Raw genomic sequence first — 72089 nt, 5'->3', positions numbered from 1 at the left:
AATTTTGAAGACTTCAGAAGCTCAAAAAAGAGGTCAAACTCGTACAAGTTGGAGCTTGAATGAGTCAAACACTATAGATTAGATTGTTTCATTTTCAAAAAGGGGTAATAATAGTCATCCAGAGAAAATGACCATGAGCTATGGTCTCCAAAAGTTGTGCTACCTGAAATTAAAGAAAAATAAATTCCTTCAAAAGTTATTTTGAGCTCTGAAAGTTATTGGGGTCTTCTCTAATGTAGTAAAATATGAATAATAATAATATAGGGTTCGTCAGCCTCATGATCACAAAAGTTATAATAATAATAATATAATATGGATAATAATAATATTTCGAGCTCCAAAAGTTATTGGGGGCCTTCTCTAATGTCACTATAAATATGTTTATTAGTTATGACATTTCAATTATATATATAATTCATACCTTCACAAGACAACAAGTGACATTAGTCAAGGTGGTTCTTCTTTGAACTTCATATTTTCTCCGTACAATCTAAAAGAATTATAAGGGGTACAAAATTCTTTAGATCCTTTATAGTTTGTGAAGTATATATGAAATTTGTATTTATGATGTTTATGCAAACATACGACTTATCAAAACTTGGTTGTAGGGTTGTAAGAAACAACAACATCATTGTGAGAATTTTAGTAGGCATAAAAAATGTGTTACAAAAATTGGAGTCTTTGTAACTAGATCCAATAGATTTGAGTGAGTTAGTATTAAAAGTCTTCACTATGTTAAAGTATTTTGTTAGATCTATTGATTTTCATAGTGACTAATAATAAATATATGAGCAATCAACTTATTGTAGAGGACTTTTTGGCTTAATTATTGCTAGTGTTTTAAATTGTTATCGTGACACATTTCAAATCCAAATAGGACGCGAGATAGTACTTTTCCACAAATCACAATTAGAAGCTATGTGAGATCTAAAACTACCATAAACACTAAGATATAGATAAAATTTATATTTATGAGATTTCATGCTATTTAATTTATGAGGTTTAACATAAAAATAATAATAACTATCTGCGTATATTTATGCCTCCAATATGAGCATAAGGTTGCTAATAACTCTTCCCTTGCACTTTGTTAATACATTCAATGAATTGAAGTAACTAACTCTATAAACATGATTATTGATCTTCACACCATTGTATTGACTAAAATTCAGAAAAATAATGGGGGTTGCATACACGATTTGAAAGGAATAGCATAAACTTGTATCAATTTCAGTATGTTAAAGGGGATGAGAAATTACCTCTTATTCAATTTTGATTTTTAGTTGGAATAAGATTGCTAATAACTCTTCCTTTGTAACATTTTATAGATTAAATGAATTAAAGCAACTAACTCTATAAACATGATAACCACACAATTGTATTGAATAAAATTGAGAAAAATAATGGGGCCTGCATACACAATTTTAAAGGAATAGCATAAACTAGTATCAATTTTGGTATGTTAAAGGAGATGAGAAATCACCTCTTATTGTATTTGTCGTAGGCTAAAATGCTATTGTAATCACTCAAGTTTAACTAGTGATTAATCTTTCAAATTTCTACCAATTAGATACAAGTATTTTTATTTTACATGTAAAGTTCTAAAATTTGTAATGTTTATATATGAGAATTTTAATTTCTAAAATTTCTAAAATTAATTTTCTTTCACTTGATTGGTTCATATAATTTGAGTCTTATAGGAGCGGATTCAAGGAAGCACTACCTGCTATGAGGATCATAAGAAAGTGAAATAATAATAAATATCTAATTTATCACTTTTTAAAATATTTTGAAAACATGCGTATATTTAAATTCATAACTTGAATATTTGTTGTAATGTGTTAAAAATTATTTTTATTTGCCTTTGTTCATTTTCTTAGACAATTTAGAACCTTATCCCTATAAAGCTAAGAAAGAATTGGATGAAGTATTAAAATTATATATAAATATATTCATACAACATAAAATTTGTTAATATTTTTCAAATGTTGATAGTATATTTATTTAGTAAAATATATATTTGTTTATTAGGAATCAATTATTTGAAGAAATTTCATCAGTTTAGTTAAAATTACCTAATTGTTAGTATAGCTCACTACCCACTTGAATGAAGTTTTATAAAAGTGTCATCAATATCAATATTTAAATATTAAAACTAAAAGTAAATTAAATAATATTTAAGAGTTCAATACAAATTGAAACTTGTAAATAAAAATTTCATGTATTGATAAATAGTGAGAAATATCATTATCATTTGTGATTTTTTACATTTTTACTAATGTAATGTGTCACTTTAACATAATCTATACATAAGCTCTTTCCCAATAGTGACGATGAAGTTAGGAAGTTTAAAGAACATAAATTTCAAACTCTTAAATAATACACCTAATATCAAATCTAAATGGATTAAAAGTCTATGAATTGTAAATACATCATTATTTAGCCGATAGGCTATTTGTGGGAACTTTGTTCCCAGAAATTAAATTTTTGACGGAAAAGTTGTCAGTTTGCCGAAAAAGTTGTGAGTTGGCTAGAAAAGTTGTCAATTCGGCCAAAAAATTATAAATCCTTCCCATTAATTATTTACCGGCCAGTTTTTATCTCACTCCATATTTAACCCTTGTTTTGATATTTGTTAGTTGTTATCTCCACTTTTAACTATTGTTTTTCTTTTTCTATTTATTTTTCAAAAAATTACTTGTTATCTCCACATTAGCTCAAACTCTATTTATTTAACTTTTGATTTTTAAAATTGATTTAGATTTTAGTTTTTAAATTATTTGTATTAATTTTTATTAGTTTTTTTTTTTTTTTTAAATATTGTTTTTTAGTTTCTATAATTGATTTAGTCAATATAATATTTGTTACAAACATTATTATTTTTTCATATTATTTTTTTGTATTTCTCTTATTAATTTTTCATAATAAATGTTTTGATGGAATTTTTTTAAATAAATTTTTTTTTTCATATTTGATAAATTGAATTTAAATCAAGAATATTTATTAATCTATTTAAATTATTTTAGTAAATACTATGTTATTTAAATTGAAAATTATTAATAATCTAATTTGTTTACATAAGATTATATTTTAAATCTCCACTTTTAAATATTAATTTTTATTTTCTTATTTATTTAAAAAATAATTATTTGTGATCTCCACATTAACTAGAGTTGTGATCTCTATTTATTTAACTTTTGATTTTTAAATTTGATTTAAGTTTTAGTTTTTAAATTATTTTAATTTATTTTCTATATTAGTTTAGTTGTTTCTTTAAATATTATTTTTTAGTTTCTATAATTTATTTAGTTAATAGAATATTTGTTAGAGACGTTATTTGTTCATATTTTTTTTTGTATTTCTCTTATTAATTTTCATAATGGATTTTTTGATGAGGTTTTTAAATTATTATTTTTATATACTTGATAAACTAAATTTAAATAAATAAATATATATATATATATATATATATATATATATATATATATATATATATATATATATATATATATATTTTATGAAGGGTTCAGACCTACGAGCTACCAACTAGCAAAGGCCACCACTTGAAGATTTAGGAACCCGATACGGGCCCACACGTGCCTGAAATCTCTTCGGCTTAGAGCCAAGGATTGAGGGGCATCCACACCGTCAAAATCACCCAAGGCATGATCTTGGCCTCATCCCTTATGGTGTCAGAGCCTTGCACTCAACAAGACTTGATCCTTGGTGGGCTTTTTATGAGCCATTCAACTTCACCAATAGACAAGGACCCATTAACTAAATAAATAATATTTATCAATCTATTTAAAATATTTTTGTAAATATTATGTCATTTAAATTAAAAATTATTAATAATCTAATTTGTTCACATAAGATTATATTTTAAATCTCCACTTTTAACTATTATTTTTCTTTTCCTATTTATTTAAAAAATAATTACTTGTGATCTCCACATTAACTCTATTTATTTAACTTTTAATTTTTTAAATTGATTTATGTTTAAGTTTTTAAATTATTTTAATTTATTTTTATATTATTTTAATTTTTTCTTTAAATATTATTTTTAAGTTTCTATAATTTATTTACACAATAAATTTTTTTTTTTTTGATAGGTAAACAGCCGAAGCCTAGGTTATTTTTTATTATTATTAAGATTAATTATTATTATGTGTTAATCACGAGTAGATTCGAACCCAAGACATCCCCAATGAGAGGCTCACAATTTACCGATGCGTTGTAGGCCCTTGCCTAATAAAATATTTGATATAGATGTCGTTATTTTTTTCATATTTCTCTTATTAATTTTTCATAATAGAATTTTTGATGAGATTTTTTTAAATGATTATTTTTTCGTTCATATTTAATAAATTGAACTTAAATAAATAATATTTATTAATTTATTTAGAAGATTTTAGAAATATTATGTTATTTAAATTGAAAATTATTAATAATCTAATTTTTTTACATAAGATTATATTTTTAAAAATAATTTTATTATCGAGCACCTATCGACTTATCGTTGTAAGCACAAAAGCGTGCAACTACTAGTTTTATTTTATTTTACATGAACCTGTCACTTTAACCTAACTTCTTCACAATAAAGCTTAATTTCTAATATAAAAAATATTCATTATGTTATCTAACCTAACTTATCAAGGTAGTACATATGAGCAATTACTACTTCTCTCTTTGACATTAAAACTTTAGAAAATTAATATTATAAGCAAGTTAGAATAGTAACATTACATTCACAAAAAAATAGAAATTAGTTTAAATTGTAAAAATTTCTATTAAAAAATATTACTTTAAAAATTAAATAAAATAAAATATTATTTTACAACTAATTTATATATATTTTCTTATAGTGGTTAAATTTTAGGCAAATACAAGCCACTACGTGGCACTTGTTAGTACTTACCGGTAGGCTAAGTATTATTGTGACACTTTTTGAGTTTCATGCGTTAAGTAGTGTTTTTTTTTTTTTTCATATTTACCATTAAAATAATTATTTTTGTAAGAATTTGCCTTAGGGCAAAATCACCCAAGATCAAGAAGCTCAAGCACTAGCACAATATGGACTAATAAAGTATGATCAAAATAACAATATGAAAATAAATTGATGTATATACACACTAGGAGTGCCTAAATGTAAAGGCCTCTAGAATGACTAGGAGTCACATAGTTATAAGTCTCACAACTAAGCACATGTCCACTAAGAGTGGATTATCCTCCATTGAGCACAAAAGTTAGTGCGATAATGAAAGGATAAGCTTACATAGGTGTGTCATGTAAAAATATGTTGTAGACACCGTTTGCTTAATTAGAGTACAAACAATTGTGTTGTCTGTATGACAACTCTAATAAATATGCAAACTCCTATGTTGTAGACACCATGTGCTAAACTAGAGTTGCTAACTCCTGTGTTGTCAACAAGACAACTCATATAAGTATGGACACTCCTAGGTGTCTAACCAATAAATAATAAAATAATGCATTAACCTAAATAAATTAAGTAAAGTGTAATAATAATTGATTATTTACACTAACAATTTTTAAGTTTATTATAAAATTAATAAATTATGTACAATATAGATGCAAGATTTTTAACTTTATAATTTTTACAGAATATTTTTCTATAATTTGATTGGACGAATCAATTTCACTCTTATATGGTGCGATTTCATAGATTTAAAATCATAATACTTTTTAAAAGATATTTTTTGAAAGATATTTTTTTGATTAATGATTCATTAATGTTAAATAATTTTAAATGTACTAATTTAGTTTAGATTTTTATACTCCTTCTATCACATTTTAAAAAATGTAATTATTGTCATTCAATTAAAATGTTAAAACAATAATATATACTTTATATTATATAACATTTTAAAAAATACAATATAATATTATTATATTATAAAAATACTACTATTTTGATATTATAATTTCTTTATAATATAGTAACATCTGAATAGCAAATATATATCAATAAGTATACTTATAAATAAATTTAAATTAAGATTTAAATTAATTATACTTTATAATTAACAATTGACAATTATTTATATAATTACTAAAAAATACATTTGCTACTATAATTTTCAAAACTATAAGTATATAATACTTTTATTACTTTAAATATATATATTTTGATTGGTAAACGGCCTAAGTCTTTGTATTATATTAAATGAATAAATATGAAGTTACATATTACTCTGTTCAAACAAGCATTGGTAAGAAAGAAGGGAGAAAGAAAACCTCTAGTCTAGCCCGGGACCAAAGTCATACATATATAAAAGGGGCATAACCCAGTGTGTATAAAGCTCAAATAATCCTAGTTATTCATAATGTAAAACCAATATGTTACATTTCAAGGAAAACAAAGTGAAAAATAAGACAATGATCCAGCAAAGTACAACGGGAGCCCATCCATGGTAAAAGTTTTGCCAAGCATCTGCAAGACAATAAACAACTTTCTACCAAAAGTGATAAGATACCATTAACCAAAACAAAGGGGAAAAGAGGAAAATGAAACATCAAACTGTTCAACACTTCATATCAAAGGTTCTATAGAAATAATTCCAATTCATTCCTAGATTGAGTTAACCACACCTCAAAATACATATTCAAAGTTAGTGCATTTGAGAGTCAACTCTTAAATTCCAAATATTCATTATATCACATGCTAGGTGTTTGTTGTAAGTATACTTGAACATTAAAAGTAGTAAATATCCTAATCTATTATGAAATTTATTATAAGGATTTGATGTTGGACTATAAAACCGTTTTGAATTTAGGATATATTCAGAATCCTTACTAAAATTAACTGAATCACAATCTTGGTGAAGTTAGCTAGATTAAGAGGCTAAGCTGCTAAATATACCTATTGTTGCTAATCATATAATGTAGCGATGACAAGAGAGATACAAAAAGGTATATTTCCAAACAAGATATAATACATATAGCCATATTGATGATAGCACTGTAATGACACAAAATAAAGCGCAATCTCAAACTACAAAAATGAAGGAGAAGGAAACAGAAAACCCCAAATTTATATATAAATCCTTCACAACTACAGAGCATCTAGTTACTTTATCTAGGCCTCCTTTATGAATAATTGTAAGATAAAACCATAGAACACAGGTCAAAGTTCTTCCATAATAACTAAACCATTTATATATTAATAAAATCCTTTGTGCATTAATATAATTATTTGTATTCTCCATACTAACAGAACCCTGGCTCATTTTCAAAGTGCCAAAATATGTAATAACATCCCCACCAGATTCATACTACCTATATACTAGACATATATACTTATACTATAATAGGTATTTTATAAGTAGCCGAGATACAACAAAGGCGGCTTCTAAACAAGAAAACACAATAAAATACCAAAAGGTCATTCCTAGAGCCATTCTATACTATTAATCTAAAAAATTTAAACCTAAGCCTTAGTGGGTTGTCATAAACCCAAGGCCACCATAAGGCTTTTAACATCGAGCTTCCTCCTCTTTCTTCCAACAGACCATGACTATGTCCTTGGCTTTGTTCTCATCATTAGCTATTGATCCTGGTGGAAACACATATGCCATAAGCTTTCTACTAGACTTGATATAATTTGGTAGTGTAAATTACAATCTAGCTAGATCATCAAAATTGATATCTGGTTCAACATAGGCTTCAAATGCTTGAAGAAATTTGATTAGCCAATCCTTGTTAGGGTCTTCGCGAACTCCTCTCCATCTCAGAAGGAAATTAATACTGGCCTCCATCTTCGGCCATGCATTGAAGAATTTTATGTTATCTCTAATAAATATAGATGGCCTCCTAGCGACATTGACAAGCTGAAGCTCCTCTAGTTCATATGCCATGTAGACCTCAGGGAGCGGAATACATAATTTCTCATCCATACTCATGACAACATTTTCCAAACCCATAAGCCAGGTGATGTCAAAGATGTTATAGCATAGCTTGACAATTTCCCCTTTCTCGACTCTAGCCCTAGCCAAACATCCTATAAAAGAACCAATGACAGAACTATTGGTATGTCAAGTATAGTTGTAATTAAACAACCTCTCCCCTATTTCCTGGGAGATAGAAAATCTAGAAACATCATCTACTGGATTAAGGATTCTATTCCACCTCTCCTATTTGACAGACTCTCTAAATGCCATTGTCCTCACTTCTAGAGCGTGAAAGAGGGCAATTGAAGACTCCATGCTAACAGAGAAACTATAGGGGATTGCTAAGAAAGAAGAGCCATAAAAAGGATTTAGAATGTTGTGCCTAAAATAACAGATGGCGACTCTCGGGTTGTTAAGCATTGATTAATGCTTGCTCACATGTATGTAGAATTATTAAAAGACATTAGAAAAGATTAGACCTAATATTTCATGATTATATCTTAGATACCTTATAAATATAAGTAGATCTTCTCGCTATGGATGTCTATCTAATAATTGCTACTTATAAAGGTGTGCTATTATTCTATTAAACTGTCCTTTGCTCCAATCCTTAGTATTCTACTTAATTTAATTCTATTCTGCTAAATGTATAAAATCTTCTCTCTCCACTCCTTGATTTGCCAACTTATCAGCTTTTGAATTACCTTCATGATAAATATGTTGAATTCTAACCTCCTCAAATTGATCTATAAGGTTAAGTACACTTTCCAATTTAGCATTTAAGATCCAATTCGGTGTTTGTCGCTTTCTAATTGCATTTCAGATTATTTGTGAATTTCCTTCAATGATTAACTTCGTAATATTCTTCTTTATGCTTTAATTTTAAGCATTTGTTTAATGCTTCTAGTTCAACTATATTATTAGTTACATTACCTAATGGTTTAACTCATTTTAATATCCAATCTCCTTTTTTTGATTTTACTATACAACCCAATCCTATTTTTCCAGTATTTTCTCTAGATGCTCCATCAAAATTCAATTTCTTTCATCCTATCGAAGGTGCAACCCATTTACATTATTTCCTGGTTATATTATCCTTTTTAGGATAAACTAAGTGCGGGTTAATCAAATTTAGCCAATTTTCCCCCATATTCTCATCCCATTTTGAGAATGTGCCTTCCACTTTAGGTGTGTTCTTGAGATGGCAATTCATAACTTCTTTATTGAAAAAGGTTGTCTTGCTAAGCTCTAAATTTTGAAATATTTGTCTATTTCTTTCCTTCCATGTTTCCCACACAGTTATTGCAGGTATAGTATTCCATAATTTATCATAGGCGCTAACCCTATTCTTAATAGGCCAGCCTCTAAAAAGTCCCTCAATATCCTGAGGTAAAAGGGGATGTCCAATTCAATTTATTCTTAACCCAATACCAACAATCTTGAGCAAAGGGGCACTTAAATAAAATATGTTCTATATTTTAAGAGTCATTTTTTTGCATAGACTACATCTGGATGGCCCTTCAAATCCCATTTTAGAAAATTTCAGCTATAAGAATCCAATTCTGGATTGCTGCCCAAAGGAAGATACCTACTTTAGGTAAGTAGGCCAAATCCCAACATAGATCCAAGGGTATAGCAATATTATCCGACCTTTGCGAGTTAATTATAAGATCATATCCGAGTTCATTTTGTATATTTCATTATGAGATGCTCCCCAGATGAGTTTATTTACTCAATCATTATGTATCGTTGGTCTACCCTTGAGGATATTTTCAAGGATAGTTTTGTCCATACTTGGAATATTTATATTATCCAAAGATTTCCATACCCAAGTCTTAGACTCATCAATCTTGATAAAAGTTTTGACATTTGAAACCTTGGGTCCCCAAAGATTAGTAATGTCACTGATGTTGTTTTTGGATATTCTAGAATTAATAATCAGAGGTTGACCATCCCATTAATCTTCCCAAAATAATGCCTTATGTCCTCTTCCTAAATCCCAAGTTAGATACTTGCTGACCAGAGGCCTGCACTTCATCGTAAAATTTTAGTTCTAAGAACCACTTGGTGGATTTCTGATTCTAAAGAGAGAGGAAGGGTTTGATGGATTAAGATATTTATTATCAAGTATTTTTTACCACTTCTTATCTCTTTCCTTGTATAGATACCATACTAGCTTTGCTCCTAATGCCTCATTTTGCCAACCGAGATTTTTTATGCCCACTCCTCCTTTATTCTTAGATCGACATATCTTATCCCATTTTATTAGTGCTTGTTTCTTTTTCTCCTCTATTCCACTCCAGAAAAGATTTCTAAGTTTTCCTTCCAACTTTTTATTAACATTAGTTGGTAGTAGAAGGCAAGATAGAGGGTAAGTAGGGATTGTTGACAGAAAAGATCTAATTTTTGTTACTCTCCCTGCTTTGGTCAACCATTTTCCTTTCCACGATTCTGTTGTTTTTCTACTCTTTCTAAGATATTGTCCCATCATTTTTTATTCCTAACTCCTTTTTCTAAGTATATCCCTAAATATTTACATGGAAAGTTACTCTTTTTGTATAACATTTGATTGCATATGTATTCCTACATGTTCCTAGGGGTGTTTAAGAAGAAAATTTCTGATTTTTCTTCATTCACCTTTTGTCTCGACACTACTAAATAATCCAATATAATTTGTTTAAAAGCTCTGGGTTCTTCCTTGGTACTGATTCCCAGAAGAATAGTATCATCAACAAACTACTGATGGGTAGTATTTGGAACATTCTCAATAACAATAATGCCTTTAATTAATCCTACACCTTGTGCCTTTTGAATAGCTCTACCAAATGCTCCTGCCATAATTATGGAAAGAAAAGGTGACGTAGGTTCTTTTTGTCGGATACCCTTTGAGATCTTGAAGAAACCTTCAGGAGTACCATTAATAAGTAAAGAGATTTCTGGAGTAGATATACAATTAAAAATTACATTTATCCATTGTTTGGAAAATCCAAACTTTTCTAGGCATTTACATAAAAAACTCCAATATATTGCATCTTAAGCTTTTTGTATATCTAACTTTATGAACATATAGGCTTCTTTGTTTTTAATTGTTGAATGTATAGTTTCCTGAATGATGGATATTCCATCGAGTATTGATCTTCCTGGTACAAACCCAATTTGTTCTTCTGAGATAATTCTTGGAAGCAAAGTTTTAATCCTATTTGCTATTGCTTTGGAATAAATTTGATATATTGTATTACATAATGCTATGGGATGAAAGTTTGAAGGTCATAGCTACAACTTTTTTTGGTATTAATGCTAGAAAAGTATGATTAATTTTAGTTAAGATTGATCCCTCGTTTCTAGCTACCTCTATTGCTTTCCATTATTCTTCCCCTAAGATTTCCCAACATTTTTGAAAGAAAAAAGCTTGGAAACCATCAGGCCCTAGAGATTTATCAGGGCTAAGCTTAAAAATGGATAATTTGATTTCTTCTTTAGGAAAAGGTTTGTTAAGCTTCAAATTGTCAAATTCTGTGATAATTTTAGGTATATTATTTAGCATGATTTCTTGCTTGGTTAAATTAGATGAATCATAATTGTTTAATAGATTCTCATAGTATGTGACAAAGGTTTGAGCTATTTTTGCTGGATTATCAATAGTACTACTATTATTTTTTAAAATTTGAGTAATAGTTTTAAGAGCTCTGTTGTGTATAGTACTATTATGAAAGAATTTTGTATTTCTATCTCCTTCTGCTAGCTATTTTTCCTTCAATTTTTGTCTCCAAAAGATGACTTCTTTTGCTAGAATGTCCTCTTGTCTGATTAATAGTTCTTTTTCTTTAATGAATTTTTCATTATTTATACCATTTTTTATAATTTCATTATTTAGTTTTTTAAGAACATGCTTCTTTGTTTTTAACTGTTGAATGTATAGTTTCCTAAATGATGGATATTTCATCAAGTATTGATCTGCCTAGTACAAACACAATTTGTTCTTCTGAGATAATTCTTGGAAGCAAAGTTTTAATCCTATTTGCTATTGCTTTGGAATAAATTTTATATATTGTATTACATAATGCTATGGGATGAAAGTCTAAAGGTAGCACAACTGCAGATTTTTTTGGTATTAATGCTAGAAAAGTATGATTAATTTCAGTTAAGATTGATCCCTCATTTTGAGCTGCTTCTATTGCTTTCCATAATTCTTCCCCTAAGATTTTGCAACATTTTTGAAAGAAAAAAGCTTGGAAACCATTAGGCTCTAGAGATTTATCTGGGCTAAGCTTAAAAATGGCTAATTTGATTTCTTCTTTAGTAAAAGGTTTGTTGAGCTTCAAATTGTCAAATTTTGTGATAACTTTAGGTATATTATTTAGCATGATTTCTTGCTTGGTTAAATTAGATGAATTGTAATTGTTTAATAGATTCTCATGGTATGTAACAAAGGTTTGAGCTATTTCTGCTAGATTATCAATAGTACTACCATTATTATCTTTAATTTGAGTAATAGTTTTAAGAGCTTTGTTGTGTATAATACTATTATGAAAGAATTTTGTATTTCTATCTCCTTTTACTAGCCATTTTTCCCTCGAATTTTGTCTCCAGAAGACTTCTTCTTTTGCTAGAATGTCCTCTTGTTTGATTAATAGTTCTTTTTCTTTAATGAATTTTTCATTATCCATACCATTTTTGATAATTTCATTATTTAGTTTTTTAAGATCTTCTTTGTTATTCAATTTGTCTTGGAATATATTATTGAAATGTGTTTTATTCCACTTCTGTATGTTTTCTTTGAGCATTTTAAGTACTCATACAAAGCAATACATCTTTGATCCCATAAACTTGCCTTCATCCCACCATTGTTTAAGGTTTTCCATGAATGTTTTATCTAGGAACCACATCTTTTCACATTTGAAAGGATTCCTATTAGGTTTTTTAGGTTCTGTTACTTCAATTTTGACTTGATAATGATCTGATCTTGCTATAGGTTTTATGGAAGCTGTGATAGAGAGATCCAATTCTACTGATTCTCCTTTGAAAAAGAACATGTCCAATTTTTCTGCAATACAACTGAAGTCTTTTCTTCTGTTGTTCTATGCGAATACTCCATTGTTGCTTGGTATTTCTACCAATTCATTATCTCTAACCCAATCTCTGAATTCTATTGTGGCTCTTGTTAAAATCTAAGAACCTCCAAATTTTTCTTTGAGGTCAAGAATGAAATTGAAGTCACCTCCTATGACCGTGTTTGTCTCAGGATATAACTCCACAAAGGCAGATATATCATCCCAAACTTTCTGTTTATTTGGAGTTTGTATTGGACCATAAAAATTAATGAGAATGAACTGAAGATTATGCTTGTTACTTGAAACCACACTCCCCATCCAGTTATTATTTGATACCATAATTTTGATGTTAGTTGTTATGGTATTCCAAATGATTCCCATTCCTCTTGAAGCTTTTGTTGATTCCTTCATTTCTACATTCCATCTACCTAGTCTTTTCCTTAATTTCTCCCCTTCTTCTTTGTTAAGCTTAGTATCTTGTATCATAACTATATTTGACTCAAAAAATGTTAAGTTACGTTTAACATTCTTTGTTTACTAGGAGCATTTAGACACCTAGTATTCCATGTTATGATCCTTATTTCTCTTCGGGAAGGCTCTTCCCCTTCCCTGTTTTAAGGACCTAAAATATCTTTTTTTGTCCCTTGGCTTAGCCATCTACTTCTCTTAATTCCTTTAGTGATTTTCTTCCTCTTTTCAATTTTCACTTGCCACATTTTGGGGTTCTAAATCCTTATTGATTGATTAAAATACCCAAATTATCTATACTTATTTGGTTATTTTTTTCTATTTTAGTTCCTTCCATCTCTTCTGAGTTTTCCTTTTCTTGAGTTTTTGGAGTCTCTTTTAATACCCCAAATTCCTCTCAATTTCATGACACATCAATTTGTTCAATCTCTTTGTTGATATCTACTTGATTGTATACTTTAGATTCCTTTAGGAAAGCTTCTACTTTAGGAGAGATCATATATTCCTCTATTTTATCCGTCTCCTCAGTAGATTTAGTTCCAAAGATATCTTTCCCATCTATTGGTGTTTGCCAAAATTTGTAACTTTTCTTCTTTGATTTTTTTTTTATCATTATATTGCTCCATTGTTCTAAATTTGCTACCAGAATTATTTATTCCTTTTCTTGGTCTTCTACACATTTTACTGGCTTTATAATTTCTTCTTCCATGTTTTCCATTGCCAACTTTACTTGTTGATTCATATCCTCATTATTCGCCATACATTTTCCATCCCAAAGTATCTAATTGTTGTTTTCCTCAACATAGTTTATATCCGATCTTTTTGCCAAACTGCTGTCCATGTTGACCCCAATTTTCGTCTTAGTGTTGTTATTCTCCTTCTCTTTTGTTTGATCTGTAAGTTGTTCTCTTAAATCATGTTCTTGATGAAATTGTTCTCCTAACATAGTTTGATCTTCAATGTTCACCTGTAGTAGTTTAATCTCACGTGTCATTTTATACCATTCTTTAATGTCTCTTTTTGTTTCTTTCAAGTTATCATTCTCCTTGTGACAAATTTTGCATCCTTTCAATGCTGCTACTATTGTCATTTCCTTGTATATACCTTCGATTCTCTATTCTAGTATTTCTAAGCATTCTCATTGTCTTTGTTCTTTACTCTTTTTTACTATATGTTACTTACTATTTGTGTGCTCTATTCTATATTTCTCCTTTCTTCTAATTTTCCTACGTTCTTATTTCTATCCTTATTAATTACCTTAATCTTCTATTCCTTTATCTCCTTTATTTTGATACTTCTAAAGGATTCCTCTATATTTCAAATATTATGATCAATTTCTAGATTTGGTTTAATAATGCCTTTAATTTCCCCTTCATATTTCTCAAATTCATTCTCATAAATGAATCTATTTGTTATAATATTTTTTTCCCTCATTGTGTTTTGATTTAGTTCTTCATATATTACAAATTTAACATTACTAGTTTTGTCATACTCTGAGTCTATACCTATAAGTTTACCAATTGACTTGCCTATTATGATTAATGTGTATAAATGTTTAATTTCTACTGGAAGATTACTCCATTCATACCAAGTTGGTATCAGATGCTCTTTTTCCTCATTCCAATTAGGCATCCAAGTTTGAAATTTAACTATATTCCCTTTATAATAACAAATTGATATTGAAAGTATTTTGTTTCTAATTTCTTTGTTTTTGCAATGTAGATAAATTGATGATTTTGAGGAGGTGTTAATACTTACCTATTGTTTGCATATCTTCTCTAATTTCTTTGACAATTTTGATAAATGCTTGTTTGATTCACCCCAATAAACATATACTCCTAGCTCTACACATTCCTTCCACTTTTCTTCTGTATACCTGTCGCTGATGATTAATATATAAGAAAAATTATAACAATTAGTTTTTCTTACCTTGTCTAATGGTAGGGTTATCATCATGCCTTTGATTTCGGATAATTTTTCCTGTGTTGGCAGCTTTGTATTATCTGAAATACCATTCTCCCTTTTATGTGGAGGTATATAGAATTTTCAATTTTTCTCAGAAACCCTAAGTACTTTTTTTGAGACTGCTTGCTACTGTTTCTACCCTAATGATATACAGTTAGCAGTGAAAACTTTAGCAGGTTTATATATTGCTTGCTTACAATCTTTGTTTGTTCTTGCTGGATTGGATACTGATTTTGCCATTCGCCTTTCTTCCCGGGCTAACAGTTTGATACTTTAGGTGGACTGTTTCTGCTTATTTTTGTTTTCTTCCATTATTGGCCTCTTTTTTTGGAATTGTTGCGATGCATTTCTTCTTCGATTCTTGTTTGATATTACAATTTTCCACCCATCATTATTTTTGCACGGATCTTTATTTACCTTTATGATCTTCCTATCCCTGGCTTCATGTTATTTAACCAATACACTGAATGTGTTTAGCTTTGAATACTATTTGTTTAGAGCTACAAATCTATTGCTGATTGGAATACAAGGGATCACCTATTTTCCTTTCAGCCTTTCTTCACATTTCTTATATGATAGCAGGGTAGTGTTGGAAATATTCAAGATATGACAAGTTATTGAGAGGGGAGGGGTGAATCAGTAACTTTAAAATTATTCCTTTTAAATTTACCACGAATGAATCTATGCTACCACATGCATTAATATTGAAAGATAAAACATTCATCACAGAAAAGAACACAATGTTTTGGTGACCCAGAAACCTTCCAAATAGAAAGTAAAATTGGGGTGGGGATGATACCCATGAAACTTCAATACTGTAGCATAAAGTTGGCCTGTTAAGGCTTACATTGACCACTTCTGGTGATCTGCCCTATTAGGAGCACAAAGGACTGCTAGGTCCACCTTGTTAGAGGATTTACAAATATACAATGAAGTATGCACTTGGTTAAGAGATTTATATAAAGACTATTAAGTCTACCTTGTTAAAGGATTTAAAATCTGATTCGCCTGTTAAGATGAAGCAGTGGATCTACTTACAACTGATTGCTGATAAGATCCTTTATGCACTGATCACCTTATGTGATGGATATAACTTTTCTGCCTCTGTATTGACCTTGCTGTATACCTTAAACTGCTACTGATAATCCTTCGCATGTAATTCTCAAAAATTACTTCACATTACTTCTCTATTACTTCATACAAATGATATCTTACAATACACCTTACATATATACCTTTCAAATTTACAAAGTTGCAAGGTCGGCCAAAACACAAGTGAACAACACTTACAAAGTCGGCCCAATAGTAAATAACTTGGGTTCATTGAACTGACTCGGTGACCTTTTGATACACAACGTTCACTGCATTACTCGGCATTGTCATGCACTCGTTAGAAGTGAAGGCTTGGTCCATACTAATCACTCTATGTAGTTTTGAACTCGATGATCACTAGTGACTCGGTAGATGTAGTTCTCGGTAGATACTGCACACTGAGTTTACGTTGCTTTACTCGGTAAACACTACTTCCAACGTTCGATTTACAATGAATCTCCATGACACAAATTTTCTGCATGGTAGACACTGTGAAGCTCGGTAGACACTGCTGATCTTCACATTGTTTGTATTCACTAGGTAGCCATTGTCTGTTCGGTGTAAACTACTAAACTCTTCGAAGCTTGGTTAACACTGGAATGCTCAGTGAGTGTAGGAAACTAAGTGCTAAGCTTGGTAGCTATACTGATATGGATAAGTGTTGTCACTAATGGCAATACTAACTTAATGTAAAAGTATAATTTAAAAAATTAATCAAATTTTATAATATTAATAAAATTATATTAAAATTTATCAAATTTTTAACTTTACTACTCTATCTAATTAAACTATTATAAATTATGACAAATACATGCTATTATCTGGCACTTGTTCAATTTTGATTTTCAGCTGGAATGCTTGGTTTGAGCCTTAAATTATGGGTCTAGATATGGGGAAGGTTCAAGATGTATTATGAGATTTAAGCTATCAATATTAACTTCCATGTGGCTCTATCTTCATTTGCATGGTAATATTTTATAAGATGTAGCAAACTTCATATTTGTTTATGTTAAAAATGTTAAATTGCATTGTTCATTCAATGATGTAGACATACATTCTTGTGGTTTTAAAACTTTTGGTTGGAGTGATTAATCAAGTTGACAGGCTATTTGTGGGAAATTTGTTCTTGGAAATTGAATTTCTGACAGATAAGTTGTCAGGCCAGAAAAATTGTTAGTTTGGTTGAAAAATTGTAAATCCTTCCCATTAATTATTTATGGACTAGTTTTTATCTAACTCCACTTTTAACTGTTGTTTTTCTTTTTCTATTTATTTTTAAAAATAATTACTTGTAATCTCCACATTAGCTCATGTTCTGATCTCTATGTATTTAACTTTTGATTTTTAAAATTGATTTCGATTTTAGTTTTTAAATTATTTTAATTTATTTTTAATATTAGTTTATTTTTTCTTTAAATATTATTTTTTAGTTTCTATAATTTATTTATTCAATAGAATATTTGTTATAGATGTTGCTATTTTTTCATATTTCTCTTATTAATTTTTCATAATAGATTTTTTGATCAAATTTTTTAAATGATATTTTTTCATATTTGATAAATTGAATTGAAATAAATAATATTTCTTAATCTATTTAAAACATTTTAGTAAATATTATGCTATTTAAATTAACAATTATTAATAATCTAATTTGTTCACATAAGATTATATTTTAAATTTTCACTTTTAAAATTGTTTTTCTTTTCCTATTTATTTTAAAAAAAATTATTTAATCTCCACATTAGTTCATGTTGTGATCTCTATTTATTTAGCTTTTGATTTTTAAAATTTATTTAAGTTTAAGTTTTTAAATTATTTTAATTTTTTTTAAATATTAGTTTAGTTTTTTCTTTAACTATTATTTTTTAGTTTCTTTAATATATTTAGTCAATAAAATATTTGTTAGAGACAAAGTAATTTTTTCATATTTATTTTTTTGTATTTCTCTTATTAATTTTTCATAATAGATTTTTTGATGGAATTTTTAAAAATATATATTTTCATATTTGATATATTGAATTTACATAAATAATATTTATTAATCTATTGAAAATATTTTAGTAAATATTATGTTATTTAAATTGAAAATTATTAATAATCTGATTTTTTCACATAAGATTATATTTAAAAAAAATGATTTTATTATCGATCACCTATCGATTTAGTTATTATTTTAATTTAAAGATATTTATGGAAATAAGTAGACTTGTTATATATCAATCATGAATATGTAAACTACCAGTCGCATGTTTTTGTACATGCAAAGAGTGCGCCGATAGGAGATGAGATTTAAGAGAAAAATGTAAAATGGACATTAAATAATGTAAATATAAGTTTTTTAAAAATGAAATACAAAAATAAAAAAGTTGAAGATTAAAACATATATAACATTTACAATATTTAGGAAATTTGAATATTGCTTAAGAAACGTGTTCAATAATTTCAATACTTTGCAATTAAATTCAATTTATCAAATATGAAAAAAAAATCATTTAAAAAAAAATCCATCAAAAAATTTATTAAGAAAAATTAATAAGAGAAATAAAAAATAACAATATTGAAAATAGCGACATCTCTAACAAATATTCTATTGAGTAAATAAATTATAGAAATTGAAAAAATAATTTTTAAAGAAAAACTAAACTAATTTAAAAAAAAAAATTAAAGTAATTTAAAAACTAAAACCTAAATCAATTTAATAAATGGAAAGTTTAATAAATAGAGATCACAACATAATCTAATGTGGAGATAACAAGTAACTATTTTTTAAATAAATAAGAAAAGAAAAACAATAGTTAAAAGTGGATATTTAAATCATAATCTTATGTGAACAAATTAGGTTATTAATAATTTTTAATTTAAATAACATAATATTTACTAAAATATTTTAAATAGATTAATAAATATTATTTATTTAAAATTAAATTTATCAAATCATTTAAAAAATCCATTAAAAACTCTATTTTAAAAAATTAATAAGAAAAATACAAAAAAAAAAAAGTTTAATAAATATTTTATTGACTAAATAAATTATAGAAACTAAAAAATGATATTTATAGAAAAAAAAATTAATAAAAAAAAATTTAAATAATTTAAAAACTAAAATCTAAATCAATTTTAAAAATCAAAAGTTAACTGAATATATCACAACATGAGCTAATGTGGAGATCACAACTAATAAATAGAAAAAGAAAAAACAATAGTTAAAAGTGGAGATAACAACTAATAAATATCAAAATAAGAGTTAAAAGTGGAGGGAGATAGAAATTGGCCAATAAATAATTAACGGAAAGGAATTTCAATTTTTTGACCAAAACTCATACAAATTTCTCGTCAAATTTTTTTTTTCAGAGGAACAAAGTTCCCACAAATAGCCTATTAGCTTAAATTAATCTGCTTTTTAATTGATACTAAGAGCAAGGCATAATCTATTTTAAGTTGTGATTTACTATTTCATTAATTTGAAATTCATAAATTAAAAAAAATGAAAAAAAGTTATACTTAAACCTAATTAATAATAATATTTAATCACAACAAATAATGATAATTAACCATCACTTCAACCTATGATTATTTATAAAAATGCTTGGTGAATAGTATAGATCATTGTACTTAATTTTAATATAAATTACACTAAAGGCCTAATATCCCTTGCACCCTCCTTAGTACAACCTGAGTTGGCCTAGTGGTGGAGAACTTGTACTCTTGAAAAAGAGGTCACAAGTTCAAATTCCATTGGAGAGTAAAGTATGTACGCCTCGTTTGTAGCGCCAAGCGCCTCTCGAAAAAAAAGTAGGAGGTACTCCCATATAAAACTATAAAACTCACTTACTTACAAGTGCTAGTATTAAATCGTAAAAGATACATTCGAAAGAAACCGTGACAAAAACTTACTGATATTGATAAAAAGTTAAATGTCGAAACATGGCAAAAGCGTGAAGTTTTTGTTTCCTAACGACTATTTTCGTCTGCTGAAAAACTGAGTGAAGGAAAATTCTCTTACGTTAAGATACATACGTCTGAGAAATTTTAAAATTTCTCTGTAGCACTAATTGCAGGGAGAATTCTCGTTTTGGCTATTTTACTTGATGCTCTTGATTATTAGGCCCATTACTAGGGTTTCAACAGGTAAACGAGTTCATGAATGCTTAGAATTGTCTAAATTGGAGGGATCAGCAGGGATCAGCCCTTAATAGCAACTATGCAATGAAACCCTAATTTTTTGTTCGAGCCAGCGCAACTGCATTCTGAGTTGGGGACTCGTTTGATTTTGCAGGTAAGGGTTTGCATTATACAGGGTTGCAATTAAAAGGACATGCTGCATAACAAATGGTTGTGTCAAAATCAAATATAGAACTTATTGTTTGCTTTTTTCAAGTGAAATTAATTGCTTCAATATAGGATGGCGAACGGCAGTATAGATTTGAGTGAAATTATAACAGGCAGTAGTCCTGGGGCGAAATCGAAATGATGGTTTGCATCATGTATTGCCTAGAGAGTGTTGGTTATGGCTGGACCGGGTTAATATGATTCATAAATGTATCAAATGGTCAAATGTACCTTGTAATTTTGTACGATAACCTTATGTCTCCCGAAATTTTGTGTTTTCTTGTTTCTTATTTGTAATGGGGAGATTTTGAAATTTGTTATGCTCATACGGTTGTTTCTGTTGTCACAATTCCATGGCTAGTTCGCAATTTCGCATCCTTAGTATTTGGGGAAAATGTTGCTGATTTCTAATTTTTGGACATTTGTATGGGTTCTGGAAAACACACACTTCTTAAATTGTTGCCTGTGTTTTATAATTTATTTGGGCTATTGGCAGACAGATAGTAGAATGTGCGTTATCTGGAAATGCTACGATATGTTTTGGGTTTCTTTACTGGAATTATCATTATGGATAATAGAATAGAAGCCAATGCCCATTCAATGGCTGCCCAAAAATAAACTGCCTTAAAAAGGATGGATAATAATTCATTTTCCGGTCTGACAGCCTGAGATATGCTACATATCCATGAGAATCAATTACCATTTCTCAGTACCTTGAAAATTATATTTTAGGCTCCCAGGAAAGAAAATAATATCCCGATGCCATGTACATACACTGAAATGGTCCTGTAACATAATATCTAAATCTTTCGTAGTGAACAGTATCCTTCGGGTTCACTGAAGATGAGGAAGAACAAATGGGCTAAGAGATAAATTCTTAAGTTATAAACCACGATGTAGCCCTTATTTGTGCAGAAATATTTGGACTTCAATCTTTAAGGACTTCTGTGAGACAAAACCTTTCAAACTAGGAAAAGAGAGGAATTACGACACTAGAAAAAACTATTGTAAAATAAAAAACCTACCATGGAAGCACTTCAAGTTTTCCAAACCAAGTGTTCCTGAAATGTCAGTTATTTGATTTATTTTCCCTCTAGGATCCCAAAGTTTTCCTAGGATCCGAGGTTTTTTTTGGGAATGGTGACGGCAGCTATACACACACACACACACATATAGATAGGGAGAGAGAGAGAGGGGCAATATAACATTACAATGTTAATATGATGTGAGATGATATCTGCAGAACCTCGTGCCTACCTCTAAAAAGAAATTGTTTGTTTGTAGTTATCACAGAATACCACACTGTATCAGGCCATGGAAAACACACCTTTCATTGATTGTGCAACTGAATAATAACTGACTATGATACCATATCAAAATTTCTGAAATACTATACTGACCCACCAAGTTTGCACAGGGACGGGTATTTGGGTACTTAGGGTACGGGTACAGCTATTTTAAAAAATATTTATAGAAATCTGAAATATAAGTCATGACATTGAATTTTCAAAACAAGAACACTGATAAAGTTTGCAGATATAATTTGTTGTTTTGAGTTTCAGATTTGCAATATGGTTGTAATAATAATAGATGCTAAATGTTTTGATGCATAACAGAGAAGGCAAAGTTTAAACATGAACAAGATCAAAAAATCATATAACAATGACATATTGCGAATGATAAACTTTTGACTTGAACAGTGATAAAGTCTACAGCTAATCAGTATTGTATTGAAGTTTCAAGCTGATTACATATTGAATTAAGCTTGATAAACAGAAAGCTGATACACAAACAAGAATCGGAAATCTTAATCAAGGTCCTTAGCTATGATGCTGTCCACCGAGTACCCATTGAGTACCTGGTACATGAATGTGTGTACTAGTATGTGGTATGCATCCCAGGGGTATGGGTATGAGTACCCATGCAACCTGTTTTGCACAGCGAAATCATAAATTGAGATCATTAGTGTTAAATTTTTAATAAATTTTAACTATGATCTGAATCATGATATATTTATCACTGTTATACTACATTTGTTGCTGTCACTACTGTCATTATTAATTTAGTAGCTGTTATACCGCTGTCTTGATATATTTATTGCTTCTGTCATAACACCATCATATGATACTGCTGTTATAACTTATAATGCTGTCATGATATATTAAATATTAATTATTTAAGAGTCATTTTTTACTGATATAAACAACTTATTTGTGATGATGCGGATGTTATTGCAAGTTGGCCTTAGCACCTAGTAGATAAATGTTATAAAAGAAATTAGTAATATTTTATAATGTTGTTTTGGGGGTTGACTTGGGCCGACTTAGAGTGAATCCTTTCAATAAAAAAAATAATTTTATATTAAAACAGCTCTAAGGCTGATAGTTCTTGTGGCAGTTAACTTTAACTGATAAATTGATCATTGTTTTAGTTGGAGAAAGGTATGCAATAAAGCATAGCTGGTAAAAGGAACGATCTTGGCCTTTGTCTTTGACAGGGCAAAGAGCAGATTCATGCGATAGGTAGAGTTCACAGTGTCAACTCCTTTGCTGCAGTGAGATCTGTAGGAGAAGCTAGCACTGAAAGGAGAGATAACGTAGCTGCTGAACTATCTAATTGTGCCTCTTTAAAGCATATGGTCTGCAATTGAATCAACTTTGAAGTAATCCATGTTAAGATTGTGGATCTCTGATAGATAAAACAATTACAATAATAATGATAGCAGAGAATGTCCTTACTTGAATATTTACTGTGCTGAATATATGTTCTCCTTCAGTGCTTTGCAGGATGATCATGATCTGCCTTCCTTCGATTCAGATTGTGAATGAATAGAAGAAACAAATTGAATATGAATTGTTCTGCAAATGATATTATAGTAAACAATGTATTTTTTCCAATCGCAGGTTTTGGAGATGCTGTGAATTGATGTCCTTGTCATGCGATCTGTGCGGCTCATATATATCTTGTAAGGAGTCATGACTCTACGTGGCCTTTGAGCCATGTAGGGTCATGCCTCTTCGGAGGCATGGCTTAACAAAACAAAACAACTTTATTATGTGCTTAACAAGAAGACCGATAACATGAGGCCTGATAATATCATGAGGCCCGAATTAACATATCTGCCGATAATAATATGGAGCCCGATAAAGTGGATTAGATAGCTGCTGTTAATCATATAATACACATTCATTACTACATATACATAAGTATATATATGTATGTATGTATGTAGGTAGGTATGATAATCAGCAGCAATCTAATTCATCTATAAGCACAGATCAGTATATTAGATAATCAATGTTTTACTTCTACTGCCACTAAAACATTAATACTCCCTCTTTAGCAAGGAAGAAGTAAAACATCATTAGATTAGAATCAGAATCATTATGTAATCAACACAATGTATATTAGAATCTCTTAGCAACATAAAATATTTCCTATGATCTCTACTTGCACTTAAACAATGTCTAGAGATGTCCATAGTGATAAAATTTTCATTATCTCTACTTGCACTTAAGCAATGTCTAGAGATGTTCACGATACTAGGTCTATTATATACAAGATCGTCACCTTGTAAATAATTTCCTTTTGAATGAATATGTCCATGAAAGATCGTCACCTTTCATTACATATCAGATGCTACTAAGTAATTAGATAGAAGCATAAACTCACATGAATTAAAATTTAATTTAATATTCAATATTACAAATTAATCATACCAAGTTTTTCTCTGAAGTTTTTCAATTTCACTTTAGCAAGAGGCTTGGTAAACATATCAGTTGTTTGCTCATTAGTACAGATATACTCCAATTGAATGATTCCTCGATTTACCATATCTCGAATGTAATGAAAAGGAATTTCAATATGTTTGGAGTGATTATGGAATATTGGATTGGTTGAAAGCTTGATGCAACTTTGATTATCACAGTGAATCACAGTGGGCTTCAAAGGTCTTTTAAACAAATCTGCCAACAATTTTTGTAACCACACCGCTTCTCTAGCACTCAAAGAAGATGCGATGTATTCTGCTTTGGTGGAACTTAAAGCAATTGAAGTTTGTTTTCTGCTGGACCAAGAAATCATGCTAGATCCTAGACTGAAGCAATATCCAAAAGTACTTTTACGTTCAATAGGACTTCCTGCCCAGTCAGAATCTGAATATCCATGAAGTTCGATTTTGACTTTTTCATATTTGATTCCCATTCCAATAGTACCTTTTAAGCATCTCAAAATGTATTTTGCAACATGTTGATGTATCTTTTTTGGTGCACACATAAACTGACTCAAGGTGTGAGTAGCATAGCATATGTCAGGACGAGTATTAACCAAGTACGTTAAGGACCCGATAATTTGCTTGTAGTAAGTAGAATCTATAGGTTTAGATTTGATCACATCATCTTTCAACTAATGTAAATTTACTTCCATAGGGAGTAGCTGCAGGTTTACATTCCATCATCCCAAATTTAGTTAGGATATCCACAGTATATTTTTCGTGATTCAGAATAATACAGTTATTCTGCTGCTAGACTTCTAAACCAAGAAAGTAGTGAAGTAGACCTACGTCTTTCATTTCAAATTCTGCTATGAGCTCTTGTTTGCATTTCTTTATGAGATGTTCATCACCTGTTATCAATAAATCATCAACATATAGCACAAGAATAATCATATCATCACCATCAGTTTTGAAATATAAGTTAGGATCAGCTTCATTTATCCTAACTTCAATGGATAGTTGTCTATCATTTCATACCAAGCTTTAGGAGCCTGTTTGAGACCATAAAGTGCTTTCTTCAATTTACAGACATGCGTTTTGCTGTCATGAGTACCGAATCCTTCCGGCTGCTCGATATAGACTTCTTCTTCAATCTTGCCATTAAGAAACGCTGTTTTGACATCCATTTGATGTACCTTCCATACCTTGGATGCTGCAATAGCTAAAATGGTTCTGATTGAAGTATATCTAGCAACTGGAGCAAATGTTTCTTCATAATCAATGTCTTCTTTTTGAGAGAAACCCTGTGCTACAAATTTGGCTTTGTATTTTTCAATGCTGCCATCAGATGCATGTTTAATTTTGAACAGCCATTTGGAAGAAACGACTGATTTGTTCTTTGGTCTTGATATAACATCCCATACATCATTTTTTAATATAGAGTTATATTCTTCAATCATTGCTTCTTTCCAAGACTGATTTGAAAGTGCTTCTTCAACATTAGAAGGTTCTGATTTTATAAGTTCAGTTAACAATGCAACATAACATGATTGATTTCTAGTCCTTTTGCTTTCTTGAATTACTTCATTTGGTTTAACTTGATTTTCTTGTATCATTTTTCTAGCCCAAAGAGGTCTTTTATTATTATTATTAATGTTTTTAGAATCTAGACATAGATGAAGGTTCAGAATCATTTTCCCTCTCAATTTCTGTAGGTTGATCTTCTTCAGAAATAGATTCTGTAATAGATTCATCACTATTTCTGAAAATTTTAAAAGCTATGTCTTCTTCAAATTTCACATCTCTGCTAATTTCAATTGTTCTTTGACCTGGAATGAAGATCCTGTATCCTTTCATGGTTTCACTATATCTAATAAATATTCCCTTTTTTTCAGAAGTTTCTAATTTTGTTCTTTTCTCTTTTGGTATGTGGATATAAACTGGACATCCAAATATTGTTAGGTGACTTAGATCAGGTTTAATCCCTGTGAATACTTCCTCTGGAGTGGTATTCTCTAATAAGGAGTGTCGGCATCGATTTTGAATGTAGACTGTTGTGTTAGATGCTTTAGCCCAAAATGAATAATGAAGATTTTGATCATGCAACATAGCTTTGGCTGATTCTACTATAGATCTATGTTTCCTTTCAGCTATTCCATTCTGTTGAGGATTATAAGGCACAAAAAACTCCCTCTTAATCCCAATAGTAATGCAAAAGTTCTTAAAAATATCAGATATATATTCACCCTGATTGTTTGACCTTAGGGTTTTAATCTTTTGTCCTGATTGGTTTTCAACTAAGGCTTTCAATTCTTTGAATTTGGGTAAGACTTTAGATGACTCTGTTTGTTTTAGAAAATAGATCCAAGTTCTCCTAGAGTAATCATCAATAAAAATTATATGGTAGAGACACCCATTAAGAGAGGGAATTGACATAGGGCCACAAAGATTTGTGTGAATTGGTTCAAGAATGGATTTGGATGTATGATCACTTTTAGGGAAAGATTGCTTAGTATTCTTACCTAATGCACATCCTTTACAAATACTTGAATGATCAGAGTATAGTTTAGGTAGACCTTTTACAATTTTCCCTATAGATGATAATGCCTGATAGTTAAGATGGCCAAGTCTCCTATGCCAAATTTCAAAGGAATTTGAAGTATCATGACTAAGAGTTAGGTTTAGATTCTGATTATTACAAAGTTTATAAAGACTTCCATCTCTAAATCCAATGGAAATGGCTTCTTAATATTAGAGTTCTTGGGCCAAAATAGAACTCTGTCTTCTTGAAATGTAATTTTGAAGCCTTGATCAACAAGACTAGAAATAGAGACTAGGTTTCTTTTGATTCTTGGTACATATAAAACATTTTTGAGTTGTAGTGTAATTCCTGAATTTAGTTGTATTGAACATGAACCAATTCCTTTAATAGTATAAGTAGAGTTATCTCTAATGGTAACTTCTTCTGAGGCTTGTTTAGAGAAGGTTTCAAATTTGTCTTTAAAGCTGGTGATTTGCCGAGATGCTCCACTGACTATGATCCAAGTGTTGTGGTTAGAATTTATTTCACTTCAAAGCTCTAAGTAAAAAGCATAATTTTCTCTTTCTTCTTTCTCTTTACTTTCTCCTTTAATTTCTGCTAAGGCCACTTGTATTTTCTTCTTTTTAGGGCAGAACATATAAGAGTGACCAATTTTATCACATTTAAAGCATCTAACTTTGGACCAATCACGTTGCTTGTTTGATTTGTGATTTTTGTTAGATTCCTTTTTGTTATGCTTGAATTTTCTTTTCTTGTTGATTTAGTATAAAGTGCTTGGATGTCTCCCTCTTGATTTGTACTTAGCCCTCTTGAAATTAACCTAGATTATTCTTGTGTGCATTCATTTTTTTAATAGATCGAATTTAGAAAGTTCGGGTTGAGAGCTTAAGCCTCAAATGAATGTTTCCCATGAAAGAGGAAGACCTCTTAGAGTGATCATGTTGAGTTCTTTCTCATCAACTCGATTTTCCATAGTTGCGAGTTGATCTTTTAGTTCAATAATCCTTAAGAAATATGAGGTTATAGATTCTCAAATTTTCATCTTTATATATAGTAGATCTTGTTTTAGAGTTAATAATCTACTAGTATTGTTGATTTCAAATGTATTTTGACTAGAGGAGAACATTTTGAATGTAGTCTGAAGATTAGCTATTGATGGAAGAATATGATCTTTTACTAAATCTATAATGATCTTCATTGCTTTATTATTATGCCTTTTCCAAGTTACTTTTTTTGATTCATTTTCAGACATGGGTAAATTTGATTCAATATATTTCTCTAATTCCATTTCTCTTAATATTATTAATAATTTGATTTTCCATGAGGAGAAATTTGATGCCCCCTCAAGCCTATCTTCTATTCTCACATCATTCACCATTTTAATAATATGTTTTAGCCTCTTTCCTTTTTAGACTTTGAGATTTCAAACTTTACTTTGTAATAGTTTTTCTTATCAGAATAGCTCTAATACCATGTTAAGATTGTGGATCTTTGATAGATAAAACAATTACAATAATAATGATAGCAAAGAATGTCCTTACTTGAATATCTATTGTGCTGAATATATGTTCTCCTTCAATGCTTTGCAGGGTGATCACGATCTGCCTTCCTACTACTTCAGATTGTGAATGAATAGAAGAAACAAATTGAATATGAATTGTTCTGCAAATGATACTATAGTAAACAATGTATTTTTTCCAATTGCAGGTTTTGGAGATGCTATGAATTGATGTCCTCGTCTTGCGATATGTGCGGCATATATATATCTTGTAAGGAGTCATGACTTCGAAAAATCATGACTCTACGTGGCCTTTGAGCCACGTAGGGTCATGCCTCTTCAGAGGCATGGCTTAACAAAACAAAACAACTTTATTATGTGCTTAACAAGAAGCCCGATAACATGAGGCCCGAATTAACATATCTGCTGATAATAATATGGAGCCCGATAACAGTGGATTACATAGCTACTGTTAATGACATAATACACATTCATTACTACATATACATAAGTATATATATGTATATATACATACGTATATGTAGGTATGGTAATCAATAGCAATCTAATTCATCTATAGGCACAGATCAATATATCAGATAAATCTAATTCATCTATAAGCACAGATTAGTATATCAGATAATCAATGTTTTACTTCTACTGACGCTAAAACATTAACAATCCAGCGATTATCATTGATAACTTGCAAATACTCAGTCATTTAATTTGGTCAGATATTGTGTGGAGTCCACATGTACACTTGGAATGATTTGATTGGATAAGCTTGGACACGTGCAACTAGAGCCTTTTGATTGGTTGATGATGAGCGGGTAGCATCTCACGTGCTTATCTTGTAGACTTGATTAATTCCTTGGAGATGAAGAAATATCTCTTGATACTCAACTTTATCAAGACTTCAATATAATATGATGGTCCAAGTTGTTTCATCCATAGTTCAACTTCTCGCCGATATATCGGCGATAAATCAACTTCTCGCGAGAAGTTCTAGGCTGCGAGAAAACTTGAGATTTTATCACTGATTTTGGGGGCCGAGATTTTGCCCTTCGCGCGGCAAGAAGTCAACGATAAATCATCAATTTCTTGTGATAACTTACAGTCTTCTCATGGGTGGCGTCCAACAAATGCCCATGCAAAAAAAAAATGCCATTTTATTGTTTTGTTTGGTGCGTTAAGCGTCTTGGGTGGAGGAGAAAGTCTTGGGTGGAGGAGAAGGGTATGGGGAAGAGGAAGATGTACACTAGTTTCATATTGAACTTGACATTTGTATTTGCTTATATTTTGACAAAGACAATTCAATATTTACTATTTGTAGCTTGTTTCAGAGTTTAGAGTTGCGACTATATCGGCATTCCACATGAGGATGTGATTTTGTTACTTATTGCATTTATATATATCTAGATCAGCTTGTTTGGTTGGTTTACTCATTTACTTTACTCAATACATGTATCTACTTTACTCATTTAGTGACTCAATACATGCATCTACTTTACTCATTTACTGACTCAATACATGCATTTATCCCTTTGGCTTGACAAGGATTCCCTTGTCACAATCATGATGGGGCTTGTTGAGTAGGTGTCCTTATCATCAGTCTCCCAATCATGACTATTACACTAACCTTTGTTAGAGTAAAGTGTTAATTTTAATTTCTTTTATTAAAGTACCTTTACTCCCTTCTTAAGAATTCACTTTATGCACTTTGCATTTTCATTTAATAATTAAATAGTAATTATTAAATGTCATTTACCTCTTAGGGTTTCCCTTTTAGGTTTTCGATCTCCTTCTATAAAGGTTGATCTTTTATAAATATCTCTAATTTTATTAGTCTGATAATATAATTTGCATATTCTCAGAGCAAAACCCTTGCCTCTTTGCTTTTTCTTCTCTGTGACAAGTTCTTGCATGCAGGTATTTTTCTGGCTTTGTGGATTTGTATTGCTCAAATCCTTCATGATATTAGAGTCGAATCTATTGTAGCTTCTTCAATATTTGGATAAAAAGGAGGGTTTGATAGAACAGATTTGGCATTTTTTGGGTATTTTCTGTGAAAATAGGAGGGTCTCTATTTTCAAAGCACTTTGAGGCCAAACAGACCTCATGGTTGGATTAAGAAGGCATCAAAACCCTTATTTTCATATAAAGTTTGTCGATTTTGGACAATGTTGATCTGGGAGGCAATTTTTTTTTGCATACTAGGGTCGTACGGTCTCTTGCACACATTTTGATGCAATTTTTTTGCAAAAATAAAAAAATAAAAAACCAAAATTTGTGGGTTTTACACCGCTGCGGTTATCTCACCTACCGCAACGGTTAAACTAATTGCCCGGGGGTAATTTAATTGGTAGCGGTTGGTGTCTCCACCTCTTGAAGTTTCAACACCACCACGGCCCTCCGATGGTGCCTTCGCCAAAACTTTGCCAAGCTCTGCTCCGCTCCGCAGCCCGGAGGCACCACTCAACCGCTGCTCAGCTAGAAGCTCCGCCCAACCCTTTCACTTGCGGTTACGTGGGGGGGCCAAGGGCTTAAACTTAAGCCCCTATTCAAGTTTTTTGAAGGGTTTTGCAAATTTTTTCTGCTATTTGTGGGCCTTGTGGGTTTTTTGCCTCTAACTTGAGCATACGAGGATCTTTTTTTGATTTGAAAGAAGTGCTGGAAAGTTGATTCAGAGACAAAGACAATGATGTAGGTATTTTTTGGAATTTTTTCTAGTTTGGTACATGTTTTTGCGTTTGAAGTCTGATGATGTCTTCCATCTTCGGGGGCGTAACTTGTTCGTTATAGCTCCATTTTTCAATCTGGAAAAAGCGTCAGAAAGCTCTTCTCGAGCACTTTCCAAATTCTCTGTCATTTCACCATTATTTTATACTAGGTATTTGTGATACACATCTGAAGTTTTTTTTCTCTTTTCTTGTATACACATTCCTTCTGCAAGCTGGGGTTCGATTTTTTGCATTGTGGGGGGTGTTTTTATATTACTTTCTATTATAATATCAACATATTAGAAAACTTCAAAACCCCTTCTTAAAACAATGGCCGAGACCTCTTCTTGTGTCATGAACCCATAATGACATATAACTAATGTAAATACAATTATTATATTAAATATAAATATATTCAATTCTTTCTAAATATATAATTGTGACCCATCAAGTTCAAGCATTTACACAAATTGATTTACTACTTGAATACTCATTATAACAATGATATTTAATAAAATAATAATAATCATATTAAATATAAAGTAAAATATACTAATAATCATATTTACTCCCACCTTATAAATAAATTACTCATTAACAAATATGAGTCGAAGTGTTGTGACCGATGGGCATGAATCAAACATATATATGAATGGAAGGACATCGATTAAAAAGGGGGGAAGAAAATGAAGTGTGATGAGTGCCTGCGTATGACCATGACACACAACAGGTACACCATTCGACCACCATGTTTCCAAAGACGGCACGATAGAGAGTTAGAACATTGCACAAGATTGGATACGGTAAGTATACAACACATTCATAACTCCGGAAGGCACAGTTGGAAAAGAGAACAGGGAAAGAACGAGCCATGTCAACACCAGATATTAACAAGCAAACATTAGCCAAGTGTCCACCACATTGTGGATGTGATCAAGTCATTCAAACCATACAATCAAGAAAAGTGGCAATATAAATAGGCGAAACTACACGCAAACACATGTACATAAAGTTGGAGACAACAAGTACAAGGATACACGGAACCCCACAGGCAAGTACGATTTACACAACGTACTAACCAATATAATCACATCCCATGTGGTAACCCACCAAGTGATCAGGCATAGGTGGAATCAGTAGGGAGATTGAAAGGTAAAATCCACGTGACACTAAGGTAATGTGTGGACATTTTCGAATAAGATAGTATGTATAGGTATAAATGAAACATGTATTTTGGTAGAATGAATAAGTAATATATGTATAGATTATAATAGGTTTATGGAATGAATAATTAAATATATTGATAATGAAATATTGAATGGATATAGTTTTGATTATTTAAGTGTAAACTTGGTGGAGGGCATTCCTTGCGAATGTCATAGAACGATCCAAGTGTAAACTTGGTGGAGAGCATTCATTATGAATGTCATAACATGATCCAAGATAATCTTGGTGGAGAATGATCTAGATATAACTTGGTGGAGGGCATTCATTATGAATGTCATAACTTGATCTAGGTATAACTTGGTGGAGGGCATTCATTACGAATGTTGTACCTTGATCTAGGTATAACCTGGTGGAGGGCATTCCATATGAATGTCATAATATAATCCAAGGAAACTTGGTGGAGAATAATTGAATGTTGATTATCCCAATTTGGATAATTTGTTAAAATATGAAATATCTAAATAAATTCATTGTAATCTTTAGTTTTATTACTTGTCCCATTCTAACTCTAATAGTGGGGACATTACATCTTGTCTAGTACTTCTAAACCCACACAACTATCATACATCCCATATGCGGCAACTTCTCCATTCAAAGGGTTTGTGGTCTTGTCTAGATATAATGCAACCGATTTTTCAGAGTCAAAACTAGACTTTGCAGCACAAGAATAAGATGGATGAAGCCACAGGTTTGATTTCTTTGAGTGTTTTAGATAACTTACAGTTTCATCTTGACGAGTGTTCCACTCAAGAAATGTGGGACAAGTTTAATGACTTGTTTGACACCATCAACGAGTTCAGAGCACTTCAGATTGAGGCAGAGCTTACTTCTCTTGTACCCGATGCTTTTCCCTCTATTGAGGACTTTCTTATGAGGTTCAAACAGCAGAGGACTTTGTTACAGGGATGCGGAAAAGAGAAGACAGATTAGGAGTGCATCTACTTGATTCTCTCCAAGCTTCGAGGAAATTTTCAGATTTTCTCTTCTACCTTCCATTCCACTATTGATGCCTTCAGTCCCAGAATTGTTATGCCCGCTTTTGAGGTCTTTTGTGATCGCTTGACTAGAGTGCAGTCCAAGCTTACACAGTTGGATACTATCATCGGTTCAAAGACACATGCATTGGTTGCTTAGACATCTACAGGGAAGCCGAAGCAGAAACCGAATCACAAGACAGATTCAACAGGCAGTGGGAGTTCCTCCAAGCCTACTCCTAAATCATATGCTCGAAAACTCTCTCAGAAGGGTAAATCTTCTAAGTGTGGTGAGTCTTCCTCCAAGACTAAGGACACAAGTGATCGTTGCAGTTTTTGTGGCAAGGAAGGACATCCAGTTTCTAGGTGTTGGAAACGTCTTGAGGCTTTAGAGGAGGCTATGCAGCAACACACTATTGCTTCTCTGTAGCCACCACCTCCTCCTTCAGGGAAAGGACATGCTCTTTCTGCACAAGCATTGTCTTCTACAACTACTTGGATTCTTGATTCAGGGGCTTCACACCATATGACACACTCACCTGATTTGGTTTACTTCACTTGCTCAGAGTGTTACTACACAGATTGCAGTTGGTGATTCTACACAACTTTCAGTCACAGGTTCAAGAACTATCTCTTTAGAAGGTAGTTCACTACATAATGTTCTCTTGGTTCTTGCCATCTCTACGAACCTCTTGTTTGCCTTTCAGATTTGTCATTTTGGCTTTGGAAAGACAGTTGAGTCCTCACCACATGATGTGGTCATTCGAAACCTTCATGATCCTGACTTGGTTGTTGCTACTGGAAGTGTTGATCTTCAGTCTCACTTATATTAGCTTGATGACTTGAAGAGCTCTGGTTCTACAGGGGTTTCTCTCATTGCTCATGCAGACACAATGAGCAAACTTTGGCATGAAAATTTTGACCATGTCAACTACAGATATCTACAACAGATTAGTACACAGGAGCTAGTGATTGGGCTGCCTCAGATCTCTTGTATTGACGATGTGTGTCAAGGTTGTGCACTTGACAAACTTTACAGAGATCCTTTTCCGTCAAGTAGATCCACACGTGCTAAGGCACCATTGGAGTTGATACATAGTGATCTTATGTCATTTCCCACTCCATCTTTTTCAGGTGCTCGATATGGGTTCACCTTCATAGATGACTTCTCTAGACGCACATGGGTGTATTTTTTGAAGTACAAGTTTGATGTCTTTGATTCATTTCAAATCTTTAAGACATTTGTGGAGAAGCAATTTGGTCTTTTTATCAGGTGTATATGCACTGACAGTGGGGGGTAATATGTGAATCAGTCTTTCAAAGATTTTCGCACTGGGCATGGTTTATGGTTCACAGTTCCCCATAACCCTAAGAAAAATGGGGTTGCAGAGGGAAAGAAAAGACATTATGGGAGATGGCTAATTGTATGATACATTCTTGAGCTATGAGTTCTTCATTTTGGGTTGAGGCTATCAATTGTGCCAATTTTATTCAAAATTAGATGCCTCACAAGGCATTGCGACACTTGACTCTTGAGGAGGCTTGGACTCATGTCAAGCCTAATGTTTCTACTTCCTGCATATTTGGTAGTGAGGCTTGGGCATTTATTCCAGATGCTCAGCGGAAAGCCATAGAGAGGAATAGCCGACCACTCATCTTTGTTGGCTATCGTGAGGATGTGAAGGCGTACAGGTTGTGTGATCTTGATTCCAGAGATGTCTTGTTTCGGCGAGATGTTCAGTTTAACAAGCGTTATCCTCAGATGGAGCCACCATCACCAGCTTCTCCCTCACTACCCAATACCTCCTCTACTCCTCCAGAGGATTATGCATCCTCTAAGGAAGATCTTGATATTGATCCCCCTTCACCACCTCCACTAGTTGTTCAACGAGTGCCCAGGTGGGCTTGTGCTACTGTTGATGTAACAGGACCTATGGTAGGTGATCCTATAGATTCTCGTCGCATTCGTGCTCAGACTTTTGGTACCGGACTCTTGAGTCATGGCATTTCAAATGATCCACAGAGTTTTTTACAGGTGACAGGACACTTAGAGGGGGATAAGGCTATGGATGAGGAGTTCTCTTCTTTGATGAAGAACCACACATGGGATCTTTGCCCTCTTTCGAAGTGAAGAAAGTTGGTTCAGTGCCATTGGGTGTACCGTACCAAGTATGTTGTAGATGGTTCTATTGACAAGTATAAGGCACATCTTGCTGCAAAGGACTTTTTATAGGTTGAGGGTATTGATTACTCCAAGACCTATGCTCCTGTTGCCAAGATGAATTCTATTCGCCTTATACTCTCTTGTAGCTTCATAGGGATGGACAGTTTTTTAGATGGATGCGAAGAGTGCCTTTTGCATGGAGACCTTCATGAGGAGATCTATATGGAGCAGCCTCATGGTTTTGTGCAGGACTCTTCATTGGTATGCAGGCTTCAGAGGTCTTTATATGGTTGCAAATAGGTCCCTCGAGCTTGGTATGAGAAGATGGATTCCTTCTTGCTTGCTTCACAGTTCACTCGGTTTCATTCCAATCCCACTGTTTACATTCAGCGTCATGGGGCTAATTTATTGATACTTGTACTTTATGTAGATGATCTCATCATTACAGATAGCTCTCCCTCCATGATATGAAGTGTTCAACAAGCCTTGAGAGAGCAGTTGGAGATGACAGACCTTGGACTTCTGCACTATTTTTTGGGCCTATGGGTTGTTCAATCTTCGGATGGGATAGCCATACTCCAGCAGAAGTATGCTCTCGATATGCTTCAAAGATTGAGCATGCTTGATTGCAAGCTTGCTACCACACCTTTTCAGTAGGGTGTTGTTTTATCTACCACTTGCACTACTCCTACAGTGGATTCCACTTTATACAGACAACTTGTGGGTAGTTTGTTGTACCTGACACACATACACATCCTAATATTTCCTTTGCAAATGGACTTGTGTTTTGATTCTCACATGATCCACATGAGAGTCATTGGCAGGCTTCCAAACGTATCTTGAAACATTCACTACACATCAGGTGATCCTCACATTGTTGGTTATACAGACTTAGATTGGGTTGGTGATATTGATGATCGCAAGTCTACTTTTGCATTTGTCTTATGTCTTTGTTCTGGTCCTATCACATGGTCTTGTAAGAAGCAACATGCTCACACATTATCATCTATAGAGGCATGGTACAGGGTAGTTGTGCTAGCTAGTCAAGAGGTTTTATGACTTTGACAATTGATGACAGAGTTTGGATTTCCTCTTGATAGTCCCACCTTTCTGTGGTGTGACAATCAGAGTGCTATACACATTTTCCATAACCTAGTTGAGCATCAACGGACCAAGCACATTGAGCTTCACATGCACTACATCAGGCATCTGATTCAGGATGATGCTCTGAGCTTGGAGTACATTCCCACTGCTGAGCAGATTGCAGACATCTTCACTAAACCTTTTGCATCCTCGCGGTATCTTTAGCTGTGTTCTATGTTTGGGGTGAAGGAAGTTGTCCTTGGGGGGTCTCAGTGATGAGTCCTTACTTACTTCTTTTCTTGCTATCTCTTTTTGGAGTAGGGTTCTTCCCATTGGGTTTTCTCTATTTCTTCGTTTCATAGAGATTTGGTTGTGATTGGGTACCTCATTAGGCCTTGTTGTTGAGACCCAGGTTTGCTTTTAATATTGCATTGTAGTTTCCCTGCTATTTCTGCATTGTTGCTCAGCTTAGGGGGGCTGTTAGAGTAAAGTGTTAATTTGATTTCTTTTATTAAATTACCTTTGTTCCATTCTTAAGATTTCACTTTATGCACTTTGCATTTCCATTTAATAATTAATTAGTAATTATTAAATGTCATTTACCTCTTAGGGTTTCCTTTTTAGGTTTTCGATCTCTTTCTTTATGGATTGATCTTTTGTAAATATCTCTAATTCTTTTAGTTTGATAATATAATTTGCGTATTCTCAGAGCAAAACCATTGCCTCTTCTTTGCTTTTTCTTCTCTGTGACAGATTCTTGCATGCAGGTATGCTTCGGACTTTGTGGATTTGTATTGCTCAATTCCTTCAACCTTATCATGATTAATTGGAAAAGTTAAGAAATATATGTACTGCCTTATATATACTTTTTAGAGTCATAATACTAGCAATATAGCTATCATTAAATAAAGTAGTTACAAAATTCACATTAAATTAGTTTAATATAATGCATATTTAAATGTGTACATATAATCACTCACTATAACTTTGATTTTTATAATATACAATATTTAAACAGTAATAATCACCCAAAACACCTGTTATCTAGTATTTTTATGGAATGATGCTCGTACCATAATATGCATTGTATGCAAATATGCTTTATCTTTTCCTTTTTGTATTCATTTATTTCTGCCAATTGCACTTTGAATGCTTTTGAACTACCATATATATATATATATATATATATATATATATATATTGGTGGGTTTCGTTTTGTGGAGGCATGTCTCTTTATTACAATTGGTTATTTGACTAGTCAACTGTTTTCAATTTTTAATCATTGTTACTTAATTAAGTGTATTTACTTGTCTTAATCGATATCTATAATATTGATTATTTTTAAGTTGACTAACACAATTATTAATCTTGGTCCCCCAAATTCAACAATCCTTGCCATATACTAATTGATTTGGTATTGCTTGTCATTCCAAGTCTGAATTACTCCCTTCCTTTAGTTTAGAAATTAACGTGATATCTGCGCTTCATGGAATACCTCTTCTTAGAAGGTTGGCATGACATGTTTTATTCCATCATTCCTCTTACCAATATTATACTTGTCGTTCAATATCCAAATTGATATTACTGATGGTGAATCCCTTCCCTCTGCTTCATGTTTAATGATTTCTGATAATCTCGAAGGCGTATATTTGAACAGACCTGGCTAGTACCCATTCCTTTAGCTTGGGGAAGTTGACTCATGATGAATTAGGGACGTGGAATTGTGAGTACTCCTAGTGTGCAATGGGTTGTTGATGGGATTTGTCACTGCTCATAGCCTTTATTGATTCTTCAAAACCTTGTCTTGTGACCGTTATGCTTATGGAAGGATAAATTCATGAAGGTTGGTTTTAGCTTTCTGATTGTGATTTAATGATTGTTCATGTCCTCCCATATTACTTTAGACATTTGATTTTGGATAGCATATATAAAATATTTCAAAATTTTGTGTATTAGTACTACTGAAAGATGACCATTCTGGATCATAGAATACTTATCCTTTCTTATGCTTGCCAATAATTGTACAAATAAGTTTTAATCTTTAATTAAACCTTATTAGATTGTATTTCTTCTAGGTGTCTATGATGGGAAATGACACTTTATTGTGTTCTTCTTTGCTTTCAAGCTTATCTTTCCTCCCTTTCACTTTGCAAAACAAGAGTAAACCTTGTGTTAAGCTCATAAAGTGTTAAGTGCAAACAATTTGAGATAATTTGAAAGTTCACATGGTTTTACGTGTCATGTAATTGCATCTAAATTTGATTTAAACCACTTATCAACTATATGATTTTGAACTTGGACTGCAAGTGTGGAGTGGGCAGAAATTCGAGGGGTGTTGGACACAAGTGTCTAACGTGAGTTTGGATTCTGACCTCCTCCTTGACAATCTTGTCTGGGGGTTGGGGGGTGTCAGAATCTGACATCACTTCAGATAGGCCTTTAAAGCTTTGTAAGGTTTTGCCTATAACATCTCTCTTCAAAACATCATCTCCTTCCCTTTTGTATGTGTAAATTTGACACTTAGCTTTCAAACTTTTGCTCTTGTTCATTTCCACTCCTTCACACAATCTCTTTACCTTTATCTGTTCAAATCAGACTGTTTCAAACTTTTGCTCTTGTTCATCTCCACTCCAGACAATCTCTTTGCCTTGATCTGTTCAAATCAGACTGCAAGTAGTTGGATTCCATCATAGATTTGTTCAGATATGCACCATGTATCACTCAGTTTCACCCTTCAAGCTCATCCAAGCCCCGTCCCAAATCGTAGTGACTCACTTTATGTCTCATAATGGAACTGGCAAGCATTTGGGAGGGTGTGTATTGTTAATGTGAGTTTTGTTCCACTACAACATGCAGAAACAAATACTCAATGCTTCAAGATGAAACATCAAACATTTAATCCTCTTGATATAAGATCATCTCTCATGCTAAGGCTAAGCTTGCAAAGTAAGATCATGAAATGACTTCAAGGTTCCTTTTTAATCATGGAAAAATGCTGAGTGAAATAATTTGATTTGCTTGATGTGATTTGCTGGTAATCACTTTGAAATAATGTGATTTTCTGGTAATTGCTTTGAAATAGTGTGATTTGCAGGTAATAATGGAAACTCGCTGAGTCAAATGGATGCAAACTAAAGATTCAACACCAATTGAAGTTAAGTGCATTCAATCGATTTACCACAGAAGACACTCCTACCATCAACAAGAGGCTAGTGGCCTGAATTTTTTCGAGTCAAGAAAGTACATATCCACAACAGCTTCCATTCAACTAAACTATTTCAACATAAAAGAAAATCTACTTCAAGTGAAAGATTGAGGAAACCATGCAATGCTACACAACAATACTAAGTAATCCACCACGAAGAACCAACAATGAATTATTAATTATTTTTCAAGCATTATAGCAAGACTTCATCAATTCTCTCCCTTAGCTAGCCTACCTAATCTTCTAGCACTCTACTACCTCCAATCTTGAAGCTAATGTTTCATAAATGAGAAGGCCTTGGCCTTCTATAGTTGTTCAATTACAATGAAGGGTCAATATCAATTGTAGATCAAGGGCTGTGATGTAACCCCATAGGCCCTAATTAGGGTTGTCAAACATATAACCAATTACACAAGGCCACCAATTCATGGGCCAATAAGAAAATTACAATGAGTTTGATAGCCAATGAGAAAATAGGACACTTGGCATGTTGTGATTGTCTGTAATGTCCCCTTTCAGAATCACTATTTACTTTGGCTTTTCTCTCAAATTTTGTTTCGTAATCTTTTATTGCTGCTCCTTTTTGTCTTAGAATGAAATCTCCTTTATCGAAAAGGTCACCACCTTTCATTAGAATTGAGTCACCACCTTTCACTGTTGCCTTTGAGCGTAATATATAATTTGTTAATATTTTTCCTTGATGTCTGTAGGCATGGGCTGGCATCTTTAGTGGCACTATGTGTGTGTGTTAAATGTCAAACTGTGGTTATGCTGATATGTAAAGAGTGTTGGCATGTATTTCCTCCCACCTGTTGTGAGGTTCTCACACCATCGCCTCAAAATTTTGAGGACCCCCATTTTTGACCTCTACCTTGACAATTTTTCGCGTGATGTTGATTTTTTGGTCGCCTTGACAATTTTAGCCTTTGATCGGATTTGGTAGAATGGCAATTTGCCATTAGGCCCCTTAAACATTTTCGTTTTGTTTTCACCTAGTGTCAACTTAATTTCGATTTTCATGGACTGGCAGTTTCCTCCATAGGCCAAATGAATTCCAAACGGCAAATTTTTTAATGATATTTTGCTAGGATGAAATTGTGAATTTTGGGACTTAATGGATTTTTGAAATTTGGTAAAATTGAAAAACTTAAAACGTTTTCAAAGTCAAATTTGGATATCACTGTTTTGAAAATCTTGAAAATTTTGGTGAAAACGATTTGTTTTGGATGAAATAGATTTCGATTCTAATTTTTTTCAATTGCCTAGATAAATTTATTTTTGCGAAATTTGGATTGAAATTGCAAGTAAAAATTGGATTTGATAGAAAAAATTCGTTTGGAATGATTTAAAATTGTCTAACATAGTTGGCAAAATTTTTGGAGTGCAATTGAGTTGAAATTGAAATGTGGTTTTAGGCTTCTAAATTTCATTTCAAAGGGATTTTAATTGCAAAATTCATCAAGGGGGAGAATTTCGATTCTTAATGGCCAATTATTTCAATTTCCCTTTGCAATTTGCAATTTTAGGCAATTTAATTTCCATTTCTTTCAATAAGTTAATCCACTAATGGAACAATTAATTACAATTTAGGCTTAAATGGTCCATTTAATGAGTGTTTAACCCCCATTTAATATCATGTAGGAGGTCGGCCCTTTGGTGAGAGGCAAAAAAAAGTTCTTATAAAGGGGATCCTCCCCTCTCTCTCCTCCCATATTTGCACTCCAAGTTGGCGAACTTCTCCAAGGCAGCACTTGCGATTTTTGGCAGCACTCCTACATTGACAATTTTGCATGCAAACTAGGGTTTCAAGGCAACTTTCTTGGCATCCATACTTGCAATTTTTTTTCAGCCTTCCATTTTAGTGATTCTTCATGCAAATTAGGGTTTGTGGCGGCATTTAAAAGGCATATCAGATCTGTTCATGGGGAGTGAGCTTGGGTTTTGAGGCTTGTGTTAGCATCCATTTTTGGCGATAGAGAGGACAATTTTAGCACTGCTTCAGCACTCCATTTTGGCAATTTTGGGCAAGCATCTAGGGTTTTGGCGCCTCCATTGTAGACTGTTTTGGGCAGCATTTGATTCCATTTCAGATCTGATCCTTTGGTGTCAATTCTAGTCTTCATAAGGCAGCAAAATCTATCACATTTGAGCACCTTCATTTTGGGCAATTTGCATGTGCATGTTAGGGTTTTATTGGCGGCAACTTCTAGGGCATTTTGGCCAAAATTTGGATAGTGTTGTGGAGGTCTGATTTGCGAATTTTGCCTTTGAAGTAGGGCGATTTTATTTGTGAGAAAGTTATTTGGTCCAAGACCCGATTGGTGGCAAGGTGTGGGCAGTTTCAAAGAGCTTAGAATTCTAATTTTGCAAGGAGATTTGAATTTTCTTTAGAATCTGATCCGAACTTCAAAGAAGACCCGGATATTGGTAAAGGTAAATTCAATTCATTCTAGAGCTGAAAGGTGGTTCTTAAGTGAATTTCACTCCTTCTTGCTCATTTTTGTTTCCCGTATGTTCTTCTTGCATTCATCATCCACCACTTCATCATCATCCCATCTATAGGTTGAAGATTGGAGAGATAAGTGTAGATTCCATGATAGGACCTTTGGCAAGGCAGAAATAAGCTAGACCACCCTAGGAATGAAGTTGGGAGATATAAGTGTAGTCCATCCTAAAATAATGAAGAGGCAGAAATAAGTGGTAGTCCCACCCCTAGGTTGAAGATTGGAGATTGATAAGTGTAGTGATAGGACTCGGCGAGGCAGAAATAAGTTAGAATTCATCGATAGAAAGAAGGTTGGAGATCGATAAGGGTAGTCCATATCAGTTAGAACAATGGGGCATAAATAAGTGTTTAGAATGGTAGATGTTAGTGCAAGCAAGAACCCAAAGGGAACGAAGACCGAGAAAGACAAAGAGGACGATGCCCAAGACCACCTTCTTCTCAAAAGTGAGGCGAATAACCGATACCAATATCAGTATAGTGAATATGATATAGCTAAAGGACAGACTAAAAGAAGGACAATCCCCCATGGCAAAGAAGATTTACAAAAGTGGAATTGTACACGCAGCGGCCTTCCCTCCTACCTTGCCTTGTCCAGAATTGGTTATGGAATGTGCATCTAGGTTTGATTTGGTTAGCAAATCCATCATTTTTGATGAAGGGAAAAGAGTGTTGGCCAACATTGGTGGACAGGTAATTGAAGAAGGATTTAACATTCCCCAGTACAAGAGTATGATAGTGGTAATGATGGATCAGGCGGCCAAGTCATTTCAGGATAACCAAGAGGCTTATTTCATGCATCTAAAGTAGGATTGGCTACACGAAGGAAAGAAGGGAGTCACTAGATCCTCCAGGCTTACCGTGTCAGACTTCAAATCAGAATATGGTGACCTCATTGTGCTTCTTAGCTGGATCATGGGCCTAGCTCAAGGTATGCAATTTGAAAATTGGATGTACTTCTTTATTGATGAAATTGAAAAGGGGAAAAGAAGATTTGATTGGGCTAGGATCATAAATGAGAATCTAGAATTGCAACTTAGGACTGTGCAAAATCAAAAGCAATTCTATATGGCGTGCTATCTGTTCTATTTTATTGTGAGGCTGTATGAAAATTCGGAACTTAAGGCTTTAGGAGTAATTGGTAATGGGCCGAGGCAATGTTTGGTGCATGAGTGCTATCCATAGCTTCATTTGCACAAGAACAAAGACTATAAAATATTTTGCGACGACTTCACCATGAAGACAGTAAGGGTACTACAAGGGACACCTGCTAAGAGGCTCTCATCAGAAGTAGAAGCAAAGATTAAGAAATTTAGGAGTTGGTTCATCCAGTTTCCGCAATTCACACATATTAGAGTAGCAGGAAGCACCATATGTCCCAAGAGACTTCTAAGGTACCCACTCGACAAGGTAGTTTTGATGGAGTTGGCTAGGCAACTTGAGCATTATGACAGAATGATGAAACTCAAGGGTGAGACAGGGATTACCTTTTCATTTGGAACATTATGACGGAATGATGAAACTCAAGGGTGAGACAGGGATTACCTTCTCATTTGGAATTGGCAATGATAGTTGTCTCAATCTTGTCTCCTTTGCAGCTGTGGAGAAAGAATTAGAATGGTATCATCTAGGATGTTATAGAGCAAGGCAAGGATTCGATCCTAATGGTCTTATCAAGGCGTCTCATGGAAATACATTCAAACATGTTCCTAAGATTTTTGGGCCAATGCATGGGATGACTTTCATGTGAGGAAGTTAGCTTTCTCAAGATTGTTAGTGAACATGATGAGAGATATTAGATGGAGAGGCCTTGATATTCCCGATCAACTGGAAGACGATGAAAATGTATTAAGAGAAGATTATAGTACATTGGAGGGAACAGAGTTGAATCCAATGGATTGGAATGATCACTAGGATCCTTCCTTGGAGGCGGTTACAAGAGCAGTTCATTTGCATACTGAGTCGTGGTACAATAGGAAGTTGAGGAAATTACAAAGTTAAAGGGTACACCTAACTTATGAGAAGATGAAGCCAAAGGAAGGTCCAGCAGAATCAGTCGGACAGAAAGGTGAAGGAAGTAGCTGGTAGCCAGGAACAGTTAGAAGCAAGAAGAGGGCTTTGGAGGTTGGGAAAGGTAAAAAACACCAAGAACCTCCAACAAAGAGATGGAATGCAGCGCCATCAAGGGAAAACATAATTAAGGCTAGAGGCCAAGAAGATAACGCGAGTGAACAAAGGGCTTCGGTAGAGGTGAGCTCTGATTCAGATCAAGTGGTTACAGTGATAGCACTAAGTACTCTCCTCTTTGAGAGAATCAGCATGGAGACGATATGGCAATTACTAATGGAGAAGAAGATGGGCCAATTGATATTGAGGAAGTAAGCTAGGCACCCGAGACCGTTGGTGATGAACGACTAATTGAACCAAATCCAGATTTGGGGAGATGCACGACACTGCTATGGTTAAGGCAAATGCTTATGCCAAGTGGCGAGGTAGTAATTGCCCGAACAGTTGAAGACATCCAAGGATTAATGGAAAAGGGTGATAACGAGAACCATAAACAAATGGCAAAAATAGTGGCAAAGGTGATTAGGAGCGACAGTGATGGTCACCAAAAGGTTCAAATTGCTATACCAACAGTTAACAAGGCGTTGGATGAGATTGTAGCTCAAGAATATGAAATAGTAGAGCATGACTTGGGAAGAAACATGGATGACATGGAATGTGAGGAGATCTAGGAGGGTATAGCTTCAATTAGAGAAAGGTTGAGGAAGGCAAATGAAAGGATCATAAAGTTGGAGGCTGAGAACAAATATTGGAGAGATTGCCAGCCTATCCAATAGTTGCACCAGGCAGCCCTTCCTCAAGACAGTGGGAGCAATATAGAAGAGATATCGACTTAGCTGCATGAAGTCAAGGATTGGATCCATGATACAATCCAAGACGGGTGAAATTTCTTGCCTTACTTCATCTCGACATTCCAGTCATTAGTGACTGTTAGAGACGAATTCAGACTATTTGAAGTAGAGTGGAAGGCTTTCCTTCTAGTCAAGGACTTAGCCATTTCCAGGCTACAGACATTCATTGGGCTACTAGAAAAATATTTGGAAAGGGCCAAGTTGGTTGATAAAGGAGGATTGAGTCTTGGTTTGTTGCCTTGACTACCAGATTGAGAACATTGGAGGAAATATAGAATGTGATTGCACAACACCGCCTAGGCGTTGACACTTCCATTTCAACCATGATGAGCGACGTTGGGGCGACACTTGATTTTGAAGATATCAAAGAGGAGAACATCAATGAGATAGAATTCAAATCGAGATTGGATGAGTTGGGGAAGGTTGCCATCAAGAAGAAACATTTGGGCACCCTTGCCTCCCCCAATGCCTTTATCGGATATGCAAAAGAGTATGAGGAGGACCATGAGAAGACACTGCAAGCAACAAGTAGCATGATGAATTTAGTTGAGCTCAAGATAAAACACACACCTTGTCCTCCCATGAAGGAAGTCAACGACAAGCTAGCCGAGTTCATTACTTCGGCTAAAAAGATGAAAGGAAAGGGTAGAACTATATTAGAAGATCATTTGATGTAAGCCCAAGTGGCAATTTCTCTTTCTTCTAGGATGGGGTAGGTGTTTGATTTTGATTGGCCACCATTTTGGTGCCTTATCATTGGTTGCCACTTTTTTTTTTACATTGGTCCATTGATGAGGTGGCATCTTCTCATTGGCCGATGGGGTGGCAACCCTAATTAGGGTTTCTAGGATCCAATCTGGATCGTTGATTTTGCCTCTTTATCTCTACTGTCGATTGTAAATTTTGGCCTCTATATAAGGCCATTTGCTCTCATTTGTAAAGGGTCGGAGAAAATTGTTGCTCAAGATAATGCCAAAATCGCTTTTCTTTCTCATTGTTGTAACTTGCATGGTGATTAAGAACTTTTGGTGTTATTGCATGGTTTCTACTTCCACTAGTTAAAATAAGATTTTCATTTTGAAGTTGTTAAAGTAAATTTCATTTCAAGAAGTTGCTAAGTAGAGAGAAAAGTAGATGGATAGTTGCATGGTAGTATTAGTTGATGTTTGATAGGGATCAATAACTAGGCCACTAGCATCCTAGCGGCTTGTTGGGAAGCCTTGTGTGGTAAACTAGTTCCTTTTCCTTTGAAGCATTGCATCTATGGAGGTAGAGCCGCCGGTTAGCTTTCATTAGATTCGATCCTCGTCCATTTTCTAATCTTTCTATTCATAGGAGTAGGAGTAGAATAGCAAGTAGTAGAGTAGTCGAGGTTTTGAAGAAGAAAGTTAAGAAGGTATAAGTATCAGAGCACACTCACTCTCCATCGCCATCACCATCCACATCATTTGGAACTCATACGAAACCAACATTATCGTCACCATCATCCCACCAAAAGTCCAAGTTGTCCTCAAACAAAAATTGTAAGGTTGCCTACGTGATTACCAGCAAATCACATCGATATACTTAGTATCCACAGGTGTAAGGAACATTGGAGTTTTGCTTATGTCTTCATGAGTATTAACTTTTCAAGAGAGGAATTGAGGATTTGATATTCCATATAAAAAATTCAGTTGCTATATGTTATGTAGTGGTAACAAAATTGACATCAACACCACCCAAGCATGTTTCTTTTGTTGGTCACAAGTTTGCCATGTAGACAACATGAAGTTGTATGTGTTGGGCGATGTCCAAATATCAAACTTGATTTGTGTAACACGCTTGAAGGTTGCTGTCAGCGCTGGAGCTGTCATCAATACTTGACTGGGTTGTTGCTCTTATCCTCAACTTGGTGTCGAGCAGACAATTTCTTGAATAGCTTGTTAGTGTTTGGTGTTGGTAATGTCTTCTGCATAACCATTTTTGCATAAAATGACGTGCTGCGATATATGTGTCTTCTATGATACACATTTTTTAAGGAGATAATCATGTAATCAGGACATGTCGATCTAGAAACTTATTTGGAATAATAGTGTGTGATAGATGACAAAGAAGATTTGAAAAGGATAGCACATGTTCAATGAGTAGCAGTGTTACTTGCAAAAAGAGAGATGCATGTGTAAATGAAACGTGTTAGGAGTTCTTTCTGGTGAATTAGGCTATTTTTCTTAGTAGTGGAATTGTAAAAATTACAATGATGAAGGTTTTTGAAAATGTCAAAAAAGATAGATTAGTTGTGGTAGAACAGTTTGGTTAGGTCGAGCTTGATATTGGTGGATAGAGCTAGATATTAGGAGTTGATCTAGAACAATTTTTGTCAAGTTAGATATTGGCCAGTGAGGTGTTTCAAATGAACTCAGATTAAAAAGTATTGAACTATTTTGGAAGTATGCAAAATTGAAACGATTTCAACTGGAGCATTCATTTTATGTCAAGATACATATATTGTTTGGAGAAATGAATGAAGTGTGAGTGTTTGAAGTTGAACATAGAGGTTTAAGGTATTAAATGATAGGATTAAAATATGTTTTGAAATGTGAAGACGGTGAACACAAGTGCAGATAGATTTTTTGTTTGTGATAGATAGTGAAAAGGCAGACAAGAATGTTTTGAATGAGTAAGTAGTGAGACGTTGGCAGTGTCATGATCTGAAGAAAGGCTGCTATTCTAAGATTTTGATAAAGTTTTAAAAGGAGAAGTTCTGAGAAAAACATGTACCGTGACCTTTACTACATATTGTCGAAGTATCTTCTGAGATAGAGTTCTTTGAAGGGCCAGCCAATGCCATGATCGCTGTTGGTTGTAATTAAAAATCGTTTCCTCATAGTTGCAACAAGTAGCATATGTATTGGTTGATGCCATATAATTAGTACGAGTTGTAGCTCTTGAAAAGATGGAGCTTGAAGTTGCTTTGTGAAGGTTGAAGCCTTGATGTATTGCGTTGAAGCCCATTTTTAGAGAGTAGTGATACCGTGGATTTTTACCTTGTTGGGTTTTGTACGAGACAACCTTGGTGTTCTAGTTTTGGTCGTGTGAGATTTTTGTTGTTACTTGGGTTATCTTTTGTTTTAAAGTTTTAATATGCCAATTCACCCCCTCCCCCTCTTAGTATTTTCCATTTTCCAATTGGTATCAGAGCCAAGTTCCCTCTTCCAAAAGCTTAAAAGCCAGAGAGTAGGTTTATCTTGTGCCAACATGCGTGCTTTAGAAGGTCTTGCTACAAATTGTGCTCGTCTTTTTGGTAGAACAAACTATGCCTTTTGGAGTGTTCATATGAAAACCTACATTATGTCTCTTTGATTTGATGTGTGTATGAGTGTGGTCAATGGATATACTATCCCAGCTCAACCCCTTGCTGATGCTTATGCTAAAAGGGCCTTTGAAAATAATGCCAAAGCCATGAATGCACTTCTATGTGGTCTCTTAGAATGAGAATTTGTCAAAGTTATGCATTACGATTCATCCAAAGAATTTGGGATAAGTTGTTCAATGCTTATCATGGTGATGATAAAGTAAGGAAGGCAAAAGTTCAAACGTGTGGAACGGTTAATGAGAGTGTTGTTGCTTATTTCCTAAGAGTTGATGAAATCGTGAATGCTTTGAAAGGATTTGGCGAGAATTGATGAAAAGACCTTTGTGCAAAAGATTTTATGCAGTCTTCCTTTAATGCCAAAGTCTCTGCTGTTCAAGAGATCTTGGATTTGAATACTCTCACTGTGGATAAGCTGCACAGTATCCTGATTGCATATGAAATACGGACCAATGTTGAAGGGTCATCAAAAAGGGAAACTGCTTTCAAGGCTATGAAAAATGCAAAAGAGTAGGAGCAAAAGCCAAGCAATAGTTCGGAAGGTGACTCAAATGATGAGATAGATTATCTTGTAAGGAAGCTGAAGAAAGGACTTAGCAAGAGCAAAGGTAAGCTGGCCTTAAAATGCTTCAACTGTGGTAAATTTGGTCACTTTGCTTCAAAAAGTTGTCATGAGAAATAAGAGAACAATGATGATGAAAGAAGCTCAAGATTTAAAAGAACTAGAAAATTTGCAAGACGAAATAAGAAATCTGATAAATTTAATAGGGTTCTCTACTCTAAGGATGACAGCGATGGTTCTTCCAACAGTGAGGATGATACTCAAAATGATGAAATATTGTTCATGGCAATAGATGACTTAAAATTGGAAGAGGATAAAAAATGTGGGGTTCCTAAGTCTGATGGGACAAACTTTACCATTTGGAGTGTTAGAATGCTGATTTACATAAAGGATCTTGGTCTTGATGTATGGGAATGTATTTCAGCTGATTATGTTGCTCCCATAGGAGTCACATATTCTGAAAATAAATTGTCAGCAAATGTAAAAGCAATGAATGTTCTCCTAGGTTGTCTATCTGATTCTCAGCGTGACAAGTACATGCATCTCAGCACAACCAAAGAAATTTGGGAGCAACTACATTGCATGTGGCAATGATCTTCAAAAGGATATTGCTCTCATGACCATGGAGGATAATTTGATGACCAAAAGGATAATGAGGATGATGATATGGAAGATGGTGAAGTGGATTTAGAACTTGAGTTGGTGGTTGCCCTCACTGAAATAAAGAAACTTGAAAAATTAGAATCTCATTGAGCTGCTACAAGTGGAAAGCCAACAACAATTGAAGACATCTATGGCCCTTTGTGAAGTTGAGAAACTTTTATATGATTCTAAGATTCAGATTGAGGAAGCCAAAATGATTGAAGAAGAGAAGACCATTTGCAAAATGGAAGCTGAAGTAGTCTCACTAAGAAATATTGAAAAATCTACAATGTTGCTAAGTCAAGAAGTGACAAATAAATACAACAGCATGTCCTTGGACAATCTACCTTCTTCACAAAAATCTTTGATTGACAAGAGTGATACATCCTTGAGAAGTTCTGAGAATAGTGTGTGTTGCAGGTTTTACTACATACTGTTGAAGTATTTGCTGAAACAAAGTTCTTTGAAGGGGCAGTCAATACCATAATTACTGTTGGTTGTCATTAAAATTACTTCCCTTATAGTTGCAGCGAGTTGCATATGTGTTGGTTAATGCCATACAATTAGTAAGAGTTGTAGCTCTTGAAAGGTTAGAGTGGTTTTTTGCCCTGTTGGGTTTTCCATGAGACAACCTTGGTGTTCTTGTTTTTCCTCTGTGAGATTTTTGTTGTTACTTGGATCACTTTTGTTTTAAAGTTTTAAAATACTGATTAACCGCCTTCCCCTCAGTATTTTTTATTTTTCATTATTGCCCAAATTTCTCTCCGTTCCATATCTCACAAATTAAACATTCTTCCTTTATATTTTCCAAGCTGGAGGAATTACACCTCTTCAACATGTCTACGCTTTGCAATGGTCACAATCTTTTTACAATTACCATTTCTCTAAAGAGTCACAAAACTTCATTATTGTTGCCATTTGGAAGAGGGACAACCTTTCATAATTACTATCCTTTAAAAGAATACCCTTCATTATTGTTGCCCATCAAAAGAGTCATAATTTTTCTTTATTGTTGCCCCTTTAGAAGAGTCACAACCTTTTAGATTTAATACCCTTACTAATTTGTATACACTTTTTTTCTTCCCTTTTCTCCCTCCCTTTTTATATCTCATGTTTAAGTGAGTCACAACTTTTCCTTTCATGCTTCTTGACCCTTCATTAACTTAACTAAGTTTAATCATGTTATATTTCAATTATATTATTTTATATAATTTTATTTTTGTTCTTTTTATATTTTTTATTGATTAATTAACTAAATTTATTTTATTTTCTTGTTTGTAATACAATTGACTTAACTATATTATAATTATATTATTTTACATTATATTATTCATTTAAATATTTAAATATTTAATATTGTTATTTAACTCTTAAATCCTTCTTTTTTATTATTTATTAAATATTTATTTAGTTAGCTATTTATTTATTATTAAATCCTATTCGAGAAATGGGATATTATAGTTTTGTCCTTCCCCAATATTGCTAGTTCCCAAGCAATACAAACCTTTCAAGTGAGTGGTATCTCTAATTTAACGACCCCAAAATGCTCTTAGAAATTTAATATATTCACAATAGTAAGCTTATGAAATTTGAAGATAATGTTCAATTTAAAATATTAAGAATAATTTCATTTTGGAACTCATCTTGATGTACTGTAGTACTTCTTGCTCCTAGATACGCGTTGCCTTGTCCCATGACAAGTCCTAATGGGTAATCCTTATAATCCATGAGAGAGATTTTATCTCTTTCCAAACCTTATTGATTACTGTTTTAAGGATGCATATAATTCCAGGTAGAGACTTTATCCGTTGCCAGACCCTTATGGATATCCCTTTAGGACGTATCCATCTCTATAGTCCTAAAGAGTGACTTTTTCTCTTCCCAGGCTTCTATGGATATCTATTTAGGATTTTCATCCATCTCTATAATCCTCAGGAGAATTTATGTCATCTCAGACCTTTATGGATATCCCTTTAGGATGTATCCATCGCTGTGGTCCTTGGGAGAGACTTTATCTCTTCCTAGGTCTTTATGGATATCCCTATAGGATGTATCCATCTTTGTGATTCTTGGTAGAGACTTTATCCCTTCCTAGGCCTTTATGGATATCCCTTTAGGATTTATCCATCTCTGTAATCCATGGGAGAAACCTTATCCCTTCCCAAGCCTCTATGGATATCTCTTTAGAATTATCCATCTTTATAATTCTCAACAGAGACTTATCTCTTCCCAAGTGTTTGTGGATATCCGTTTAGGACGTATCCATGTCTATCCATATTTTTCTCCCTTCCAATCAAGCCCAAGAGCGCGAAATGAAAATTTAGTCGTTCAACCTCTTGGTCCCTACTTAGGGGTTGACATACTTAATGGAGGGTTTAGTGTTTGTGCTTCTTGCTTCGTTGCGACCATCAGGGTTTACTATTAATTTGTCTTTAATTTTCCTTCACATACGTACTGAAATTGGTTTATGTTCTTGAACTGTAATTGTACAAACCATAGCTCAAAATATTGTTATCAACAACTTATTGCCAAAGGCCAAAAAAAAAAAAGATAACCTGAAATCTCAAAGATAAGTTGGGAACTTCTCGGGAAAATATCGATAACTTAAAATCTCTTTTTCAAGACAAAAATCTGTTTTTCCAATCTTTTTGAACCCGCTTTCTCCTCTTTGCCCTTTCTGTCCTCTCCAAATCTATTTTTCCAATCAAAAAAATATTTTTTTGGGGCCATCCCTACCTATAATAGACCCGCCAGCAATGAATTTGTTATTTATTGGGATAAAACAGAGAAATATCGCCGATATTTTACCAAACTCTCTGCTATATTTTGAAACTTCTCTATAATAACTTATCCGAGATAAGTTGACGTTTCTTCTCTGGAGCTAAAAAATATTGTGATAAGTAGACTTATCGCATATATATTTGAGATATTTTGAATTATGGTATGGACACTTCATGACTGACTTATCTTTTATCTTTCTCCATTATTTTTTATATTGAACAATTTTTTGTAGATCTTCCTTAATTGGTCTCAATATATCCCTTATTCCTTCATGGCTTCACCTTTGTTTGCTTCTCCTCGAACGATTTCATGTATATCTCTTGTTTACTTCAATCTTCCACACTCATATGTTCTTTATAAAATCTTGCTATAAATCTTTCCAAGGACCTTTCTCAAATATGCTTTATAATTCATTTTATAAGTCTCTTTACTATGCCTCAACGGTTTCATAATTCTGTCTTATGTCTTTTTTCTTCACAATCTTCACAAATTTGATCATAATCTATACCAATATGCTATAGAACTCCATGATTCCTTTATAGAAATTTGCATATACCTTTCTTAACATCTATTGGTGTATTGAAGAAATAGCTCTTTATTTAACACAACTTTTTTCTTTTTCATTGTTCCCTTGATCTTGATAAACACATTTTCTTTAATTGCTACCGCTGTCTTCATAAAATAGGCATCTTTCGCAAACTAAAACAAATCCTTATGTGCTGATCTTTGTTCAAAAGGAAATCATATTAATGCTTCTTGAGACATCTTAAATATTGACACTAACTCTTTTGACTTTGAGTTCATGTTGCTCCATAATAATCATTGTTTTTTATATTACATCATTCCTTTTGTTTAATTCTTTAGCATTGCTCTTAATAGAGATCATTGCAATGCTATGTCTCTTTTTTAGAAATGGAGATTTGTCAAACTTTCGTGTTGTTTTGTTGTCTAATGTTGAATGATGATATTGTCTTGTCTCTTGTAATTGAATGATGAATAGTCCCTTAAATACTTTCTTATTTGATGATTCACTGTTTATCTTTTATCTTGCAGGATGTCAAGAACATGCACTGATACTCACTATAATGCCCCCTTTTCGATCACCGTTTACTTTGGTTGTGCTCTCATAATTTGATTAATAATCTTTTATTGGTTCTCCTCCTTTTTGTCTTAGAATGAGATTTATCTTTATTGAAAAGGTCACCACCTTTCATTAGAATTGAGTCACCACTTTTCATTATTGCCTTTCAGAGTAATATGTTATTCCCCAAATTTCTCTTCTCTCCATATCTCACAAATGAAACATTCTTCCTTTATATCTTCTAAGCTGGAGAAGAGTTGCACCTCTTCAGCATGTCTGCCTTTTGCAACTGTCACAATCTTTTTACAACTACTATCTCTCTGAAGAGTCACATAGCTTCATTATTGTTGCCCATTGGTAGAGTCACCCTGTCATAATTACCACCCTTTAAAATAGTCACGATTTTCCATTATTGTTGCCCCTTTAGAAGAGTCGCAACCTTTTCAGATTTAATTTCTTTATTAATTCATATACTTTTGTGGGAGTCACAACTTTTCCTTTCATGCCTCTTGACCCTTCATTAACTTAACTAAGTTTAATTTTGTTAGATTTCAATTTTATTCTTTTATATTATGTTATCAGTTATATTTATTTAGTTTTATTAGTATTAATTATTGATTAATTAACAAATTTTATTTTTTATTTTCATATGTTATATATTATTGATTTAACTATATTATAATCAGATTATTCATTTAATTATGTTATATTCATAGTAACATAGGGATGCGTCACCCCTTTTGCCCCACGCACTGGGGACAGGGCTGCATCGGGGACTTCGGGACTCCATTCCCTCGATCCCAGCCGCGCCACCAGATTCCACCACCTCCGCCAAGGATGGGGGACATCCCAGTGTTAACTATTTGCTGATTTGACTATTTATGTTCAATGTTTGTTGTTCCAATTCATTGCAATGTTCAAGTATTTACTCTTTTACATCTTTATATCTTATATTGCAATGCATCTTTTCATAACTAGCATTTTAAGGACCATATGTATGGTATATACAACACCCCCCCTGTCCCCCGCTGCCATCCCCCCGCCGTCCCCAAATTCAAATTAAGGCCTCTTTGTACTCCCATCTCGAAAACTTGTCCCCCTGTCCCCCTGGGAGGTGTATCTATGGTTATATGTAATATTGTTATCTATATATTAAATTCTTCTTTATTATTATCTATGAAATAAATTTTATTACGTATTTATTTACTATTAAGTCCTATTCGAGAAAGGGGACATTATAGTTTGTAAACCTTTGGGGTGAATTGGTATCTCCAATGTCCAATCCAACGACCTTGGAATGAAATTTTTAAACTTGTCATTAGATTTGTAATATATTTACAACTATGAACTTATGAAATTTAAAGATGATATTCAATTTAAAATACTAAGAGTAATTCCATTTTGGAACTTATCTTTCCTACTCTTGGATATGCATTGCCTTTTCCCATGATGAGTCCTAATGGGTAATCCTTATAATCCTTGGAAGAGATTTTATCTCTTTCCAGACCTTATTGATTACTCTTTTAGAAATGGAGACTTGACAAACCTTCATGTTGTTTTGTTTTCTAATGTTGAATGATGATATTTTCTCCTCTTGTAATTGAATGATGAATATTCCTTTATATTTTCTTATTTGATAATTCACTGTTTATTTTTTATGGTGCAAGATGACATGATGCTCTAATACCCACTGTTTACCCAAGACCCAAATAGGTCCACTCAACTCCACAAAAATCCCATAATCGTGCAGGATAGCCAACTACCCCAAGATGCTCCTGCATCACTATGCCTTTGTTTTCTATGGCATGCTTTAGAACACCCTCTAAAGTGCTCAAAGTGATTTAGCAAAGTATTTGTAAGGTGTTCTGGAATGAGGGCCATGAACAAGATAAAATCCCTGCTAGCATGGGATGTTATTTGTAAGCCAAAGTGTGGAGGTGGGGCAGGTTTGAGAGACTGAAGATTAATGAATGAAGCTATGGGTGCCAAGTTGTAATGGCAAATGTACTGGAATCCTGAACAACATTGGGTCAGAATTCTCCAGGTGAAGTGTTTGGGTAATGGGTCAAGGGAGCGCATTTTGACCATTGAAAATATGTCAAGAGGATCAACCATCTGGAATTTTCTAATAAGCTGCAAAAGTGTGATTATTAATCATTTGACATGGGAAGATGGGAGGGGAGACAAAGCTGATTTTTAAAATTACTCTTGGGATGGTTTGTGACTCTGCGAGATGTGGGGTTTGCTCAAAATGTTATTACTGTATCAAAGCAATCTTGAGAAGGTTAGTGATTTTTTGGAATTGGGAGGGAGTTAAGGTTGGGAAGGATGTCAAGTGGAAGGGTCCAAGGACTTAGGACTTGTAGGAGGATGAATCAATTCAGTGGATGGAAATTCTTAGGGGCAGGAAAGTTGTCGAATCAGATGACCGAGATGAGATTATTTGGTGTGGGTCGAAGAGTAGCCAGTACTTTGTTAAGATTGGCTATTCTATGTTAGTAAAGGAAGTAAGGAATTAGGAATAGGCTGGAATAAATTTTGTCAAAAGTTAGAGCTTTCTCTTTGTTGTTGGGTCGAGGTAGAATCTTGACTGGTGATAGGCTCAAGATGATTGGGTCTGTTGGCCCTTTTTAATGTGTCATGTGTAGCAAGGCAGAGGAGTTTTAGGACCATCATTTTCATTAATTGTGAGTTTGCTCAAGAAGTTTGGATGTTTGTGCTTGGAAGGTTCAGGTGACAATGTTTGATTGCATCTGGTTTGAAAGAGTGGTTGGAATTTTGGTTCATTCCGAATCACTCATCCACTTTTTTTGCGATCTGGTATGTCGTTCTATCTACTACTTTGTGGGAAATTTGGAAGGAACACAATCGAAGAATTTTCCAGAATATGGTTGAAGGTATGTCCAAATTTAGAGCAAGATTGGAAAAAGCTATATCGAAATTAGTTACAAATTCTGCTGCACAAGTGAATTAAAGTCAAGTTTCTTTCAACTAGATTGACATCAAGATTTTGGGGTGTTCTCTTATTAGGTATAGGCCTCTTAATGGGCTTTTGAGGGTTAAATTTTAGGATTGGTTGGTGAAGAATATGTTGTTGTGTCCACCTGAGTAGGGATGGGTCAAGATTAATTTTGATGTGGCATCCAAAGGTAATCCTGACCCTTCTGATGTTGGGTATGTGGCGAGGTATGGATCAAGAGACATCCTTGCTCTTGGGGCAAACGAGTTGCCAAAGGTAACAAATAATGAAGCTAAATGCTTGGCAGCGATCAATGCAACTTTGATGGCTAGGTAAATGGGGACTGACAAATTACATCTTAAAGGGGATCCACAGATTCTGGTAAACAGAATCATTAAAGGGGAACTGGACATTTGGTATTTGAACAAACATATTCAGAGAATAAAAGCTCTCTTGACTGCATTTGAAAATTACAAAGTGATTCATGTTGTTTGATAGGTAAATGATGTTGCAGACAAATCTTTCTAATGTCGGTGCTCGGGGGCTAGACCATAAGAATTTTAAATAATTTGAAGACTTCTGAAATTTAGATTTGAGTAATCAGAGGGTGACACAATTAAATTTAAAATTTTAATTCTACAAAGGAGAGATTGTTCTTTTAATATCACATGGCATGAGGTTGTTAAGTTTGTAGTTACAGTCAGATTGATATGATCATGAGTTTCATTATTGATGGTAAATTATCATTAGATAAATATTCTTTTATAACCATATATATATATTATTAATATACTAACTAATTATGTTTAAACCTTGGAGACATGTCTCTTCATACTTATATGAGATCCAAATCTGCATTTGGAGCATATTTATAACAATGGCAATATAATTACATTTGCAGACACGATCCATGTTACTTAACGTGGTATTAGAGAAAGTCTGATTTTTATGCTTTTATGGTAATTTTGGTCTTCTTACTCCCTTGGTTTTGGTTTAAAAGCTTGATTTAGACCCTGAAATGTCCATTTTGTAACACAAGAAGCCACATGGAATTGAAGTTGCATCTAGATTGGAGGGTGGAAATTTGAGGTTTCTTGAACATGCCTATCATGGTCGGATTCTGACCAGCCTTTACACAAGGTTCCAAAAGCATTTCTTCTCTTTAAAGCCTTCGTGCCTCCTTCAAACAAACTTCAAACAAACTTTGTTTTGACTTGCAATTTCATCATCATTAGTGATGTTTTTCTCCATACTTGCAATCCAAGACTTCAAATTTTCAATTTGGTCTCATCATTTTCAGTTCAAACTTATGTCTCCATTTTATCACACCTCACCTTGTCAATGATGGAAAAGTAAACTCCCGTCAAACCATCGACTCCTTTCATGTTAATCCTTAACTAGAGCTCATCATGGAGGATCTGAACATGGGAAAATTTGATTCAGCTGTACTCTTCTCAAATGCTCATACCCTTATGTGGGTATGACGTGCTCTCTATGTTGCTCAAACTCATCCTTCTGACTTGGAGACTTTGAAATTGCCGCTAATCTAAGGTCAACAAAGACCACTAGTCCTACTGACATCATTATCCACGTCAGGAGATATGTTATGCATATACTTCATCTATATATTTCATGAGATATTGGAGTTAAGGAGAACCCTATGTGTGGGCCATTTGATTCTGCTTTTACTCATATGAAGCATGGTAATGATGCATTTCAGACTGAGAGCTGGTTTATGAGGCTTCCTATGATACAAAAATTCTGAAGGCTCGTTAACATATAATTTTCTTGAACAACATAAACAATATTCGAACACATTATGAGATCAATGTTCTACATTAACCTAGGAACCAAATCCTTCAAATAAGTAGGAAACACCTGTTTATTGTCAAGGTGTAGATATTTTTCCTCAGAATTTGGAGAGCTTGTCTGTGAAGAAACAGGTATTAGGTCTCTGGGTATTTGTGCAGCTGGACCCATTGTTTGTAGCAACTGATCATGCATTGTAAGTGTACTTGATTTAGCATTGTAGTGACCTTTGCACTGAACAGACTGAGCATGGTTTCAGCTTCATGAAGGGCCTAATTATTGTTCTCCCTTATTGCAACTGATCTTATATTTATATGAGGAATCCCAGGGTTTGGAGTTGTCATGGTGGTGCCATTTATTCTATCCATTTGGTTTAAAGCTTTAAGCTATAGCTAGAAAAGGAAACAAATTTAAATGTGCGAGAGTAAAGAGGTGAGCTACTGTTATGGTCCACTTCTAGCTAGAGGTCCAATGCAGAGGAAATTGTGAAATACCCACAAATCCCCCATTGCACACACTGCCTCTTGGCATTTAGAAATCAAAGTCCTGAGAATGAAAAAAAAGTCATTTGGTGAATGCAATTCAATATAATGGGATTGATATGCCATAAAACCAAACCACACATTTCCTTTGTGCAGCTAAGGAAAACTGATGCCTTGGGAAACTTTTCCCGGTTCACATGCATTGCATTCAATCAAAAGAAAATAAGTAGAGTGGTCACTTACGTAGATTTAAGTAATCAGCTCTCATGTGCCTGTGCATATATATAAACTTTTCCCGGTTCACATGCATTGCATTCAATCAAAAGAAAATAAGTAGAGTGGTCACTCACGTAGATTTAAGTAATCAGCTCTCATGTGCCTGTGCATATATATAAACCTAGCTGCTCAAATTAAAAGAAAAAATAGCAATCCTGAAAAGGGGCTGACCTAGGTTAACTACATGCTTTGCAACTGACCTGGGTTTAGGCATTAATATTAATGGGTAAAGGAGGTCGACCAAATAGGGAAAAAAATTAATAAAGAGGGGAAGCAATTCAATAAAGGATAGCACTTGTGAAGAGGGGATGACCTAAGTTAAGTCCCCGCTTTGCTGCTGATCTAGGTTTTGGCACTAATATTAATGGGTGAAGGAGGTTGACCTAGACAAGAGAAAAAGATTAATAAGGGGAGGAAATAATTAAATAAAGGAGCTTGCAAGAAGCCTTAGGAGGCAGCAATTCCAAATGGCATATAAATCAAATTAATTAAAAATTGAAGCAGTGCCCAACTTTGAAAAGGTGCAACCCTGCCAGGGGAAAGGGGTTTTATGAAGAAGTGTGACTCTCCACAATGGAAGATATAAAAGGGGGTATCACTGCAATTCAGAAAGATCTGTTTATAATCAAATACAATCAATTCAGAATATAAATCAGAGCAGAACCTGAGGAATACAAGATTTAAAAAGAAGCAATTCAGATCCTCAATTTAGAGAGCTTCGAAGATAAATTCAGAACATAGAATAGAATAAATTAATATTCAATCAAGCATCAATTTATAGTTTGATTTGTCAGTTCAAGACAGAATTCCAGAAATAAACTCAGCAATGCTTCTGGAAATTCATTAAAGAATAACCCTAAGAATATTCAAATATTATTAAGGACATGATTGTCAATCCATCAAGAAATATTATTCAGCAATATTCTAGCAATACCGAGTCATCAGTTTTGAATTCTAGTTAGGATTTGCAAACTGGATGGGGTCCAGGCCCATGGGGTGGGCTAAGGATGGATAGGGTCTTTTTCTACCCTCTGGCTACCTAGGGAGGGGGTTATTGGTATTGTCATCGGACGGGGTCTGGGCTCATCGGGTGAGCTAGGCTTTGGAGGGACAAGGTCTTTTCCTACATTTGATGAAGTAGGGATGGGGTCCTTTGTTTTGTCACTGTCTAGGAACGGGGTCTTTGAACTTAGCAGATCTGCAAGGTATTTTACAAGGAATTCATGATTTGATCAACTTGGGTATTGTGCAATGATGTTATGACTTAAATAGACATTATATAGATTGCAATTCTTGATAAATCTATTATATCTTGCGTGAATTCTATCATTGTAAAGAATATCCGAAAAAGGGGGCGTTGCATCAGCATTAAAAAGATTATGGTCCTTAGATTGAATTGTTATTGCCCATAGATAGATATTGAGACCTCTAAAGTTTGGAGCAAACTGTCACTAATGTGATGATACTGGTGATTTTTGTCTAAGTTTACTCTTTGATTAGCTAGGAAATCTGCAATGACATTAGTCTTTCGAAGACAACGCAGTATCTTCGAAGCTGTTAAAGAGATTTGTGATCTTTTGCGCAATTGTATTAAGTCACTAATACAACCATTATTCCTGCTTGATTGTTCCGATCAAGTTACATTCTTCCTCTATTTTTGATACCAATGTGGTAGCATTGTGTAGGCCTTAAGTTCCACTTGGCTAGATTATTTGTTGCCTTCTGGATTACCAGAGGATAAAGATTCTAGCCAACCTTCAGAGCTTCCACTTAAGCTAGATTGTTTGTTGCCTTCTAGATTCCCAGAGGATAAAGACTTTAATCAACTTCAGACATGCAAATAGTTAAGTAGAGGTAAAGGTAGTGAGCAAGGATGCCATTGCAAAACAAGGTACGCATATAGGTGAGTAAGCTGACTGCTACATTACATATAAATATAGTTACAAGAAGATGTGGGTACAGGCACATATTAGGTCCTTGTCCTGGTACTTGAGTTTCTGGTAATTATGGTATATACATAGTATTATTTATTATCTCATAAAACTCATCTGCATCCAGCATAGTGTGAAGCATCTTAAATGTATATGGAAGTAAAAGCTTAGGCAACCTGGATTTTGGGGTTTGCACTTGGAAATTCTGCTGTTACTACTTTCATTGCATGCGAGGGAATGTGGGCTTACAAAATATTGTTGTTGTAGCAATAACAAAAGGTTTCCATCTATTCCAAAATACTATTAAAAGTAAAGCATAACGTTCTACTTTGTTGGCTTATAGGTCTTCTCTCACATCCTGTGAGTTTGAGTATTTTAGGGACTTATATGCAATTGTCTCTGTTTTATCCAGTTTGTAAACACAAATTCCACACACGCACACATGCTTCAAAATAAGAATCTACGATCTCATAAATCTGATTGAATTTGCAGGGAACTGTGACATGTCCCGAAAGATGGAAATGTTTTTTAATTATTCTAGGTTTCAACCTATGGAAAAATTTCAGCTTATCTTTGTACGAATGGAAACAAACTGCTACATAACATTTTATATTTTAACATTCTTGTATTGGGCACACATTATCCCACAGTATGGCACAATCATTCAGTTAGGTTCAATACTACTGTTACATCACATCACGATGTGATGGCTATATTGTACTGCAAGGTTTAGTAATTTACAGTTAAGATATATATGGGGAAGTAGATTGCCCAGTAGCAGTCAAGCATTCTTATGATATATATTATAAATTTGTACTGTAACATATTTGCGAATCTTTTAACTGCCTTTTAAATTTACAATGTGGTTATGTAGCATGAAACATCTGTATTTGGAATGCATGCATGAATCTGACTGAATCAGTTTCCACTCAATGAATTGGATACCTGATCTCTGAAAGGTTTTGTTGAAGCATACATTGGTTTTCTTCTAACATTGCAATAAGATTACAGTATTAACACCATGCCTTATATGTTGGGCACTTGGTGTAGGGTTTCTACTGGCAAAAACACTTGTATATGGATTCTATTAAGTATCTAGAATCAGACCATTTATTGGAGCATGAGGAGAAGACAGGAATTCAGCTATATGAGAAGTCAAATTTTGAAGCCCCTGATTCATCTTTAATCCCCGGTTTGCCTATTGACATTGCATTTCTCTGCCTATCAAGGGTTCCACGCCAATACCATCATATATTGAAATGTGTTTCTCAGAAATGGAGAGATTTTTTTACATCTGAATCTCTATATTCATACCGGGAAAGGTTGGGGATTGCAGATAGTTGGATTTATGCATTGTGTAGAGATAGCTCTGAATGCGTTCACTGTTATGTACTTGATCCTACAAGGCGAAGGTGGACAGAGTTACCTGGTCTCCCGTTTGCATGTGTAAAAAGATATGGTATGGCATGTGAAGTTCTTGGAAGGAGACTTTACCTGCTAGGTGGTTGTGGTTTCACTGAAGATGTTACTAATGAGGTATATTGCTATGATCCTTTACCAAACAAGTGGCACAGAGTTGCAGATATGGAGATAGCAAGGTGTTATTTTGCTACTGAAGCCTGCAATGGTTGTCTCTATGCAATTGGGGGGATGGGGTCAGGGGATTTGATGTCTTGGGAAACCTATGATGCAGAAGCAAACACTTGGACATCACATGAAAATTTAAATGTTCTGCCTGACATTGGGGAATCATTAGCTTTTGATGGTAGAATATTTATCAGAAATATCAATACACGTGTAACACTACCTAACTATGCAGCTGCATATGACCCATCCAACAATGCATGGTCTATTGTTGATGATGAAATGACCATGAATTGGTATGGGCCTGCAATAAAGGTTGGTGGTGAAATTTACATGGTAGATCAAACATCGGGTGTTAAACTAATGATGTTGGACTGGAGAAACAGGTGCTGGGTATTTGTTGGGAGGCTGTCTTGTCATCTGATAAGAACACCCTGTAGGATTGCTGCAATTGGTAACATGCTTTATATAATAGGAAGGGGTCTGCAAACAGTGATGATAGACACAGCAAAGATAGAAAAAGGTAGTGGAATGCTGGTGACTTCCTCAATTGCTGAGTTGTCCTTTTCAGATGATGCCATAACTAGCTGTAAGACCATTTCAATTTGATACATGTTATCTATTGAAAATGCTGCGCAAGTCACCTATTTACATAATACTACCAATTGTTGTTTACACGTAGCATACCACTTTGTCACTGTAATTGATGAATGAATAGTTATTCTAGCAAACACCATTCCTTTTTATATTGTTAATTCGTAGATGGCTTCCTGCTATCTTAAGCTCTTCTTTTTTTTGCGAAGTTGTGATTTCTTGTCAAATTATTGTGCAATAATATATAAATATTTTCAGTTAAAAAGGTTGACAAATGGTAACGATATTTCTCTGTAAGATTTTAGAAAACTGCTAGGCTTCATTGAAAATATCTCATTTTTGTGATCCAAGTTTTCACATTTCTGACCAAAGAAGGTACACTTTTCTTTCATTAGGTGGTGCTATGGTGTGATTAGTATGCTAGTTCAATTTGAATTTATTATCTATACATGCTTCTCTTTGTATGGAGGATTATTAAAATTTCCAATCAATATCAATGCATGCTTGCTCATTGTATGAAGTACTATTATTGTGTTTAGTTCATTTACGAATTTGGGCCAAATGTCGAGTCTATAAAGAATAGTCTCTAAATTTGTAGTTTCTGTTTTGTTGGTTATAAATACCTATTTACAATTTAACTTTAATCCAAAAAGGACCCCAGGAAAATTACAGGGTAATTGTTTTGCTGAAGAGGATTCAAGTACCTGTGAGATTCATCTTTTTAAGTTTAAAATGTAGTGATGACTTAGTATGCACTTTCTCACTAATGTCTGATTTTAGATGAGGCTCAAATTTTGGATTCTCAACGAGGCTTGGTGGTTCTTAATGTGATTTTCCAAAGGTTCGATGGACCACATATTTTTACAGGGGTAGCAAATGCGACTTAGTCTCAAGTTTGTTTAATGCTTGGAATTATATAAAGAAATATTACCCTTATTTTTGCTCCAGGTTATGATGAATAATAAATGCTACCAGATTTGAGTTCTATAATTTCATTTTGTAAAATTTCATAGATTGTTACTTTTGTTCTCTAGAAAACTACAGTAGAGCACACAGAGGATACAAATCTCTTACCTTTTGTTGTTTGTAGTGGAGACGAGAGAAGATGTTACGGACTTTCTCAAAGGGGAATATCATGTACTGTCCCACCCCTGGCTGTGCCTTTTTGGGTTGAATTTGACACATTTCTGTGTTTATTGTTGATCCAGATGGCATTTTTTTTTATTAGATTGGGTTTCAGTACACTCTGGATTGTCATATTTTGGATTCAATGTGCCACAAACAATCCAATGATTTAATCCAATCCACCACAATTAGCTCTTCCATATCCTCCACCAAATATTCTATTGGTACATCTTTACAGTCAACCTCTCTTTCCTTTCACAGTTACACTAATGCTTTATTAGTATTTTGCCTGTGTTTTCTGGTTCTAGGCTTTTTGGTTTCCCTTGAAACATTCGTGCATGTACATTTGATCTTTCCCCAATATTTGATTATTGGCTTACCATGTTTTGAACTATTTGCTACCTCTTTTTTGTTGTTTTTGGCATTGATTTTCTCAATTCTATTTGAAAAGATGATTGATTGTGCATACACACTGTTTAATATTCTTTCCTGTTTCATATCACTCAAGTTAGCTTTGATGCCTGTACCCGGATAATTTTTGTGAGAGTTAATTAAATTAATTGGGGAGAGAGAGAGAGAGAGATTATTTTCCTTCTTTTCAAAACATATTCTCTTTCCCCATACTACCTCTCTCCACGTACTAAAACTTCTTGAAAGAGGTTTGGGTTTGGATTGCTTTCTCTCACACAAAACTTTCTCTCTCCACGTACTAAATATACTTACTAAATATACTCTCTACGTACTCAAACTTTTTAACCTAATCCTAACCCAAACTTTCCAACCCAAACTCCAACTTTAAAACAACCACCGGCTGGAAATAAAGTGCACAGATATAATCTGGAAGACTGGTTTTATCTGTAGGGAAAGCCATCCTTACAATTATATAGCTATCTGATAGAATGTTTTAGTTCCCAGCTCGCGACACATTTAAAACCAGTCAAGGTAGAATTCAAAGTCTTTGCAGGTTGCACCAAGATCCAAGCATCATCTTCCGATTTGTGGCATTTCATGGAACCGTAAGACAAGGCATATGAACTGTTTACTCTCAAGTCAAACATAGGCATGACCATGCATGTGATATGTTTGACATAATGCACCATTACTATTCTTGCCGTGAGCTGTTTTATGGTAGTTGTAAGGGCTTGAACCATCGAATGCAGGTAGAAGGTAAAAGAGCCAAGTTTTATCAAGACATCACTATGCACGCGAGCTGTTTAATTCCAACTGCAGGCAAGGAAAGTTTGAAGCAGAGGCAAGACACACCTTTGTTCAATAAAACCAAACATGACCATGTCAAAGGATTCAACATTAAACCCATTTGAAAAATTATCAGATACAGAACCGAGGATGCCAGAGAGGAGATAGAAAATGCAGTTAACTATCTGGCTTTATGTCTTCAACCCAATGCAGCTGTAGGTGTAAAGCATGTAAACTATTTGAATGAATGTATAACTCCCTAGCCAATAGCAGTTTGATTGCTAGACTGAAATTTCACCCTATTTCACGTAGACAAGGCATGTGAACCTCTTGGCAAAATTGTCCATCATTTCTCCAACCCGTTGCCTTGATGGGAATTTGAAATGAGTTGCAGTTTGACACAATGCATTGAAAGCATTGGAATGAAGGGAAGTATGCGAATAAGGCACTGAGATCTGTGTCGAACAAGCTTAGACCAAGCATGTGAACTGTTTTGCGAGATTCTCATGCTCTATCTCAAGTCAGAGAAAAGGACCTTGATACCTTTGAGATTAAAAAACAAAAGGTGCAATACATGGCAGTATACTGAAGCATTCAAGTGTTTGATGAAATACCAAATGCTAGATTCGGGAAGAGTGTAGCTTTTAAGCGATTCTCACTACATATGAAATATCGAAGCATGAAATCAAGGGGGAACATGCTATGTATTTGATCGTATACATCATCAAGATGCTATTTTAATGCACTCCATAGTTGACAAGTACCCATGAAGAATGAAATATTTAGAGAAACCATTGGGAAGTCAATGCTCTAAAAAAGAGAATGTGAAGGAACCCACATCTTCTTAGCCTGCAACAGTTCAATGAAAACATCGAAATGCATGGAAACTGTTTGACATAATGCCTCTATTGTATATGAAATGTGTGCATCGTTTAGAAGTAAATGGACCAAAATGGTATCGATAAAGGTTTAAAAATATCTTGTGAATGCAATATATAGCTTATTTGAAGATGTGGATACATAAAGCAAAATAAGAACCATGCATAGAGTTGCGCCTATATGATTTTCAATATGTTAAAGACGTTCTTCTATCATAAAATGATGGACTTGAAATAAGGCAACAATGTCGTCGAGACATCGTCGTGAAAGGAGAGCTCAATTCTCAACTTCCTATTTACAAAGCTTATCATTTCAATTATTTGAATGCTCTAGATAAATGATGGAACCTACAAGTGAAATGGAGATTTTGATAAAGTTTTACAATTGCCTCAAGGAAATGGAACACAGAGTTTGATAGGAGGCAAAGGGAACATTGGCTTCATATTTGACATCGCATTAGGACAAGGAGTTGTAAGCAATACTATGAGGTACAAATTCCAAGGTAGGGAACCTCCTGTGATAAGAACAAGCACACTTCTCTAGGTATCAGATACAAAGATGAGACATGGAAATTGCAGACTTTTGGAAAATGATGAGTAGAGAAGATAAATCACCCCTGGCGCAACGAACGTTGGAAAATGGTCTAGCCCATGCAGGGGGACACCCACTTGCAGTTCAATGTGCGGAACTAGTTTTGGAATGTATTAAGGTGTATGATCGGAATTCTAGGGACATCAAGACCTCAGGGGGTAATATCGTGGCGAGGCTAGATCCAGTGTCTATCTCCATCACATTCAGATTGCTAGTAAGAGAAGAATTCACATAAATATCTAAAGAAGGTGCCCAAGGATACTTCCATCAAAATAAGAAAACATGTCTGAATGTCATTGCTAGGAGTTGGCTGGATCAACCCAGAGGAGGACAATTATAGTTACCAAGAGTGCTACGTAGAAATATCTTCAATGAAGACAATTCTAATATGATAATTCTTCTCAACAGGGTAGTGGGAAATCAGACTGTTGAAGATTTTCAAGATTGGATGTTTTTGTACATTACTACCATCACCACTGGAAAACAATTTATAGATTGGGGAGAAATGATTAGTGATGCCCTTCATCACTAGTTAATTGGATTCAACACGAGTCAGGGGTTTTACATGTCCTCGTACCTAATGTACGCAATTGCTAGTATGAAGTCATGCCTTGGTCTTAATCCTTATGGGGAGTATAACTTAACTACGCAAATTTATAATAATTATCCCTAGTTGCAATTAAAACAAAGCGGTGCACACTTCCGCAGGGTGAACAATGCTTTTTCTATGCTCATAGCCAAGGAGCTACAAGGAGTGTGATGTCCCCGTTTTGACATATATATATATATATATATATATATATATATATATATATATATATATATATATTAGAATGATAATATTTTATAGGTAATATTATGTTATAATCATATAATAATATCATATTATATGTCACATTATTATAGCAATTTAAAGGGTATAATATTAATAATCGATAATTTATATAGAATAAATTATAATTATTTTAAGTTACAAATATAAATTGTCATATATATATATGAATATTATTATCTATATATATAATTATTGTTATATATTTTTGTCATGCTATAAATAATTAATATATACATATATATCAACTATTTTATGTGCTATAGTATATGACATTATGCCTATATTAAAATAATATTATTATAAATAATTAAAGTGATTCATATATAATATATAATAATAAATAATTAATAACATATAATATATAATCATATATTATCATACTCATATATAATTAATATTTATAAATAGACACACCTCTATACAATATATATATATATATATGGTATATCACTGGTTGAGGGGATCATCATACGGGATTATTATCAAATATATACAGCTCAAGAGAAAATTATCCAAATGTCTGAAAGGGGACATTACAAGTGGTATCAGAGCGTCTTTCTTGCTAGCATGTAGAAAGCAATTAATGCAAAAATACCAGAAGGATTAGAGAGCAGATGAAAGGGAGGGAAGGAAAGCGAAATCATTCATGTATAAAGGCATGTAGTCTTGGCACGAGCCAAGCTCACCTTGCTGTTAAAACATCTATCGGCACACTGTTCATACCTTGCTATAAAGAATAGTGCACATAAGTCAACCAAGATGACCCGCAATAAATTTGATTACAAGCAGGAGATGAAAGTAGAGTTACATCGTTGTTGAATAAAGAACAAAATAAAAATAATTAACCTCATCTCCAACATAGGAAAAGCAATGACTTCTTTGCTGATTTTCCTTCCCATGTCGCATGTGACGCCTGCAGATTGCTCAAGACCCCATCACAACATATATTTAGTGTCTTTGGCATAAGTCACCAAATGAGCCATATGGAGGCTATTGCAGATGTATAGTCGCCTTTAATTGTTGTGCATGACCATCAAAGCCTTCAAAATTACAACTTCTCAATTTTCGCTAACAACATTCATCAATTTATGTGGAGAAGAAATGTTAGCCCGAGTATTTTCACTCAAGAAAATCGATGTGAAATGTCATTTACCTTTTAGGCATGTTTATTGGTTAAAGAAATATATGAAAGATGCCAAAATAAGAGAGATTTGACATGATTTGGATTCCATGTGAATTGCGTACAAAATAATGCATACTATAACCCAAAATCCTCCAACACATGGAATAGGTTATAGAAGATATGAAAAAGAAATAAATAATAAAAGGGTGGTATATTTCATAGGCGGAACTACATATTGCCCAATAAGGAAAAAAGTGGTTGAGTTGGAAACACAAACACAAGAATCCTATTTTCCAAGAGGTATTTACGAAGCAAGTATGAATCACTCCCATGGAATAAACCTAGTAAGCCACGTATCGTTATTGATGATTGGACAACAAGACAAGACCCAAGCGAAGGCAGTTAGAAGGAAGACCGATACAAGGAGAGTGCTAGATTATAATCAGGATGGAGCACCATGGCTCAACAGTAGATAGAAGGAAGAATAACAATAAAAGTAGCGAATAAGAATATCAAGTACTGATTGGCGTTGAATAAGCAATGACAGTCAGCAACAATAAGCTTCTATTGTCAACAAAACAGATTCATCATCTGCAGAATACATACAGAAGACAATAACATATATCGCATATTGATATAATAACAAAGATAATATATAATAAAGATTATATATATATATATATCCTTCAAGATCAATAACGGAGAATTCAAAGATTAGCTCCGAGGATCAGTGACATGACAGAAAATCCAGAGATCTCTGAGAGATCAATGACAGGAAACTCAATCAGATTTCTCGATTCACAGTAACAGGGTTTCGAGCATCAAATATAGAAAATATCGACAAATTTGAAGCAGTTATCAAAACCTCAAGAGAAATTTAAGCAGATACCAAAACCTTGAGGAAATTTAAGTAGATATCCTTCAAGATCGATGCTATCTACTGAAGCAGGTTGAACATATAGCCCAGTGTTGTAGCATTTGCCTTAGACTGGTGCTTGCAATAAAACTGGTAAGGGAAATTGCAAAATTATAAGGCACACCCAATATTTCACATTTGCGCAAATGAAACGAAAAAATAATAAGGAAATACATTGCACGTGAGGTGGAAGGAATACATTAAAAGAAAAAGCCGAAATTATAGGGTGAGAAAGCCACATCGAGAGGTAAAGTGGTCAAATAAAAAAATAACAAATTTTAAGGTTGTAGTGAAGTCAAACAAATATAACTACTTAAGGTAAATGCATTAATTTACACATTTAGTAGATATTATCATTATATATACATGTAAAATTGTATTTGCACTTTATTTATTTATTTAAAGTGATAATGAATAAATTGGTATATGAACTAGTACAATATATATATATATATCTTGATTTTTAAGGATATATAATGTGATCTTTAAGATATTGATTGATTTCTAACTATAAGTTTCAAAGTGGAAAAGGAAGCTAAGTTCAAAAAATGGACGCTACAATTGATAAGGGAGCTAAGGAAAGGATGAACAAGAGATCTGAGCATAATCCTAAGCATAATCAAGAAAGTAATGAAGATACAAAGGACCGACAAGAACTAGATAAGCTACAAATCTAACGGTGATAAAATTTTAATAATTAATAAATCAAATTACCTCCTAAGTAGACCACCTTGATGGATGTCATTGGCTGACATCAAGGCCAAGAGGGCCAAAGTTCCGCTCTTGGGCTTAGGCAGGAAGAATAAGATTACCATCTAAGTAGATCACCTTGATGGATGTCAATGGCTACTATCAAGGCCAGGAGGGCCAAAGTTCTGCTCCTGGGTTTAGATTGATTAAGACTTGACATCATGTCAACTCTATTCAGTTAAGAATTTGCCAAGTAGACCACCTTGATGGATGTCAATGGATGCCATCAAGGCCAAGAGGGCCAAAGTTCCACTCTTGGGCTTGGTAGGATATTGGTTTAGAACTAATTTATCATTACTGAACTCTTCTTTGGAGCTATTATATACATGTACATGCTAATAATTGTTTGTGTTGCAGGATCTATGATCAAAAGATGTATGGGGAAACTATACGTTATAAATCATTCCCTTTACTGTACTTCATTATGAAAATTATAAAGAATGTATGATGTGTCTGCATCGTGTTTGCTTCATGTCTTCATCTGTTTGCATCGTGTCTACTCCGTGTTTTCATTCATTAGAGATGTATGTTTTATAAAATCTTACAGGCCTTTCATTTGCAAATATGTATCTATGAAGCAATTTGTGTGTGAATGATTTTGCTTGAGGAGAAGCAAATTTGAGAGGGGAGGACTGTGATGTCCCCGTTTTGACATATATATATATATATATATATATATATTAGAATGATAATATTTTATAGGTAATATTATGTTATAATCATATAATAATATGATATTATATGTCACATTATTATAGCAATATAAAGGGTATAATATTAATAATTGATAATTTAAATAGAATAAATTATAATTATTTCAAGTTACAAATATAAATTGTTATATATTAGATAATTATAAATATTAATTATATATATATATATATTATTATCTATATATATAATAATTATTATATATTTTTGTCATGCTATAAATAATTAATATATACATATATATCAACTATTTTATGTGCTATAGTATATGACATTATGCCTATATTAAAATAATATTATTATAAATAATTAAAGTGATTCATATATAATATATAATAATAAATAATTAATAACATATAATATATAATCATATAATATCATAATCATATATAATTAATATTTATGAATAGACACACCTATATACAATATTGATATATATATATATGGTATATCACTGGTTGAGGGGATCATCATACGGGATTATTATCAAATATATACAGCTCAAGAGAAAATTATCCAAATGTCTGAAAGGGGACATTACAAGGAGATAT

The 72089-nt window shown here is 33.5% G+C and overlaps 1 protein-coding gene across 1 annotated transcript; it reads left to right on the top strand.

Annotated features, from left to right (window-relative positions):
• Positions 1 to 20357: 20357 nt before the first annotated feature.
• LOC149575885 (F-box/kelch-repeat protein SKIP4-like) lies at positions 20358 to 63563 on the top strand. The gene is made up of 2 exons (XM_089815864.1): positions 20358 to 20762; positions 62284 to 63563. The coding sequence occupies exon 2, from the start codon at positions 62311 to 62313 to the stop codon at positions 63424 to 63426; it is 1116 nt and encodes a 371-aa protein (XP_089671990.1). The 5' UTR covers positions 20358 to 20762; positions 62284 to 62310; the 3' UTR covers positions 63427 to 63563.
• The last annotated feature ends 8526 nt before the right edge of the window (positions 63564 to 72089 follow it).

This window comes from Cupressus sempervirens, chromosome 1 (genome assembly GCF_028749045.1).
Source record: "Cupressus sempervirens isolate cs-2001-9-10 chromosome 1, ASM2874904v1, whole genome shotgun sequence".
NCBI classification, from domain to species: domain Eukaryota; kingdom Viridiplantae; phylum Streptophyta; class Pinopsida; order Cupressales; family Cupressaceae; genus Cupressus; species Cupressus sempervirens.
This window is presented reverse-complemented; position numbering and strand designations above follow the sequence as displayed.

Coding starts and splice junctions, on each gene's coding strand:
- LOC149575885 (XM_089815864.1), top strand. CDS start 62,311: ATGGATTCTATTAAGTATCTAGAATCAGACCATTTATTGGAGCATGAG.